This window comes from Pelophylax lessonae, assembly GCF_965119305.1.
Source record: "Pelophylax lessonae genome assembly, chromosome: 12".
Classification (NCBI taxonomy): Eukaryota; Metazoa; Chordata; class Amphibia; order Anura; family Ranidae; genus Pelophylax; species Pelophylax lessonae.
The window spans coordinates 173,889,443-173,950,390 of record NC_138779.1 but is presented as its reverse complement, the minus strand read 5'-3'; the positions used below and the strand labels follow the sequence as shown (position 1 = coordinate 173,950,390).

Genomic DNA, 60,948 nt, shown 5'->3' with positions numbered 1-60,948 from the left:
ATATTACTTGTACAAACAATCTTAAAAAAATTAGTATTTGTTTACGACTTATCCCTAATCTATCCAATATGGAAGAAAAGAAATGAGAAAGATATGTGAAGAATTAAATGGCATCACCCGAAAAGCCAAACCTGTACACAACGATATAATAAGAACAACTTAAAATGTTTGGTGCAGAGCTGGTCTTCAGCTTCGCGCTTTAAAGGCCACCATAAAAAAAAAAACATGCAGATCCAGATGATCCATTAGATTTTTGGCAAATTCCTAAGGGGTTGATGAAGATTTGTTTTAACAAAGTCACATTATCAGTAATATCCACAGAAATGACTGGAAGTTTAATGACTTAAAAGAGGTTTCCACCTTCAGATGACTATAGATGGTACGTGTTCTCTTGTAACATCTAATGAATACATTGCTTTTACACTCAAGCTACATTGTGTTATTGTGGTAACTTTCTAAATGCAAGAAATGGTGTTTACTGTACATGCCATAAATGAACACAGTTCTGCTGGAGAACATACTTTAACTGTGTTGTATCAGAGCTGCTATCTCTATAAATGTATGTCGCTTAAAAAAGAAGAAAATATATTAAGTTACCATTGTCCAATATCACAAAGAAGCCAGTAGATTAAAAAGCACTGGCAGTTATAGATAGCACAGAACATTTTGATTGCATAAAAATATCCAATGACATCATGAATCAATTTATTTGTGGTCACATCTCCTTAAAGAGTTTCTGTTCTTGTACAAGTCAATTCTTTGCTTTCAGTTTTCCTATACAGTGTTCTTCAGGAGGCCATACACCACAAGTGAAGAAAATCCCTTGCCAAAAAGCTTGCTCCTTCCCCTCCATCCAGCCATTAAATAGTGAACATGCCCCTGTGGACTGCCATTTAGTCACGTGACTGATAATGTAGTCATTTAAATTTACTTGATAGCAGAATACCAGCTAAACTTTTGCGGGTAAAAAAAACTGCAAGAACGGAGTCTTGGGAAGTGCTGGATGGCCTACAAGTGTGAAAACATGGTGGCCTCTGTCTTCCTGTCCCCGAGCAACACACTGTCAAACTGATATGTCAGCTTCTTCTTGACTTTCCTGATCTCTCCAGTCTTGCCATAGTTCCTCAGAGCCCGTGCCATCTTCTGGTAAGTCATTTTTTTGCGATTTCCCTTTTGTTGACCCCATCGATGAGCAAGCACTTCTTTGTGCTTGGATGAAAATTGGAAGGTCCCCCTTTCACGGTCCAACCACCAGATGCAATCTCGCATGTCACCATTCTGCAGGAGTTCCAGAAGAAATTTGTACAATCGAACCTTCTTACGGACAACATCACAACATTCTACAAAACAAAGATATTACATTAAAATTTTATTTCATTAACAAAATGAAACATTTTTCAAAGATAGCAGTAAAAGAAACTTGCATGTTCAGACCAATGGCATATTATATCTGGGGTTTGGCTTTATGCCAGGGTAGTAAGTGGACCTTACCAAGTCAGTAGCACAAATACAGGCTTTACAAGGGAAAAATGAGGATGTAAGGGCCCTAGATTAAATAAAAAATACAATGCCAATATGTAGCTTTAGGAAAATTCTCTGCATGTAAGTAACTGAAGATGGATCATTTTCTCAGTGGTTTCTAATGGTTGCTTCCCCAGGAGTAATGTATGTTCACTTGTTAGTTTCAGTAATGTATTTTATATAGGAAAGGTTTTAAGAGGTAGCCTGAGCCCCCGTTCACACTGGGGTGACCTGTCAGGCGACCTGGTCGCCTGACAGGTCGCCGTAGGTCGCCTTCCATAGAGAAGCTGCGGACCGGTTCTAATAGGAGCGACACAAGTCGCTCCGACTTAGAAAAAGGGTCCGGAGCTTCTTTGGGGGGACCCGGAGCGACCTGCATAGACTTCAATGTAATGAAGTCCGTGCCGGCCGCTCCGAGGTCGCGGTGCGAGCAGCGCGCCGCGACCTTTGAGGTCGCCCGGCAAAGTAGCGACGCCCCAGTGTGAACGGGGCCTGAAACAACAAGTTTCTAACATCTGGATTAGGTCTTTATAGCAAGCTTTATTAACTTTTACCCAGAATTACCAAAGAAATTTAAGTTTTCAGAATCCATCTGTCATTTATATTTAAATCTGAATATAATTGCAAACAACTAGGGATAGATTTTTTAGAGAGAATTTTGTATTGTGTGTACATTTAATTATTTAGTTTCCCCTCCAAACATGCGTTACCAATGTTAGTTTTATATTGGTCAAACAGCCACTATTTCCCCTGTTGAATCTGATTAACAGCTAAACCAGTTTTATAACTCGGTATTAACATTTATAGGTGATAACACCAGAGATATATCCAAGATCATGAAGGATTTTCTTTTTCCTCTACTGGAGCAAATTGGATCATACTTCATAGGGGTTTTTTTTTTTTGCCTTCCTCTGGATTAACTGTGGGTATAAAATTCTGTTTATGTAGGTTTTCTATTGTAGACCTCGCTAAAGGAACACTTTGAGAACACATCAGATCTCAATTGGTAAAAATATGCTGGATATCTATACTGATATTGACTGGGTAATTTGTTAAGAATTAAAGGATGCCACATCGTTTGATGGAAATGATGCCACATCATTTGATGGATATGAAAATTATCAATCTGCAGAGATCTGAAATCAAAGACACCATAAAAATTAAAGTGAAAAAATTATGCAGAAAGCTAGTCCATTCTGCTGAAATTTCATTGCAGCAACTCAAAATGGTACTCAGTAGTTTGGATTGTCCACCATGTGCGTGTATGTATGCCTGACAATGTTGGGGCATGCTCCTAATGAGATGACAGATGGTGTCCTGGGGTTTTTCCTCCCAGATCTGGACCAGGGCATCACTGAGCTCCTGAACAGACTGAGGTGCAACCTGGTGGCATCAGATGGACCAAAACATAATGTCTCAGAGGTGTTCTATTGGATTTAGGTCAGGCGGGCATGGGGGCCATTCAGTGGTATCCATTCCTTCATCCTCCAGGAACTGGCGGCATACTCTCGCCACATGAGGCTGGGCATTGTTGTGCACCAGGAGGAACCCAGGACCCACTGCACGAGGGTAGGGTCTGACAATCTGTCCAAGGATTTCATCCTGATACCTAATGGCAGTCAGGGTGCCATTGTCTAGTCTGTAGAGGTCTGTACATGGATATTCCCAGACCTTCACTGACCCACCACCAAACCTGTCATGCTAAACAATGTTACAGGCACTATAACGTTCTCCACAGCTTCTCCAGACCTTTTCACGTCTGTCACTTGTGCTCAGGGTAAACCTTCCCTCATCTGTGAAAAGCACAGGTGCCAGTGGCGGACCTGTCAATTCTGGTGTTCAATGGCAAATGCCACTCTTGAGACTGTGCTGGGAGACACAGCAAATCTGCTGGCAATGGCATGTATTGATGTGCCATCCTGGGGGAGTTGGACTGCTTGTGCAACCTCTATAGGTTGCAGGCATCGCCTCATGCTACCAGCAGGGCCGGACTGTGAATAAAAACCAGCCCTGAAAATAATTTCATACCAGCCCCATAGCATTATTATACCGGCCAAACAGCATAGGGTCATTATTTTCTTGATCATAAAAGGGGAAAACCATGCATTTTAAAGCACATGTGAAGTGTGTATTATATGTAGATAAGACCTATGAAATCACATAGGGGTTTATATATATATATATATATATATATATATATATACATACATACATATATAAGAGCAAATTCCAGTTAAAAGTGGAGCAATTATCAAGAACAGTCCACTTATTGCGATGGTGATATATTACCAGAATAAAAAAGGCTTTATAAAATAGCAGAATAAAATATAAAGGCCCCCTTACATTACTGTATTCACTTCCCCCCTTACGTCACTGGCCCCCTACTCAGACTGGTCTGGCGGAGCTGTCACTGACCTCCTCTCAGGTGCACCATGCAGGGCTCAGTCAGTTGGCTCCAGCTTGTTGGCTCTGGGTTTATCCTATAGTCTTCTCTCCACAGTCCACATACATCTGACTTCTCCCGTGAACCCCATCCCGGCGGCACTCCCAATACTAACTCCTCTCCAGACTCCCCCTCAGAGACTGCAGACATAATAAAAGACAAGAGATGGTCATAGGCTGTGCAAAGATGGTACAGGAGATGTCAGAGGTTGCAGACATGGTACAAGAGATGTCAGAGGTTGCAGACATGGTACAGGAGATGTCAGAGGTTGCAGACATGGTACAGGAGATGTCAGAGGTTGCGGACATGGTACAGGAGATGTCGGAGGCTGTGCGGACATGGTACAAGAGATGTCAGAGGTTGCAGACATGGTACAGGAGATGTCAGAGGCTGTGTGGACATGGTACAGGAGATGTCAGAGGCTGTGCGGACATGGTACAGGAGATGTCAGAGGCTGTGCGGCCATGGTACAGGAGATGTCAGAGGTTGCGGACATGGTACAGGAGATGTCAAAGGTTACAGACATGGTACAGGAGATGTCAGAGGCTGTGCAGACATGGTAAAGGAGATGTCAAAGGTTGCAGACATGGTACAGGAGATGTCAGAGGCGTGTGGACATGGTACAGGAGATGTCAGAGGCTGTGCGGACATGGTACAGGAGATGTCAGAGGCTGTGCAGACATGGTACAGGAGATGTCAGAGGCTGTGCAGACATGGTACAGGAGATGTTAGAGGTTGCAGACATGGTACAGGAGATGTCAGAGGCTGTGCAGACATGGTACAGGAGATGTCAGAGGCTGTGCAGACACGTACAGGAGATGTCAGAGGCTGTGCAGACACATACAGGAGATGTCAGAGGCTGCGAAGGGGTCCAGTCTTACCCGCCCCTGGTGTAGAAAGGCGCGCTCCACCACCCAGACCAAGATCAGTGCCTTCCAAGATTTTTGAAACCCTAGGCAACCCCCCCCCCCCCGCTAGGAAGCAGGGCCAAGAGGAGTGAGCTGGGTACAGGCCTCCTGTATGAGGCCCAGGCCCCATCAGTTCAGCAGGAGGGCCCAGGCAGTAGGAGGAATCAGATCATGGAAAAGGGGGTTGACTGGTGCAGCGGGAGGAAAATTACAGGAACCAATCCCCTATATGGGTCTCCCTACAGCAGCTGAAAGCTGGCTTTTCCTCCTCCCTCTCCTGCTGCTTTGGTTCTTGCAATTGCCCCCCCTCTATACTGATCACCCCCTCCTGTCCATGATCAGATTCTCCCTTTTTCCCTACTGCCCAGGCTCCCCTGTATGCGTCCCCCCTTCCTCGTAGCGCAGCTGGCTTCATCTTCTCTCCCTCCCACCAGTTTTCAGTTGCTGCAGAGGGGGGGAACCACAGGAGATCTGTTCTAGTAAACCACTGTTGATGACCTCTTTCCCCCTGCTGTCCTTTGTGCCCCTACAGCAGCGCTAATGGCTTCTTCTCTTTTTTTGCTGCCGGCTACTGCAGGGTATGGGAGAATAGCTTCAGGATAAAAAAACAGGTCTGGTAGGCTATACAGGGCCCCTATAATTTCTAACGGAAGCCCTGGCTGTAGTGGTGAGGAGGGTGATATGAGTGGCAGTGGATGTGGTGAGGGGGTGGGATCAGTGGCAGCAGTGGTGATGATGGTGGTGGTGGGGGGGGGTGGGATCAGTGGCAGCGGTGGTGGTGGTTGTGAGGGGGGTGGGATCAGTGGCAGCGGTAGTGATGAGGGGGGGTGGGATCGGTGGTAGTGATGAGGGGGGTAGGATCGGTGGCAGTGGTGGTGATGGTGAGGGGGGTAGGATCGGTGGCAGTGGTGGTGGTGAAGAGGGGGGTGGGATCGGTGGCAGCGGTGGTGGTGAGGGGGGTAGAATCGGTGGCAGTGGTGATGGTGAGGGGGTGGGATCAGTGGCAGCGGTGGTGATGGTGAGGGGGGTGGGATCAGTGGCAGCGGTGGTGATGGTGAGGGGGGTGGGATCAGTGGCAGCGGTGGTGGTGATGAAGGGGGTGGGATCGGTGGCAGCGGAGGTAATGGTGAGGGGGTGGGATCAGTGGCAGCGGTGGTGGTGGTGAGGGGGGTGGGATCTGTGGTAGCAGGGGTAATGGGGGTGGTATCGGTGGCAGCGGTGGTGGTGGTGAGGGGGGTGGGATCAGTGGCAGTGGTGGTGGTGATGAGGGGGGTGGGAACGGTAGCAGCGGTGGTGGTGAGGGGGGTGGGATCAGTGACAGTGGTGGTGGTGAGGGGGGTGGGATCAGTGGCAGGGGTGGTGGTGAGGGGGGTGGGATTAGTGGCAGCTATAGTGGTGAGGGGAGATTAGTGGCAGTGGTGATGAGGGGTGCCATCCTCCCCACCGCCACTGCTGTCCCCCCATCCTATCAGGGATAAGATCTGTGGGGGTGGTGGATGATGAGATCAATTGCACTGCTGATTATTACTTACATTTGATTCCCCCTCAGCCTCAGTGCTCTTCACACGTGCCTGCAGGCATGCTTCTTCTGATGTGTGGGTCTCCCAGCAGAGAGCAGAGCTCCTCCCCCTCACTCTATTGGTCGTCAGCTGATCAGCTGACTTTCTGCTTCCGCCTTCAGCTTCTCTCTCTAAAGCTATGGGTGGAGAGAATAGGCGGTCTGCAGTGACACTGCTCAGCCTCTCTTTAGCAGCGAGCGGACAACGACGGCTACTCCCCCAATCACACAGCGGCGGAACTTGCAGGCGGACGGGCCCTCTGAGTGCTGCTGCTCTCAAAACGGCCCCAGGGCAGTCGGCCTACCTGGAAATCTCCCGGTATCCCGGTAGGCCAGTTCCGCCCTGGCTACCAGTAATGACACTGACCCTAGCCAAATGTAAAACTAGTGCAAAACAGTAACAAAAAATGAGGGTATAAAAAATTTAATTGGCCTCCACCTGTAAAACAATTCCTGTTTTGGGGGTCATCTCATTGTTTCCCATTCAGTGCACCTGTTGTTAATTTCATTAACACCAAAGAAATTTGATTCACAATCCTCTCTGCTACTTATAAAGCCCCGTACACACGATAAGAAATTCGGAAGGGAAATTTCGTCCGACGACCGATCTGCCGATTTTTGGATTGTTAGTATGGTGCTTTCGACAGCCGACTCCGACCTTTCGGCTGACAAAATCCTGATGTGCAGGCTATAAAATCTTTGTCGTCCGTCAAAACAACGTCTGATTTTCGTCTCATTAGTACAGATTTCCACGGAAAAAAATCTTAAGAGCAAGACAAGGCATGCTCAGAGACGAAAGAACACATACAAAGCAATCCAACACATGACATCACTTCTGAAGTAGAATTCTGTCGTACGGGAAAATTCGTATGCAAAAAAACCTCTTCACTTTCCACATCAGACTAGCATGCCACAAAAAACGGATGACCGGTCGGCAGAAATTCGTAGCATGTGTACGGGGCTGTAACCAGTTCAATATCCCAGGAGTTTAAATTACTTGATGCAATACTCTAACCACTTCTGGACCGGAAGGTTTTCCCCCTTAATGGCCAGGCCATTTTTTGTGAGTCGGCACTGCATTACTTTAACTGACAATTACGTGGTCGCGCAACACTGTACCCAAATCAAATTGATGTCCATTTTTCCCCCACAAATAGAGCTTTCATTTGGTGGTATTTGATTACCTCTGCGATTTTTTTTGTGCTATAAACAAAAAACAGCGACAATTCTAAAAAAAAAAAAACAACATTTTTCACTTTCTGCTATATAACATTCCCAGTAAAAAAAATGTAAAAATCGAATTTTTTCATCATTTTAGGTCAATATTTATTCTGCTACATATTTTTGGTAAAAAAATTCCCAATAAGAGTATATTGATTGGTTTATGCAAAAGTTATCACGTCTACAAACTAGGGTAAAGATTAATGTCATTTTTTTTTTTTTACTAGTAATGGTGGCGATCAGTGATTTTTTTAGCGGGACTGCGACATTGTGGTGGACAGATCGGACACCGAACTGACATTTTTGACACCTTTGGGGCACTGCTGTAATCAGTGCTAAAAATATGCACTGTTACTGTACTAATGACACTGGCAGGGAAGGGGTTAACACAAGGGGCGAGCAAAGGGTTAAATTTGTCCCTAGGGGGTGCCTTCTAACTGTGTGGGGATGTACTTATGGAATCAACACAGGGACCTGTGTTCCTAAATAGGAGGAACACAGGAGCCCTGTGATTATTGCTGACAGAACAGCGGTCTGCCGTGTTTGCAGACCGCCATTCTGTCTCCACGGGGAGCGGTCGCGGGGACCCGGTGGAAATCGCGGCCGCTGGACCCGCAAATCAACTTCCCCTGTGTCCAATCGGCGAGCGCACCCCCAAGTCCATCTAGTTCAACCAATAGAAAAAAGTAACTGTACATCGCTTCGTGAGACCGATTTACAGTTACATCGTTTCGCAGGACAGAGCCGACCTGCCGCAGTATATGTACTGCTGGCGGTCGGCAAGGGGTTAAAAAGCGTTCCCTTAATTTTTTGAGCAGTGTATTTATTTTTTCTATTGGTTGAACTAGATGGTCTTGCGTCCTTTTCCAATCTGACTAACTATGTAGCTAAATAATGATCATTCGCTGCAGTGACATACTAATAAACAAGACAATGTGTGTTAAAGAATGACTTTCTATCATCAGGTTGTTCATTTTTTAAAATACTTTCATAAATCCCCTAATATATTGCTGGCCGGAGGCAGTTCAACAAATTGAAATAGTTTTAAGCATCAGAATGTGTTTTTTTATTTTTTATTTATCTCCCCTCAAAAATGTTTTTCAATGGCTTGGACAAAGTCCACTGCAAAGGATTTACTGTGTGCTGTGTGCTATATAGCTTTATAATAGCCATATATAATAGTGATTTATTGGAACATGATGTTGCTCATTAGTCTTCTGTGATTTATGTGACAGCCATATAATCATCACTTTTCTGTTTTATATTTAGCTGTCTTGCATGCAGAATATAAATATAAAGACTGCCAATCAGTTAACATTGGTAGCTGTTTGTGAGGTCATGATAATCATTTTTTGCCCTTTTGAACACTACAACAATGATGTTAACTGATAAACAAGGGGATTTAAAAGGCTGTAATTGAATTGCTTCCCTGTACTTGTTTCTCACTTTCCAGAAGCTCCAGTAAATGTTACAGCAGTGGCGGCTGGTGCTCCATGGGCCGGGGGGGCATCAGACCAACCGCACCATACCCCCCAACCCCCCCGCACCACACCAGGCCACACGCCATACCACCCCCCTCCCCCCCGGACCACAGGGAGACAGAGGAGACAGGAGAGGAGAGGACAGACAGACAGCACCCCCTCCCGCTCACTCACCTGCCTGGGTGCAGCAGCAGGCAGCGGCAGCTTCGGCTTCTTCCCCATCTTCTGCGTCTCCTACCTCCTCCTCCATGCCCAATGGCATGGCTTCTCCTTTCGGCTAAACCCGCTTCCTGATTGGCCAGGAGGAGGATCCATGTGACAATAGCGGATTTTCATTCGCTATTGTCACTAAACTGGTTGGGTTTGGCGAGCACTGCTCTGCGCCCCCGAGCCCACCCTTTTTTTTTAGCCTCTGAGAGCCTCTGGCTCTAATCACATGGCTAAATCACATCTGGCTCTAATCACATGGCCCCATTGAACTCCATGCGTCCGGCGCCCCACATGTAGATTAGGGGGCCGGCCGCATGGATAGAAGGGGCGGCGCCCCTGTGCCCCGTATGACCAGCCGCCACTGTATTACAGCAATGCAAGTCTGGTTTCCCCATAGATTATTAATATATTATTATTAGTTTAGTATCCCAAAGAGGCACAAGCTTTACAGCTGAATAAAATCATGCTGAGAAAGGTGTCCTCCTTCTCCCTTCTATGTACAGCTTCCGCTAATTTAGAGATAGTCACAAAGAAAAAAAGCTACTGCTGTGCTCTCTTTTTACATAGAATACTCTGCAGATCCCGTGTCATGGGTTCACCATGTATCAAATGTTTTAGTAGAAAAAAATTAATATAAAGTGATTTTGTTTTACAATAATTCTCCAAAGCAGGTGAAAAACCTGTAGCATTAAAAGAAATGTAAAAATATTCATAGACCAATATATTTATTTATAATACTTATAGAAGTTTTAAAAGTGTAAAATAATGAAATAGATTAAATACCACTTTTAGAGCTTGAATGAGACTCCGTGTCGCTATCTGACACCTCTAGACTTCGTAGCTCAGGATCTTCCCCAGACAGCGAATAGGCCTGTGGGTAGGGATCAATCATCTGGAGGAAAAGTAAATATATGCGCTTGTTTACATGACTTTATACTTTAGCGTTCCTAAGATGAAACAATCACTTGTTTTACTCCACCATCAAATCACTAAAAGTTTGTGGCACCGGCAATTGACGGTTCTAATCTCGGCCTGTTTAGCAGGGACCGGCTGAGATACGAACCATGCATGAACAGGCTTATTGTACCCAAGTCTATATCCCCTATATCTATATCTGAATGTCCACTATCTCTTCCATCAAGGGCTTTTTTTCAGCAGGAACGTGGGGGAACGCAGTTCCGCCACCTCCAGCAATGAATGCATGTAAAAGCAAGGGGTGGTGGGGTGTGCTGGAGGGTCAGTTGATGCTGGCTGCTGAGTAATATATTGTCCCTATGGGAGATCTATTGTTGCGGGGGGGGGTGCTAATGTTGCTGGGAGGGATCTCTTGTTGAGGGAGGGGTCTACTGATGCTGACTGCTAGTAGATTTATTGCTGTTGGGGGGTCTATTGGGGGGGGGGGCTCTATTGTTGCTGGGGGTATATTTTTGTAGGGGATCTGTTGTTGGGGGAGATCTTAAGCTGCTGGGAGGAGAGCTATTTCTGAGGGGAGAACTATTTTTGCTGGGGGGGCTAGTGTTCCCAGGAGGGCTATTGTTGCTGGGGGGATTTATTGATGCTAGCTGCAGGGGATCTATTTTACTGTCTTTCTTGTTATCATTAATACATTCCATACAATCTACTTAGCACCAGAAAATTATTCTTGGTTATCTAAAAGGGGTGGTACTGGGAGGTGGGTAGGGGGTGGAAACAAGGGGTGACTAGGAAGAGGGGAGTTCCTGCACCTTTATTCTGGGAAATAAAGCCCTGCTTCCATCACAGCATTGCTGAGCTCAGACATACTGCCACTGGGGAGAGTGCATTAGAGAAAGAGCTTGCTCTTGTGATGGTGGGGTTGAGCTATACCAACCAGGAGTGTCTTAGCTAGATTCTAGAGCATAGCAGGACAGGATAGTGTCAAAAATAGAGTATTGCCGGTGACAGAATATTTGAAAACAAAAGCAACAGAGATGGCAAAACAAAGGCAACAGAATCATTTGTTTAGTTAAAACAGCAAATATGCCAGTTGCCCAAACCACTCCAATCTGATGCCAGTAAAAAGAGACACTCAGTCTAGGTTAACAGCTATGCGATTGATTAATTTTTCAGGCGCATTTTGTGGTGCATTTTTTTTCCTCTATAAACACATTGTATACAGCTGGTTGCTAAGGAGTTGGACAGGAAGCTGGCCGCCGTGTCTTTAACACCTGATCAGTCATCATTCATCAGCTGTCAGCGGAGTTCCCCACTGACAGCTGAATGTAAAAAAGAATTGCCGGCATAAAAAATAAAAAAAATCGGGGAAAAAACAGCGTGGGGTTCCTCCCAAATCCATTCCAGGTCCTTCGGGTTTGGTATGGATTTGTAGGGGAACCCCACACCAAAATAAAAAAAAATGGCAGAGGGTCCCCCCAAAATCCATACTAGACCCTTATCCTAGCATGCAGCCTGGCAGGTCAGGAATGGGAGAGGACAAGCAAGCACCCCCCTCCTGAACCATACTAGGCCACATGCCCTTACCATGGGGGGTGCTTTGGTGCAAGGGGGGGCTCTGTGGGGGTCAGCGGGTGGGGGGCTTATTAGAAACTGGAAGCCCCCTTTAACAAGGGGGCTCCCAGATCCGGCTTCCCATGTGAACAAGTATGGGGTACATAGTACCCCTACCCATTCACCAAAAAAAAAGTGAATTAGGACAATACAGGAGTTTTTGACAAATCCTTTATTAAAAAATAAAAAAAAACAAAAAAAAACAGAGTCCCCCATGTAGATCCATTGTAAATCACGATGCCCACCGCCACAGGTGGCCCCAAAAAAAGTAAACCAAAAAGCTCCGCTCGCGCTGCACACTCTCACTGTCTGCCTGCTCCACCGTGTGACATTTCTTAAACCGGTAAGGAGTGGGGCCACCCGGCGATGTCACCTGGTGGCCCCGCCCCTTACCTATTTAAGAAATGTCACACGGCGGAGCAGGCGGACAGTGGGAACGTTCGTTGCAAACAGAGCTTTTTTGTTTAATTTTTGGCGCGGGGCATTTTTTTTTATTTTTTAATAAAGGACTTGTCAAAAACTCTTGTACTGCCTTTATTCACTTTTACCATTTTTTGGTTAATAAGTAGGGTGCTATTTGCCTAATACTCATTCACATGGGGGGGGTGCAATCTGGGGGCTCCTTTGTTAAAGGGGGCTTCCAGATTCCGATAAGTGCTTCGCCCACAGAACCCCACAACGACAACCCAGAATTGTTGGGAAGAAACCCTTTTCCCCATCAAAATGTTGAGGGTATATGGCCTGGTATGGTTCAGGAGGGGGGCAGCTCCCTTGTCCCATCCTTTTCCTGAACTGCCTGGCTGCATGCTAGGATAAGGGTCTTATGAATTTGGGGGGGGGGGGGACATTTTTTTAATCATGGTGTGGGTTTCTCCTCCACATCCATATCAGTGCCTGGTAAGGATTTTGGGGGGGGGGGGGGGACATTACATTACATTTCCATCTACATCTGTCAGACAGCTGATGACTCATCGGTTATTAAGGATGGGGCGTCCGGCTTCCCGGACCCGCTTCTTAGCAACCAGCTATAAACAGTGTTTTTATAGGGGAAAAAAAGTCTATTACACGCAAAACGCAATCTGCTGCGGGGAACAAAAGTCCCTGACCCTTTTAAAAAAATGCAGCACCCCAAAACGCACAGATGTGAACTACATCCATTGGAAACCATGTTAAATGGACTGTAGTACATTTCTGCAAAATGCACCAAAAAGGGCATGAACGTAGTGTTAATATACACAAAGATCATTTCCCAAGCCATGTGAATACTTCTCATATATATCCATGCACATTTGGCAAATCCATATATCATTTTAACCTTGTATTAAAGTAAAACTAAAGGGCAAAACGTTTTTTTTTTTTTTTTTTGGATAGAGGGATTAGAACACCTGTCCATTTTTATTGCTGTCTCTGTCCTCATTTGGGAGATTCAACCTCTCTACTTGTCCTCTTTACCATTATCATTGGAAGTGAAAGGAAATAAAAAAAGGAAAAAAAATCCAAAAGTTTGGGTTGCCCCCGGAAAAGTATTAAAGGGAAAATATTCCAGTGGAGACACTAGTTCTGGTGGCCTGGGGGTCCCCAAAAGATTCCCTTAATTAGCAGGGATTTCCTCTCACTTTCTGCTCTGGCTATGTGACAGGAAGTTATGGTAAATCTCTGAAATGGGACAAAGATGGCAAAAATACATTTATATATAAATAATACATTTATATATTTTATAAAATTCATTATAGCCCTTCCTTGCTCCAAAATGAAAAAAAAAAAAGGTTTTGCCTATAGTTCTACATTAAATTGCAGAAGGATAGCTAGAATGTGATTTTCTTGTTACGGGCAATAGATTATTATTTTTTTTTTTTTTTTCTGATTCTTTGTTTAAACAATTGTACAGAACATAATAAAGTCATACAATTGGGATTTTATGACTCAAGTCATATTTGTACAGCGATAAGGTAGGTAGTGTCAGATATACTGATCACATCGTGAAAACTCATAGATATCTTAAAATAAGTCCCCTACACGTGATATCTTAGGTAATATTCCAATTTACATCTATCTAACATTACCCTGCTATTGTTTGATTAGAGTTCCACCATTTAACTTCACATATTCTGTATGTGCACTACTACTAATTGTAGACCGGCGTGTGCACAGGCAAGAAATTCTTATACTGATCAATGTGGACATTCAAACCTGGGACTACTGAATTTTTCGCCATCCTTACCTCATTGATATACGGGGCATCTGTCATTGGGCATGGTGTTGGGCAAGGAGCTGTGCCATCTAAATTCGGGCTGTAGTGGGGGTAGGCTTCCTGGTGATAAGGCACCTGGACGTTCCAGAGTGCTGTAAATTGATCACTCTCGTTAACTTGTGGCTCTATCCAGTTCCCGAAGTCTGAAAGAAAAAATAAAAAAAGTCAGCAAACAAACATACTCAACAAACTTTGATACACCAAAGAGAATGGAGTGAAGCTTGCCCTACACCAGTAGAATATAATTTGAACGTTCATACTGAAATTCAGAAAAATCATTTGTCAGAACATTTGATCTTGCCATTATAGAGTCAACTAATTTCGCTCAAATCTTTAAATGTTTGTCCAGACTTGCTACTTGAATGGAATTCCAGACAACTAAACGGGTTTCTTTGCGCATTGGAATATATAGATGCTCACTGCAATATGTACAAATTTTCCTGAGCAAAAACCACATTGACAGTTCAAATTTCCTTTCTCCATTCTTGTTCTTTGAACTTACTATGGTTAAAAATGATCAACGATTTGAGCCCACTAACCATTAAAAAAATGGATGAAAACAAACAATTTCAACCAAAATTCTACTAGCACATTGTCCGCTTAAACTCAGGACAAAACTTTTTTTTTTCATCTTGGATAGAGTAAAGGAGGGTTATAACCCTTGCCACTTTTTTGCCATCTTTGTCTAATTGAGATTTCCCTTCACTTTCTTCTCCATAACCACGACAAGAAGTGAGAGATGATACCTCCAAAGTGGGGGGAATTCCTGGTAGTCACCAGAGTCAACAAAACTAGTGTCTCCGTTGGAAGATTTCCCTTCTTTTTCGGTTCCTGGGACAACCCAGAATTTGGGATTTTCTTTTCTTTCATTTTCAGTGATAATGGTAAACATGACAAATAGAGAAATGAATCCCCTAATGGTAGCACAAACAGCAATAAAAGCTGACAGTTGTTCTAATCCCTCTCCACTCTATCCAAAAGTAAAAAATAAATGTTTTCTTTAGTTATACCTTAACTAATCACACTATTACATTGCTTACAGTCCATGCTATGGGGTCTTCCCGAGTGCTGCTGAAGCCATGTTTAAAAAATTTTTTTTAAAAAAGGCCTTGTTCATTTGTTAAAGTGTAACTTTACCCATAATAACTTGATAAAAAAAAAAAAACATGTTCTTTAGCAAGGACATTCTACATGAATATTTATGCTACCAAATTAGTGTGTGCTGTAAATTGCCTCCAGCATTCTTCCTGTTTCTTCTTGCCAGGGGCTGCCATTATGCTGAAGCCCAGAGCCCATGAACAGCAGTAAATCATAAAGTAGAACTAAACCCATCAATTTAATGGTTTAAAAAAAAGTTATATTTCTGGAATGCCGGGATTGCTAACTGTAACATTTGCTTGTGTCCCCAACCAAACTGCCAAATCATCAAATGGCTGGTGTCTTAACTTTTTTTCAGGGGGAACGTGGAGGAACGCAGTTCCGGCACCTCCAACACTGAATGTATTTAAGGTCAAGGGGTGCTGGGCTGTTCTGGACAGTCTATTGATGATGGCCGCTGGGAGATCTATTGTCGCCAGTGAGGATCTATTTTTGCATGGGGATATATTGTTGCTGGAGGAGGATCTATTGTTGCTGGGAGGGATCTTATATTTCTGGGGAGTCAGTTGTTGCTAGAAGGGATCTACTGTTGAGAGAGAGGTCTATTGTTGCTGGCTGCTGGAGAATTTAATGTTGTTGCTGGTCGTCTATTGTCGCTGGGGTGGATCTGTTGCTGCTGGGGTGGTATTTTGTTGTGGGGGGGGGGTCATTGTTGTATAGGTGATCTCTTGTTTCTGGGGGTCTATTGTTGCTGGCTGCGGGGGATCTATTTTGCTGCTTTTCTTGTTATAATTAACAAGTTCAATACAAAATAATTAGCACCACAGAATGATACTTGGTTCTGTGTTCTCTAAAAGGGGCAGTACTGGGAGGTGGGTAGGGGGAGAGACCAAGGGATGTGCTTGGGGGTGGGTAGGGAGCGGAGACAAGGGGTGACTCGGAAGGGGCGAGTTACTGTACCTACTCTCTGAGAAAAAAAAGCCCTGGTCTTAACTGATCACACATGCAGCACCATGGCAGTTGAAGATCAAAGAGAAGGTAAGATGGCAGCTTCCTTGGCTGAAAATTATAGGAGGTTTTAATTCTTTAAGGCTGTCAACAGATCGGCCTCTACTGTGCCTAAAAATGGAGAGCAGCTGAGCATGTGCAGAGCAGGGTGAGACAGTATAATACTGGATTTTATACACTATAGACACTTATTTTTAATGTTGTACATAGCTATACCTGGAAAAAGGGCCAGCCTGAAGTGATCAGGACTTAATTTTTTAACTACTGTATATACTCGAGTATAAGCCGACTTTTTCAGCATGTTTTTATATGCTGAAAAAGACCCCCTCGGCTTATACTCAAGTCACAGTCTCACTTACCTTTTCCCTGTCAGTGCGAATGTGCCGACACTGCTCAGGAAAGCCTGCCCGTACACGTTCGGCTATTCCCGGGCAGACGGCGCATGCGCAGTGACATGTTGGCGCCGGGCGACACCATTTTTACATGTGAGGCGCCTCTTTGAAAGGTAAGTGAGACTCCTCTGCAGCCCCTGCATCTCCTCAGGAGATGCAGTGCTGCGGGCATGGTACAGGATATTCACCTGTACCATGCCCGCAGCACTGCATCTCCTGTACCATGCCTGTACCATCTGTGCCATGTCTGTACCATCTGTGCAATGCCTGTACCATCTCCTGTACCATCTGTGCCATGCCTGTACCATGCCTGTACCATCTCCTGTGCCATGCCTGTACCATCTCCTGTACCATGCCCACAGCCCTGCATCTCCTGTACCATGTCCGCAGCCCCTGCACCATGCACGCAGCCCCTGTTTTGGGTCTCGTGGTGGTCCAGTTGGGTCTAGTAGCTGCTGCATTTCCCACCCTAGGCTTATATTGGAGTCAATACGTTTTCCCAGTTTTTTGTGGTAAAATTAGGTGCCTCGGCTTATATTCGGGTCGGCTTATACTCGAGTATATACGTAGTTCCACTTTAAATACATTAACTGATTCCCTGGTATATTGTTACATTTGACAATCATGTCTGTATATTTTACAGAACTGCAGCAATTTTAATATTGTCTGTTGTGTACGTTTTTTTATATATGACAGGTAGCTTAGAAGTTCTCCCAAATGTATAATTATAAAAATAAATCATAAAAGATTATTTGTTAAACTTTGACACCGCAAACCAGAACTTGTAAATAAATATGAAAAAAAAAATGACCCATATAAAAAGTGCTAAAGCTCACAGATGTCACTTTATAGATGCCTATATGGCACTTCTAAAGCAATTTGCATAAAAACTGCTGAGTGGTGATATTACAGGCAGATCTGTTTGGTGGGAACCTGGTGCTGATAAGCATACAGCTGCTGCTGGGCAGAGCAGTCAAACAATGGCGTGACACTGAGACAGTTACATTCACAATATAAATAATGTACTTTTAGGTGAGGTTATTTACTGACAAATAACTGCTACCTACACTGTGTCAAAAATGTAAAATTTGCAAAAGAACCAAAAACCATTGGATTTATTTAAGAATCTGCGTGTTCATTCCTAAAACACATCTTCAGATATTTTTTCATTCATAAAAAAAAAAAAAAAAGTAAAAAAAAAAACCTAGTTACCCTTTCTACACTCCAGCGCCATCTTCCACAGTTCCTGGCTACCTCTCATCTTTTGGGTTGAATGATGCCCTGTATCATTCAACCCGTACCCTGTGTGCCTAGGCTGTCATAGACACACCCCCTGGAGCTGTGCAACCTGTGGTCACAGAGTAATACAGCAAAGAATGGAAAATCCATTGCTAACACAAGAGGAGTGCAAGAACATATCCAGGCCATCACATGACTGCCCAGAAAAAGAAAAGAAGTAGAATTTTTAGAAATACACTGTGGCAGATTGTGTGCCAGGAGAGAGGAAGAAAGGCTGCTCAATATAGAGCTTGTCTCTAAATGTAAATAACATGCAGGTTCAATTGTACAAGGGATATAGTTTTACTTCCTTTGTTGATGCCCTTTAAACTGCCTTTAGGTGGCCCTTCATTTTTAATTACATATTTATTTTTAATTTGACTTATTCCCTCACCTTCAGGAAGTTGGAATATTTTTTATTTATTTATTTATTTCATGAGAGGGATCACATTTTCTAGCAGCGTGAACCATGAAGTGAATGATGTCCCCCCCTGTGCAAAGCCTCCTGGGATACTCAAGTCAGGCATCCTAGGAGGCATTGGGGCTATGTAGAGTATACTGCGTATGTGCAGTGGTCCATTATCGGGGGGCTGACTTCTAGGACCCGGAAAAGACAGCCAGCCTCCTGCTGACATCAGCAAAGAAAATGGGTACACAGAACCTTGTGTGCAGTGGCTTTCAGTGGATTACAGTAAAACAACAATGGAAAAACTGGGTATTCACTAAGTATAATATTTGTGTTCAACCCAGCAGACCAGGCAAAAGGGAGTTAAGAGGAAAATGGGCCACTTAACTGGAGGCTTGACAGGGAGTGCGTCCTTTGGCCTACATGCGTTTTACTAAAGGTTGTCCCTGTTAGCCACCATAGACATGAGATAACTGGTCCGTCTATTTTTCAGTCTAATAATGTAACAATCCAGCGTCTATAATTTAGGCTATACAGATGACGATTAATATATTTCCCTAGATAAACCAGTGCTAGCGGTTGTCAGCCTGCATCTATCCTCTACCCAATGCATGAGCTAAACATGACCACTTAATCTAGTCAAACATTTGTATTTAGTGATGCACCAGCAGACACAACTGGCTTATGCACCTTAACCTCCCTGGCGGTCTGATTATGATTAAAAAACTCACCTTCCCCTGCGATCCCCCTCCGTCCTCCCCCGCCGTCCTCCCGCTGTCCTCTCGCTGTGTGCTCGGCCGATGCCGGCACCTGTCTTCCGGTTCCCTTCCCTGCGAGCTTTGCGACGCAGGAGGGTGGAATCGGCGGCAATTTGAAAAATGTAAATACACTAAATGACATGATACAAAGTTGTAATCCTAACGGATTACACTGTATCAAGCCATTTCACCACGGGATTTCACCTGGTGGCTTTTCCAGTGCCCTGCCTGTGCTTTTCCAGTTCTTTGTGCCTGGAAAATTTTGATTGACCATGGCGTCCAAAAAGCGTTCTTTTTGCGCAAAAGCGATTTTAGATGAACTGGAAAACAGCGACAGCGAAACTGAGTTACTTAAAGAACCGAGCGATAGCTATTTGTGGGAAAATTCGTCATCAGGTATGGAAAGTGACGACAGCGACGATTCTGATGTCTCTTTCTGGCACATAGCTCCGTTGGAAATTCTGAAGAATCGTTTGATATACTTCCCAAATTCCACAAGCTATGTGCCAGAAAGAGACATCAGAATAGTCGCTGTCGTCACTTTCCGTACCTGATGACAAATTTTCCCACGAATTGATAATCGCTCAGTTCTTCAAGTAACTCTGTTTCCCTGTCACTGTTTTCCAGTTCGTCTAAAAGCGCTTTTGTGCAAAAATAACGCTTTTTGGACGCCATGGTCGTTCTCTATTTTCCAGACACAAATCACTGGAAAAGTCACCAGGTGAAATCCTGTGGTGAAATGGCATGATACAGTGTAATCCGTTAGGATCACAACTTTGTATCATATCATTTAGTGTATTTACACTTTTGAATTTGCTGCCGGTTCCACCCCTCTGCGTCGCAACGCTCACAGGGAAGGAAACAGGAAGGCAAGTGCCGACATTGGTCATGCACAGAGCGTAGAGAGAGTGTGAGGATGCCGGGGAGGACGGCAGGGGATCGCAGGGAAGGGAACCGGAAGGCAAGTGTCGGCATCAACAATGCACAGAACGGGGAGAGAGTATGAGGATGCCGGGGAGGACGGCGGGGATCGCAGGCAAGGGAACCGGAAGGCAAGTGCCGGCATCGGCCATGCACAGAGCGGGGAGAGAGTGTGAGGACGCCGGGGAGGACGGCAGGGGATCGCAGACAAGGTGAGTAAGATTCTGGGGTAATCCCAAGTGTGGCTCGGGGCTACCGCTTTTGGTACTGAAAGTTAACCCCGAGCCACACTCGGGAATACCGCCAGGGAGGTTTAGAGTTTCTTTGTGGTTAGGGGAACCTAAAACTCAATTGACCTAGCTTAAAACCAGAGATATGTGCAAACTGAGGCTGCATATATCTTGAAAGAGAATGTAGGCTCCAGCAATGAACGGGTTACCTCAAGTTTATTTCACCTGTCCAGGAAAAGGGGGATGAGATAATAGCCACACACAGAGATAGTGATAACTGGAGTGTTAGTGACAGGGTTCAGTTGCAGGTAGGAGACACTAGTACCTTTGTTTTACCGCGTCATTTATCTGCCAGGTACAATTTTCCATACAGCACTCTTGCAAATTTTCTAGAGGGACATTTGCATGTCCTCTCAAGTCATGACAAGGTCTTTGTATTTGTGCCTTAAGCATATGAAGAGCTTTGTAGTTGTAAGGTAAGGTCAGATATATATAAAACAAAGTAAGAAGACACAGGCAAGCCATCTTCATGTAAAAACTATAAATGTATGTATATCTTTATACAGTATAAATTAAATTCAGGCAGTATTCATGTATTTTTGCATACACCTTGTATATGTATCTCTATATTTCCTATATTAACCTTCTTGTCTTGACTCTCATTTAGGGCTAATTCACACATAGTGCAGTGACAGGCACTTTACTGGATTGTAAAACGTCTGTCATCGCAAGGACACACTGGAAACAATTTTCCCATGTGTCCCATTCACACTGCAACATAGCCCCGAGCTGCACTAAAATGCAGACATCATGCGATTTATTTAAGTGAAATAGTGGACAGGCGCTATTACAAGGGTATCTTTAAATTATACGAGTGAAATTAAACCAAAAATAATCTTGATGCAACATACATATATCCCAATTAATATTTACACATCTAAAGTGCATAAACCTTATGGTGAATCAAATATGTGTGCGAAACATGCTTAGTGAAAAAAGAAATTCATGCACAAAGTGCATAAAAAATATATAAAATCAATGCACATAAAAGATAACAGATGATTCGGATACGTGCTCATAAAAAACAAAAAAAAGGGTTTATATCAAACAAACCCTAAATGCACCTTGAATTGGACATTCAGCACGTTGTCACTTTTTATGCATTATATACTTATTTATTGTATTTTTGCTATTTTTGCACAACAGATTATTTATTAATGGACACATTCTATGCATTATGGACACTTTATAGCACTTACGGTTTGTTTGATATAAACCCTTTTTTTTGTTTTTTATGAGTTTGAATCGTAGGAAAGTAAACTCTTCACTTTCTAGATGAGACTAGCATGCAATAAAAAAATTGACGAAAGATCGTTCAATAATCTGATCATGTGTACGAGGCTTAAAAGTGAAACTGCAACAGAAAAAGATTGAGTCCTCTCCCCTGCCAGGTAGGACTGTGAATTTCAGGGCTAAATAAACAGAAATACAAATCCTTTGTCAGGTAAAGCAGCTTCCCAATATGCATTTCATCTGTGTATTTAGCTGGTTGCTTGGAGTTCAGCGTTAATTCAGCTTTGGCCCACCAAAGGGGTCCTCTTCTTGTTTGGCTATTTACAGTATTGTCTTTTAGATTTTATTAGCTAGTATATTATTGTTATGTTTAACACCAAGAAAACAATTTACTACCTTTTAGAAAAGGTAGCAGGCATAGTATAGTTCTCAACAGAGCTATCGCTTCCAGCCTATTCACTTGCCCGAGTGAAGAGAGGAAGCCTCGTCTTTCCGTGTAAGCTTCAGGTCACCCTGGTCTGAGCTTACACAGTGTAAAAGACTCTCTTTCCATCTCTGGTGCCCTGAGATGGGATATTTGAGCACCCTACACTCAGCACTTGTACCCTGATGGCTTTCTAAATAAGCCTGTTCATATGCAGGATGTGAATCAATAAAGTTTGCTACACATGACAATAGTATGCTGTTTCCAGATATCATTCTTATTTAACTAACAAATCCTCATGATGTTAGTACTCAAACACTAAAGGCCTTGTTTCCACCAGATGCACTATCATGGCTTTTGGGAAAAAGCGCAGCGCCTTCTAAGTGCAGCAACACATTTTAATATGGTGTAAAGAAGTAATACACTCACATAGATAGGTGGGTTAAAGGCACATTGTGAAAAAAATTGAGATTTCTCATCTGGGGCATCACTGGAGCAGAGGGTCCTGGTAGTGGAGGGAGGGGAGTTCCTCCGTGTGCGGTGGGGCGGCCTTGGCTGGTGGAACGCAGAGCCTCCTGTGTCCTGGGATTCTGACGGCACTTCTTGGCGGTGATGTGTAAGTGTCCCGCATCGCCGCCAGGAAGTGACGTCAGGATCCCAGGATTACCCGGACCCCCTGCCTCCACTACCAGGACCCTCTGCTCCAGTGATGCCCCAGATTAGAAATATCAATTTCTTCATGATGTACCTTTAACCCACCAGTCTATGTGAGCGTATTACTTCTTTACACCATATTAAAATGTGTTGCACTTAGAAGGCACTGCGCTTTTCCCTCTTGTCTCCCCCCCAGAGATCACTTCTGTCTCTCCCTGCCGGCAGCCGCTACAGTGGATAGCTATCCCCTGACCCCCTTGGATTTTTTCCCTTCCCCTACCTCTCCCCTCATGGTCCCCAGGACCAGCCCACACTGAAACTTCCACTTGCGCCAATTTACCACAAACTACTATCATGACTTTTGCTGCATATTCCTGCAAAGGCGAAATGCATGGACATAATAAGATAACAGTAAGAACTTCTATTATAGTTCTCATTCACATGAAGGCTTTGTACTAAAAAAACAAAAGGCCTGTCATGTTGCATTTTGGAATCTGCATCGTTTTTTGATGGCTGACACATTGCAATGTAAGTCCTAATGTATGCCTTTGAAAAGATGAATAAATCCTTACCTATGTGAGCATCAGGCTCGGTGGTCTGTTGGAAGCCATTAAGATGTTTAGGAAAAGCTTCAAATTCCTGAAGCATCAAATCTGGATACTGCTGAAGAGAAAAGCCAGTAAAAAAATATATAATCAGAATAGCTTTAATTATAATATCAATAATTTTGCACACACACACACCTTTCCATCCATTTAGTCTAAAGAGCCAAAGGAAATATCTAGTACATTTGGGTATGGAGGAGCATGTGACATAGTCCATGTGGCAGTGTTGGGCCAGTCAGCCCGGTCACATGAGGAGTCCATAGCCATGTGTAGGCTATAACTCCACTAGCTTGTGTTTACACAGGGCTTTTTCTCCTAGTGACAGAACAGAGTAGCAGGGAAACAAAAGGAAGTCAAGTCTAAGCTCCTGCGCAAAGCGTAAGTTTAATTTAAAAGTTGGTTCAACCAAAACCAGTATTTCAGATTTTGATGGATGCTGGAGTAATAGAGTATTGGATAGTTTCTTAGATCACTTGGGCACTCTAATGGTGAGAAACCCAGTCTTGATCTTCTCAATCTGCTCACATGATATGGCGATTGCTATGGGTTTCAGCCCTCTCAGCTAGGTGTCTTTTTGATATTGTAAAGAATACAACAGGGAAGAGCTGAAACACACATAGGTGGTCAGGTACACCCTAAATCCTAGGAAGACTGATCCCATTGTTTGGAATTCCAAGACATAAGAAACCAGAGTTTGACTCAGCCCATCATGCTTTAACAATACTTTCATTATTGACTTTGCACGAACTGAACCTTTAAATGCCAAATACCTTATGGAAGTGTTCACGTTGGAGGATCTGTACTTATAATTTGGTACTTATCATTTGTCATATCTGGTTTGGAAACTTGGTGCTTTATTATTCACACAGAAATATCTGTCAAGGTATAGGAGTGTGTTTTCAAGGTTCAATGACAATGAAAACTGTAGTAATCGGTGGTGGTATTAGATATACAAATATCCCTTTTAGGTAAGTACATAAAATATTACATATACACCAAAATGGCTACAATAAAAGACATAGATACTAATGCAAAACAGTCCCAACATGGCATAGCAAGTATATTTAACAGGCATAGACCAGCAGGCACTTTGAAAAGTACTTTGTTGGGTACTCTATACCCCTATTTCTAGTACTTCTAGTAGTATTTTTCAAATTTCCAACCTTCGGAACCTCTGGGGCCCACTACCTGTAATACCTTACATGTTGTACTGCAACTTTCTAGAACTCTGCAAGTATGACAATTGCCTTAGGATGGAAGTCTTGGAGCTAGAAGATGTGAATTGTCCTGAACCTTATATTTCGGTCAGTCAAGAAACAATTCAATCACTGGAGAATCTGAATTTACCCAACATTCACATTCATTATTTAGTGAATAGCATTCAAGCACCCTATGGGCAGTGAATGGGATACTACTTACAACAGAAGGGCAATTGGGTATACATGCTTCATAGTACATGCTCTATGTTTACATCTTTAATAGATTTTGAGAAGGAATGTTGAATCAGAAGCCATGATAGTTCATTCGCATTTTCCAGAATAGTCTTCTGGATATTTATTGCTATTTTACCTAAGCATGAGTAATACAAAAGAAAGCTTTACAACCATAAATTGGGGTACACACTATAAGAAAATCGGGCGACCGATCGGCCGTTTTTTCTCAATGTTTCACAGCAAGTCGGAACCGAGGATGGAAATAATTTATGAAAATTCTCGTAAAGTAAAGGCTTTTTTTTTTGTTATTGGTTGTTTCTGATCATGCGCAGGCTTTCGTATCTGATATTTCTTGTACAAAAATTGTTAGTTCTGTTCACTTACGAGCATCTGTGATTGTAGGTGTGAAAGAAATTATATTCATTTTCTCTATGTAGTCTATTATGTTAACTTGTTGTGATATATATTTCTGATCATGCTGATATAATGACATTGTTTCATCATTATTTTTCTAGACATCTGTACATAGCCATGCTCATGTAGATCCCTCAGGAAGAATTTGACCTCACCATTTTCGAAACGCGTTGGGTCTTAGCTATCTATGTTTTTCACAATATGCTCTTTTCTTTTATCAGGTGTTGTGTATGACATTGTGTAACCGCATCATTTTGTTTTATCTAATCCGGAGGTTCGCTCTGCATTCATGTGATCTTTTTTACATGTTTCATGCAATAAACTTCATATTTTTTGAGATTTTTTTTCCCTTTTTTTCTCTTTTCCTATATTTTCCTATACTTTTTTGAAATTCATACTTTGTCTACCCATTGCCCTTAAAAGTCCCACCCAGAGGGTTTTTCCTGTTGTATGTATTGATTTTGGGATTCGGGCATACTAATCTCTATTTGGCTCCAGTGTAAGGCAATTGTTCACTTACGAGAAAACTTTTGGAGTTTGTCCCTTCGGAAATTTTCATTTGAAAAGTCGGAATCAGATGGCAAAATTTGTGCAGCCACTCGAACGATCGCGCCTCGTACGCAATTTTGATTCTTCCGATCTTCTCATAGTGTGTACGAGGCATTAAATTGACAGCCTTCCTTTGTTAAAATGAGAGCAGCCCAAGGTGTATTTGCCCTCTTTCACTCCTCACCATCCTTCCTTTGCCCACAAGTCTTAGCATGCAGATAATACAAACTGTATGTTCTTTGCCACTGCCTGCCATGTTTCAGCTGCCTCCAACAATGTGCAAAGTGTCAAAGAGCAGGAGGAGAAAACTTTTTTGGGAGAAAATTTACTAAAACTGAAGCATTCAGAATCTGATGCAGCTGTGCATAGTAGCCAATCGGCTTCAAACGTCAGATTGTTCAATTAAGCTTTGACAATAAAATCTGCACCAGATTTTGCACACTCCAGTTTTAGTATGCCCCCTCCTATTTATTGATTCACAGACTGATAACAACAACCATATATAAAATACAGTATATAATAAAGTTAAAGTACTTACTGAGCAATTAAAGGCGAGATTGTCAAATCTGTGGGAAGTAAAAAAATATAAATTGTTAAGCAAACATTGAACATTTTATTACATGTCTTCATTGATTATTACATTACATGTCTTCTGTTATGTATCAGGAGCTATTACAGGATAAGGCTTTCTACACTCACTAGAAAAATTTTGCGACTCCTTCTGCAAATGGTATTTTCATTCATTTTGTTGTTGTCCAATGGCTTCAATACTTCCTGATAGACCAACTAAAGCATGCAAAGTAGGAGTTCTAATTTCCCTCACTTCCTATGCATTCAAGGTCAGTGATAGTGAGCATTACATCTGAAACCAGAGACAGCCAGACAACTAAAGCCTTGTACACACGATCAGATTATCGAACGATCTGTCGTCCATTTTTTGTTGCATGCTAGTCTCATGTCGAAATTGAAGGGGTTACTTTCATACGAAAATTCCCGTATGACAGAATTCAACTTCAGGAGTGAGGTCATGTGTTGAATTGTTTTCTATGTGTTCTTTCCTTTCTGAGCATGCCTAGTCTTGCTCTTACGATTTTTTTCGTACGAAAACTGTACTTATTAAGCGAAAATCGGACGTTGTGTTGACGTACAATAAACATTTTATAGCCTGCACATCAAGTTTTTGTTGTCCGAAAATTTGTAATCGGCTGTCGAAAGCACTTCGGACTAAATTTTCTTTTCAATATTCGTATCGTGTGTACAGGCCTTAACATCTTCAGAAGGAAGTCTGATGTGGTGAACCCCCGTACTCTTAATCAGTGGATTCCATTAAATCAAAATGGCCAAACTACCTGACTGCCCAGAATGGCACAATTCAGTCAGAACATCAAAATATTTTGTCTTTATTGTCTGTTCCTAATTATCCGACATCAGTATTACCATTACAAATTAATTAGGATTCCTGGCAGAAGAAGCTTGTTTTGGTGAAATATATGTATTTCATTGATATTTAATTTTTGTTTCCTGTGTATCCAATTACAAAATTCTACATTTTTGGAAAAACACTTTTTAATCCCTGCATCTTCCACCTTCCACAAGCTAATTTCTCAGAAGATTTGAAGATGATTGAAGAAATTGAATAATCTCTTAGCAATGTTTTTGTACTTAGATTTGAGAATACAAAAAAAAGATGGACCAAAAATAATTACAGTAAAACATTCTGTGTATAGCCAGCTTTTTACCTATTGAAGGTAATCCTTTCTTTGGAACTGCATAGGAATCAAGGAAATAGGCTGCGTGGACAGTCAGAATTCTTGCAAAATGGAAAATTCTGGTGCAATCAGTCTAATTCTCTTGGTCAACAGATACGAATTCAATTTGTTTTGACTGGATTGATTTCTCCTGCTGTGCTACCTACTTGTACACTAATTGACACCTAACAAGCTTAATACACATTCTTGAGCTAAAGTATTGTGCTATATGGAGAGGGCTGTTTTCTGAAAGCTGAGTAGTTGGTTTAAGTTGGTCATAGACATGATGGTAAACCTCTAGTTATGATACAGCTACATGATACACGTGGAATTTTATTTCGAGCGAGTCTTAGGCATAAATATAAAGGCACCCAAGCTATGCTATGTTATGCTAATAAGACGGGAAAAGGAAAGCATGAGCAATCACTTACAATGTTGGGCTACTTGGGAGAGTATACAAACTTAATTTCTAAAAGTTGGTATGTACAACTAGGGAATGTCATAAGCAACAGCAAGAATTTTGTTTCCATCTCCTTTGCTCCAGATTTTGTAACTCAGTTTATAAGATTTTTTTTCAGCATTTGTGTAATATATTTTCCTTTGGAAAGCCATTTAGTAAAAAATCTTGGAATGCACCAAAAACTGTGCTGACGTGAGGATAGGTAGGAAAGGAAAATTACGGTAAATATTTGATAACAATTTTCCATATTCCTGGCCCTACCTCACATCAGCACACAATGGGATATAACTAGCTGAATAAATGGACGGGAGAGAACTCATGAAAAGAAACATTGACAATCCAAGAAAAGCTACCAAAGACAAAAATAATTTCTATGTCTCATCCCAAACTTTGCAGAACTTGCTGACTGCACGCCTAGCTTATAAAGTCAAATGAAGGGCAAGCCATCTCTCATTTATCCTTCACTGAAATGCTGGCATAACTGCCCCAAAGGCTGCCACCCCTCCAGTCAAAAGAGCTTTCCCCTGTTCCTGAGCAGAAATGCCTACTTCCTGCATGCCAATCTAATCACCCTGGTAAACCAATAGAAGAGGACTCAAGAACCTAATGGCGAAATGAAAAGATTGTCCACTTTTTCCTCTTTTGTCTTTGACCTTTCCATGTACATGGTTAACAACTTGTGTAAGGACCAGAAGTCTTCCTGCTGTGTACTCAGTGACTCCATGTGAATGCTCAGGGGGGACTGCTCCCAGGTTTTCCTGGAAACTGGATACCACTTGGAAATGGAAGTACTATCACTATTTCTGGTAAAAAGACACAAAAGGGATCTTTGCAGGAAAGTGCTGCAATCTCCAACATTCTTCTGTCTGAAGCAACTGCGGTCAGAGGAACTAGTTTTAGCACTGGAAACCGCAATAAAATTGAAGCTATTTAAGCAAAGGATGCCTGTAATGGTGCTTTCAGAGCCAAGCCTAAGTCCCATGAAGGAAACAAGTATTTCCTTGGTGGTCTCATATGGATTACAGCCTGCACAAAGCAATTTTTCAATGGCTCCTCCACCCATCTGCAGCTTGAAAAAAAAAAAGACAGAGACCTGTACTTTCATTGAATTTTGTCAGTCACTCACTTCGTCCAGCCTTTTGCCAAACTACGATCTCCTATTATGGAGTATGTTACAAAGGGCTTGTGTGGAAGCTTCATCCACCCCCCCTGTGGCACAATCACAATGCTCTCATCAGTGTGACTTAATGTGCCAGCCCTAAAACTAGGTCTATTGAAGCCTCAGCCAAAAGTCAGCAGCCAGGTTCAAGTCCGTCAGAACCATACCCACTCCTGCATGTTCCACTTGAATTAAAGGCCATTTCTTAATGCTTTAAACATCATAGTTAACGCTGTTGCTAGTCAACAGGCAGAAACACCTGCCACAGTATCGTTTTTTGCAAGTCTGCGGGCCAGTTCACCACAACCTCTAAATTGAAGGGGCCTTTCTGCATGCACATTTTGAGGTGTTCGGGTGGTTTTTTAATGCATTTTGCCATATTACAGATGTGTTCCATACAGAAAAAATGCAACATGTTCTCCTTTAGTTGACTGTACTGGAACACACTGCACAGGTGTGGCGTAGGCCATTGGAATCCATGGTAAACACTGTTTATGCATCTTTGATTCAGAATAAAAACGCATTGGACTGCATTTGATGTGAACCTAGTCCACTTTTCAAAACATAGGATCCCTAAAGGTATTGAAAGGCAAAAACACTTGCGCACCAGATGCTGGCAGGCCCCATCCACTCCTGGAAGTGCTTTGCCTAAACATGCATCAGCCAGCTTCATTAAATAAAGCTTGTAATTTGGTCTTCTTATAATTTGGTCTTCTTATCAGATCTCTCTCATTCTTCATCAATGAGCTTTTAACTCTATCATTATGGGAAAAGAAGGCCCTTCCTTTTTCTCATTTGGAAATATCTGCATGCTTTTCGTGATGTTGGGCCTGCGTCTTGCCTGTGGCATGGATATTTGCTGCATACTTTCTGCTACAGCCTCTAGGCTTTGAAATTTGAGCATCCTCTTCCTTATCCATTGTCATTTGAGGCAATCCATGCAAATTCATTTCCTGTCACTGCAGACTACATGCAGGTCCAACATGCATCCACGGCTGGGCAAGGCCTTTTTTTTATTGCCCTGGTTTAAACACATGTGAGCCATTGCCACGTGAGCTGCTTGAGGAGCATGAAAGCCGCCCTGTGCGGGAATCTGAGAAATGCAGATTGTCCTGGTCGGGAGATGACCAGTGGCGGGTCTTATGTTTTCTGCAGTGTTTGCGTTTAGTGCTACTGCTTCTAAAATAATGCAAAACACCATACTTTGCATTCCTTGAGCACTTTTTTAAAAATATGTCCCACGCTGCCCCTTCCTACTTTTGCTAGTCTTCCATGCCACTGGCAGGTGGGGTGAGCTCATGCAAAAAAGAAATATGGAAAAAAATCATAATTCTCTCACTAAGAAAAAAAACGGTACCCTGTCCCTTTTAGACCATTCTACTTACTTAAGAAGCAGCAGCAGGTGAGGCCAGGCAGCCCTTCCAGAGTCAGGCAGGAGACACAGAATCTGAGACAAAAACCAGTCAGACTGTCTAACCTCAGAACAGCAGGGGAGCAAACAGCAACAAGTTTTTAAGAAAAAACTGGCAGGACTGCAGAGAGAGGAGAGAAAGCAGTTCCTCTGCCGCCTCTAAGACTGTTTAAGCTGCTGCTTGGTGACTGGTGGTCACTACCCCGCGCCGCCACGTCTCCCTGCCCCCTGTAACATCATCCACCACCACTCTCAGACTGAAGACAAAGCCAGGAGAGAAGTGCGGCACGCTGCCTATACAAAACAGGAAAAACCCCACTGGTGACATTGCAGAGCTTACTAATACCACAGCTGTAGAATACTTGTGCTGTTTAATAATATTGCCCACAGCTGGGCACAAAGGGCACCCAGTTTCAGGAGGGTTTACCATCCAACATTCAAGGTCTTCCAACTCTGAGAGGCTGAACATAGAGGGGTAGGTTCGTCGGGGGGGGGGGGTATACTTCCAGCGACCAAAGTACTTACCAACTGCAATCCACAGGTGGCCTGGAGCATGACCAAAAAAAAAAGAACACTTCAGTGGAGAGAGGGGGCTGTCGTTTATTTAGCTAGGAAGACGTGGTCATGTGGGCTCCAGAGGAGGTGTTAAATGTATATTTTCCAGTCTTTAGATAATATTTGAAAAATGGGTATACTGGCTCAACTGTGGCTGCCACTGGCTGTATCACCCACAAAATCTGTAGTTATAGAACCAGAAGAGTTACTGCTTCATACAAAGTGGTTTTTGATGACCTATAGTGAGGCTTTGGCAAATGGGAAAGTCCTTAGACACAAAGTCGCATAAGGGGGGCCCTGATTCATGCAAGAAGAGGCAAGCTCAAAGGATGTAAGGTAATTTTTAGGTCTGCTACTAGGTCTGCCTCTTTACTGAGTTGAGGAAAGTGGAAAAATAGTGGTGGACCTATACATTTATTTTATTTGTATTGCTATCTTAAAATTTTGATGTAATCCATTTCCTGGGGACGTGGCTTCTACACCCTAGAGCAGGGATATGCAAACTGTGACCCTCCAGATGTTGCAGAACTACAAGTCCCATGAGGCATAGCAAGACTCTGACAGCCACAAGCATGACACCCAGAGGCAGAGGCATAATGGGACTTGTAGTTTTGCAACAGCTGGAGGGCCACAGTTTGCATATCCCTGCCCTAGAGGATCTCCATAGTCTGTTTGGCTTGTAGAGTAGAGTAAATTGAAGTGCCACACCACTGCTAAAAGGTCCAGATATGTCAGGGAGAAAATACTACACGTTTTGGTGTTCCAAAAATGCCCCCTTCATCAGGGATTGATTGAAAAGAGTATGAACAAGCTAGAAGTGAACTGAACCTCTGGATGTTTCTTCAGGTTTGTGCTACAAGCACAAGTCTTGTCAGCAGCTAGTTTGCTCCTGAATGGAAATATCCATGCTTTCTTTCTTTTTGCCAAATAAATCCGCCTGTATTTACAGTATAAACTTTGTAGTAAATGACAAAAACCAATTCAATTAAAACTTTTTTTTTGTTATTGATTGCCTTGTGGCTACTAAGAAATGTTATAGTTCAGAAGCTTAATAAAAAAGGTCCTTGTCCAACTAAGATGGAACTCGTAGAAAGTCCTAGTGTTCCACAGACCTTATGGCTTTGTGGTCATTCTCTGCTGAGCCTTGTTGTTTAGTTTCCTCTTTCTCAGAATACTTATACTTTATAAATGTCAGCATCTTTTGTTTGGTTCTCAAACCTTTAGGGCGCCATTACCAGTAACTGCTTATGTGTGTGCTTTGTTGGTCCAACATATACTTCTATAGTCAGAAACAGTGTCACTTTGGTAAAACTAGACCAATGCGTCATTTATTACGCCTCCTTACTCATGATCTTAAGAAGTAATATTCCACTCACCCACAATGGCTCTCTTTCTCTGTGTGTCACTGTCCCAGGGGACACTATTTGCATAACAGGGAAAGGGCAATGCTACGGAAGTCACAGCAAGCAACTCTATTTTAACACAACATGGTACAATAAGAGATAGGTAACATTTATTGTATGTGCCAAAGATGGCTGATTTGAGGCACAAATATCCTAGGTATTCTAGACCCATAAAACTCCTTAAAAACATTCTTAAAGGGTAAGTCCAGGTTAAAATACCAAGGCTTCTAATACATTTTGGAATCCCCTAAAACATGATCCTTATACCAGTGTTCACAGCCTTAAGCATCATTACAAAGTCTAACTTTTGCTGCTGCATTTTTGTATGCATTTTTAGGAATGGATCGGAAGTGAGATTTTGGGTCTGCAATGGGTTAAGCCATTGAGTGATTCTCCAGTAGCTGCCAATAACTGGAATATCAATAAATTGATAATCTAGTGAATCTGCAATTCTTTGCATTTGGGAAATTTAGGTTCGGTTTCTTCCATGTAGAAACCAAAGACAAGTCCTAAAAGTGATCTCAGTTTGTACCTGTGTTGAAAAAGATACATACACATACCCCATTTAAGAGCTGTTAGGAAAACTCGACTGTAAATCCAGTTTGCATGTTATATCTGTGGTCATTTTACAGCGAAGACCTAATTCTAAGCCTCTTCTATTTTTAAAGCATGTTTAAGGGAACAAGATAGGTAATTCATTTATGATTCCACATTCTTCATTTATCATAAAGGTGAATTATGCATGAACATAGCATTGAATATTATCACATTTGATTTCAGCCAGAGATCAGCTCATTTCTTCTTGCATATAACAACCAACTGGATTTTAAACATTTTAAGTCCTGCAATTCGTGATTTGAAAGCTACTTACTAGTTGCTATAAGCACCAAGAAATTTTTTTGTCGGCACTTTGATGGCAATAGACACTGAAGCACACAACCAACAAATGTTTACAGTTAACAGTTATCAATGAATTGGCTAAAAGCCATGTTAAAGGTACTTGCATACGTCTACTATGAAGCAAGGGAGGTCATTTACAATAGAAAAAAAATTCCCAGCACTCATTCTAGGCTTATCTAATCAATTTTGGTTCATGAATATAAACCTTTTTTTTAGAGGTCTTGTAAGCTTGATCTGAGTTTATTTAATGGTAAAATATACAGTATATTTCATTGCTGGTACTCAAGTATGTACGATACAAACGTGCCAACATGCAACTTTCATATATATTTGTAAGCATCTATTTTATTTTAGAAACAGAGTACCAGTTCTGTGCATTCAACAAACTAGGTTTAGATTTAACTGCTGAGCGAGGTGCTGGACTCTAAACTCCCATCAGCTAGGGGATGGTAGTAAAACCTACTGACTTGACTTCGACCACTAAAGGGCCATACACACTATAAGATTTTCTGAAGACTTTTTCCTTCAGATTTACCTTTTCTATGTAGTGCAAGGGCCTGCCAGATTGCATACAAATTGAAAGTGTTTAGGTTTGACCTCATATTATCTGTTTTTGGTAAATCTAAAGGAAAAAGTCTTCAGAAAATCTTATAGTGTGTATGGCCCATAAGACACACCAAATTAATTGACGCTAAATGGCATGATTTCTGTTCATGTTAGACTTTCCCTACTAATAAATGACCAAATGATAGGAGGGGGGCGCTCTTATTTTAGATGCTAACATAAACACCACTATACTAGGGTCACATCAAAGTGTGTATAGGATTTCATTTGGCCTGCTTGTGTGATCACCCACAATTGCAATTTGGGGGCACAAGCCACCAAGATAATGGAGTGTTGGGGGAATGGATCTGCCTGTGCATGGCTTTAGCTATTTAACCCACTACTAATTTAGCTTAATTTTTTATTTAATATTAATGTCTACATTTTGGGCTTCCCACCAATGATTTACCATTCTTCATTTTACTGAATAGCAAAAGCAGTTAATGCATTTAGGGTGCTCTAGTAAACAACAGAATAATACAAAGGATAAAGGACATTCAGTAACTGAACAATTTTACTTGTATATTAAGGTTTTCACATCTGCCCAAAGTTTGATTGGAAGAAGAATATAGCAGATGGGGGCATAACTCACATTATATTGTTTTCTGTGGAGCAGTACAAAGCATGCTGCCATATATCAGTTGGCTTTTTAGCCAAATACTTTCCTATCCTCCCCAACCCAAACACAATTTGTCTTTGTTTGAAAATCAATAAATTAGGAATGATTAATGACTAAAGCTGTGTTATCTGTTTAAAATAAATACTGTACAAAGAGCAATTATTACAAGACAGGTGCAAGAACCATACTCCTTTCATCAATACGGAGTTGTATGAAGTTAATATGACAAAACTTGAAGTTGTGGTCACAATTGGTGGGAGCTTTCCTCATAACCTATCCTCAAAGCTTTTGTACAATTTGATAGCTCCAAGGGAAAAGTGAGCATATTGTCAGTGTTACCCAATGTAGACTGGAAGCACAGCATTGCAGGCTTATTTGTTTCCAGCTAATAGTTTTTTAGATAAAGAGAATATTTACTAAAACAAGTATTCTTAAAACTGATACTGGTGAAAAAAAAGGCTGAAATTCTCCAAAAAAAAAAAAGGCTGAAATTTTCTGGAACCTACGATCAAGGATTGTTGTTATTAGGAAGTAAAGGGTCAGTCCGCCTAATGCTGATATCCTAAATCACCCACCAGTATCTCTCAGAAATAACAGGGGAGAGATCTTATCACCAGTGCCCAGCATCCAGAAATCATCACATGAGGGTTTCACTCACCCTTTTGAATATTCTGTTCATTTTACATAATTTTTATTTATTTCAGGTGCTTATATAGTGCCATCAATTTACACAGTGCTTTACGTATACATTTTAAGCACATCAGTCCATACCCTCATACATACACGGGCCAATTTAGACAGGAGCCAATAAACCTACCAGCATGTCTTTGGAGTGTGGGAGGAAACCGGAGTACCTGGAGGAAACCCACCCAGGCACAGGGAGAACATGCAGACTCCAGGCAGGTAGTGTCGTGGTTGGGATCTGACTCAGCGACCCTTGTGCTGCTAGGCGAAATTGCTAACCACTACACCACTGTGCTGCCCTATAATAGAGCATACAGCAGAAGGAGTGAGACTCCATGGGAATTTGGGACCAGAAACTCTAGAAGGAAGAATTGCTGCTGAAGTTACTGAGACTGACATTCCCATACAGTACCAGTACGGCTCAAGGCTCAATGGAAATGAATGCAGAGACTTCTTGTAGACACTATTATTATTATTTATTTATAATGTATATATATATATATATATATAATATAATAATAATGTACTATACTAATATAATATAATTATATTATGTATTAATAATATAATTATATATATATATATATATATATATATATATATAAATACTGAAATAATATTTTAAAATAAATATATTTTTATTTTCAGTGCACAATAGTACTAAAAATAATATGCATTTATTGACTAATTTAAAAAGTGTTTCCGAAAAAAAAAAACTTTTTTGCTTTATTTTCACCTAAAAAAAAAACTAAAAAAAATATAACTCCTGCTGTATAACCTATCATGTGGTCTGGGACATGACAGTGAACTGGATTATATACACTGCCCAACCAAAAAACAAAGTTGCCACCTGGAATGAACTAAGCGACTAACTAAACTAAGCAGGCAGTAACTCTCCTATTGGATATTACTGCATGTGCCCAAAGAGTGAGGTCAGCTGACTACCTGAATTTTACTGAATGACCAGGTCATTCCATCAGTGGATTTTTTCTTCCCTGATGGCACGGGCATATTCCAAGATGACAATGCCAGGATTAATTGGGCTCAAATTATGAAAGAGTGGTTCAGGGAGCATGAGACATAATTTTCACACATGGATCGGCCACCACAGAGTCCAGAACTCAACCCAAATGAGAATCGTTGGGATGTGCTGGAGAAGGGTTTGTGCAGTGGTCCGATTCTCCCATCATTTGGTGAAAAATATTGCAACACTGGAGGGAAATAAATCTTGTGAAATTGCTGAAGCTTATCGAAACAATGCCACAGTGAATGCGTGCTGTAATCAAAGCTAAAGGCGGTCCAACAAAATATTAGAGTGTGTGACCTTTTTTTTTTTTTTTTTTTGGTGGTGACTTTATTTTGGCCGGGCAGTGTATATATATATATATATATATATATATATATATATATGTATGTATGTGTATATATATATATGTATGTGTATATATATATGTGTGTATATATGTATGTGTATATATATGTATGTGTATATATATATATATATATATATGTGTATATATATATATGTATATATATGTGTATATATATATATATATATTTATGTATATGTGTATATATATATATATATATATATATATATATATACATACATATATATATATATATATATATATATATATATATAAAACCTAGGAGATTATACATCTATCTACATCAGTATAGTATAATAAATGGATAGTGGTAACAGCAAAAAATTGCACAAAGATCAAGGTGTAAATTTCCCTATACCTTACACCTAGAAGTAAATCCTGACAGTTCCCATGTATGCTTATCACTATCATTATCCCCATGTCCTTACTAAAAGAACGTTTATATATACATAAGTGATATTCGCAACTACAGTTCTTAAATGTTAACAAGGCAAATAATTTCCACTTTTATTATTCTTTATTTCTACAATTAAATTTTTTAAAGTGCACTTAGATTTTGGGACTTTCATCTTTGCATTAAAAAAAAAAGAAAAAAAAGTCATAGGTGGGAACAAAAAAAACCAACTATGATGAACAAGCGTTGACCTACCTCATTGAGTCCACACCGAGCATCTTGGGACAGGACCGGTAAGCCTCCTCGATGACGGATGCCTCCTTCTACAGAATGGTATACAACTGTGGTACCAATGATCACTTTGTGGAAAACCTTTCAGCTTTAATGTGAACATCTCAAACTGCAACTGTTTTAAAGTTTGCCTTGGAGGGAGGGGAACATGAGCTAATGTTAGAACTTCCCCATGACAGTTACATGGGAGGAGACAGATTTCACAACATCAGCAATTGCAATACACTATACTGGGCTGCACAGCTGTCTTATGTGTTTCAAAAAGTTTTCATTCTAACTAATTTGTCTTCATCACAACATAGAACTTTAGAGAATATAAAGACTTTGAAACAATGAGCACGATCTAATCAATAAACCTAAATGCACATTCCACCCAAAATTGATATTTCATATCTGGGACAGCACCTTTGGGTTGAAGTGTGTTTTCTTAGGTCTACATTGGTACTTGTTTCCTGTAGTAGTATTTGTCTAATCACAATTTTAATGCCATTGTGAAAGGGCCACCTTCTGCTGTACTCCAAAATCACTTATTTATTTCTACATTATGGATGATTATTCAGGATCCTGACAGTAATTTTTTTTTTTTTAATTATTGTGGCAGCATTGTAAAAAGTTTTAATTTGGCTTGGAAAAACCAATGCTGCACTCCTCAAAGGTTATCAGTTTTGGGTGGAGTTGGCTGGTAACACATCAGGCCACCTAAAACTGATTTCACGTATAGATGGCAATCTCTTGCCGGCTTTCCAATCCTCCATGCATTTTTATTGGTAAGTTCCTTTTATCAGAGTGCCCAGGTCTGCAATCCTTCTTCACTAGGCAGAGGAGGTTTGCCTATTGTGGCAAATCACTAAAGCCTCGTACACACGTGTCGAAAATCGGCAGGGAATTTTCGTCCGACGACCGATCTGCTGATTTTCGGCTTGTTAGTATGATGCTTCCGACAACCGACTCCGACTTTTTGGCCAAAAAAATCCTGGTGTGCAGGCTATAAAATTTTTTTTCGTGTTTTGACGGTCGACAAAAATTATATAGCCTGCACACCAGGATTTTTTTGGCCGAAAAGTCGGTTGTCGGAAGCACCATATTAACAAGCCGAAAATCGGCAGATCAGTCGTCGGACGAAATTTCCCGGCTGAATTTCTACCCGTGTGTACGGGGCTAAAGCCTCCAGGTAACTACTTTGTCGGAAATGTCTGGAATGCTCTTAAAAACGTGATATTTCAATGATTTGGCTGTCTGAAACTGGGAAACAAATTAAAACTTAAAAGATGAGGTTAAAAGCTAATGGAAAGCCACCGAAAACAATTACTAATGTAGTTCTGATGGGAAGAGGAGCATGACCTTAACTTGGAACTTCCCCATGGTCAGACATACATGCACAGATTATGGTAGGACACGTGTCCATGGTTTATTGTTGAACATGCATGCAAGGATTATGGCTGGACCTGTCTGCATGGTTTATTGTGGAACATGCATGCACAGATTATGGTTGGACACGTGTGTACAATTTTTACTGGTCAACAACATATCTAACACCAACAACAACATCAACACATATCTAATCCTAAAACAATATTTACATACATTGCACAATACCAGTCTTTAGATGAGGTGACTGCGGTAGTTTTCTTTTTTTTAGGGTTTTTTTTCTCTTGATTTTCACCTGATAACCAGTGGTGGCCCATCCATTGGGGGCGCAGGGGGTCCATGCGTCCGGCCCCCTAATCTACATGCAGGGCGCCGGACGCATGGATTCCAATAGGGGATTTTTTTTTTAAGCCAGAGGCTCTAATAGCCTTCAAAAAAGAGTGGGCTCCGGGCGCAGAGGACTGCGCCCTGAGCCAACCCAGTTGTATGGCAATAGCGAATGAATGTTCACTATTATCAGACTGATTTTCCTCCCAGCCAATCAGGAAGCGGGTCGTGAGACCCCTCCCTGGTTGGCTGGAAAGAGAAGTGATTTTACTGACCATTGGCCAGGAAGAGGGAGGAGATGTACGGCCGAAGGAGACTCACAGCCGCACAGGGAAGAAGGAGGTAAGGATCCTGGCGAGGGGGGTGGTAGATTTGACTGCTGGCTGGCCAGCCCACCGGAAGGGGGGGGGGTGTTGGTTTTGCCGCCCCCCCCCCCCCCCCCCGAAAAATTTTCATTCACCAGCCGCCACTGCTAATAACGTTCTTCTTGTCCTAGGGTGGTTGTCACTTAGGCTGGACTTTAAACATATATTATTTTCTTCATCAATATTACATGGGGAATGGAAGGATTAGTAGTTTGCAGGAGATAACATTGTTTCTGCTTTCATTTCAGCTCACATGAAGTGACAAGGACACCTGGCAAATGTCCCTGCCTGAAAAATGAAAACAAATGCAGCCAACACATCTAGGGATCGCTAAGCTGCAATATATGAAATGTTTGTTTTGGGGTTCATATGTCCTTTAAAATACAATAGTTTGTTCACAGGGCAGATTTTCAGGGCTTTCCACATTCTGGTTATTTTCCAGAACAAGATAAAATTAACATAGACAATGTGTGATATTTAAAACTAAATTCCAGGCAGTGTAATCCAGTTATCAATAAAAAAAAAAAAATATATATATATATATATTATATTAAAGTATACAAAGAAATGATTTTAGGTTTGTGAAGAGTGACATCATTTTATCAGACAGGAAGGTCTGATGCTTTCCATGCTATGTCTGTGAACATGCTTACAGGAGATAAGAGTAGAGGGATGATCTAATCAGTGTATTGCTGCACCTCCATGGTCCAATCAAAGACTGAAGTAGATATTGGACCATACTGCAGGGTAGTCTGGAGATAGACCCTGGACCATGTTGTCAGTGTTACAAATGCTTTAACAGCTCTATCAGTTTTTATTTATTAAATTTGTGTATTTAGCTGTTTGCATGGAGGATTTTGGGTTAACCAATGACAAAATATGCCAGGATACCAAAATCCATAAAAATTCCTATATGTTGTAATGACAATTTCTTACTCTGGTAAATGGCAGTGTAGTACCAAGTGGCGTATATGAAGCAGGCACCACAAGATACTGGTATATAGCAGGGGCTTTTCATCCTCTGTATACCTGAATTGTGACCAATACAATATGCAAATCCTGATTTTGCTGAAACATGGAGCTCAGGTGCACTCCCCCACCCCCACAACACAATGTGCAAAACTTTCAATAGGTTGCTAAGACAACTTCTTTGAACTGTGGGATGAGCTCCAAGTTTGAATTTAAGATTTGCATGATATGTGCGCACAAGCATAATAATATTTAAGACATTCTTGAATCTGGAAAACCCCAAAACTCTATGTTGGCCATAATTAAAAAAAAATATATATATATTTAAATATCATATATGCAATATATACCGTGTATAATACTCAATATTATATATTCATATTTATGAAAAATATTTGTTTCGCTCACAACACACAAGTAAACATGTGAAGAGAAAACTAGGGCTCCACCTGCTGGTTACTTTGAAAATAGAAGTATACTTACATACATTATAACAAAAGTTTTTTTTACATTTTTAGTTCTTTTTATGATGGAGAAATTATATACAAATGATGTGCAAAGGTAAAAAAAATGTTCATTTCTCTTTTAACCATATGACTACCCGTCTGTATTTACTCCTTCATTATTAGGCAATTTTTAGCTTTTAGTGCTGTGAAAGTTAAATGACAATCAGTTGGCCAAGCAACACAATACTTAAAGCATTAGTAAACTCAACACTGACACCGCTGTGAGTGGCCGGAGCCGCGATGACGTAAGTAATTTTCCGGCAATTCCCGGCAAGGAACTCTGAAGGTCCGCCGGACGTTCAGAGCGCATGCGCCGCACTTGTCAGTGGCTGCATGCACTGTAAATATCTCCTAAACTGTGCCGGTTTAGGAGATATTAATTGTACCTACAGGTAAGCCTTATTATAGGCTTACCTGTAGTTAAAAGTAAAAAAAAGCGGTATACTACCGCTTTAAATTAATTTATACCATTTTTTCAGACAGATAAAGCTTTGTTTTGGTGATATTGCCTTCTATCTGGCTTTTTGTAATATTTATATAGTATAATATATTTTATTTATATTTGAATTCATATATTATATGGTATATAAAGGGAAAAAAAATATAAAAAATAACTGTAAAACACTCCAGAATCTAACCTATTTTTAAAAGCAGACAGCCCAATGTGATCTTATTTTTTGGCACAATTTTTTAAAAATGAAGAAATCTGCTGGTACTGAAGTGGTTAAAACTTGGAGTCTTGTAATAGTGTACTACAGTGTATCAATAATGTACAGGACAAATATAATGGGAAGATGGAGATGAGGGGTTAATGTGCAGAATAAGAGCAGTAACGGTGTTAATATACAGGCACTACAGAGACAGGATGCAGATGAGATTTATAGTGGAGGAGGGGGGATGAAGGGGATGTTAAAAATAAAAAAAAATCCCACGTTTAAAAAAAATTTAAAAAATGAAATCCGCTGCTCCAAAACCAAACCCAAAACCAAAAATGTGTTATATTGCAGCTTAACAATTCTTAGATGTGGTGTCTGCACTAGTTTTCTATTGTTCCTTTATTTTCACCTGTTGATCTGACCATTCATTCTGTTATTTTTCTATTTCTTTTAACCTCTTGCCGACTGCGCACAGTATATTTACTGCGGCAGTCAGCCCCGGCCAGGCAGAGTGACGTAGGTCTACGTCGCTAGCCTGTCACTGGCTTTTGAGCCAATAGCGGGCGAGCGCGCGCCCACCCCGGCTCGTTCACGGAGGAGTGCGGGCGTGTGACCGGCGGACCCGATATCCGCCGGTCACACTACGATCGTCGGTAGAGCGGGAGAAAAGCGGGCGGCTTATGTAAACAAGCCGCCTGTCATTCTCCCCTGTGTAAAAATGGAGATCAGACGGTTCTACTATGTAGAACCATTGATCTCTGTTTTTACAATAGGAGACATGTCCCATCACAGTTAGAAACACGCCCCTAGGACACACTTAACCCCTCCCTCTCCAATACAGTTAACCCCTTCCCTGCCAGTGTAATTTTTACAGTAACAGTGCATATTTTTAGCACTGATTACTGTAGTAATGTCACTGGTACCCCCAAAAGTGTCAAAAATGTCAGTCAAGGGTCCGATCTGTCCGCCGCAATGTCGCAGTCCCGCAAAAAAAACGCAGATCGCCGCCATTACCCGTTAAAAAAAAAACACCAAAAATGACAAAAATCTTTCCCTTTGTTAGTAAACGCGATAACTTTTGCGCAAACCAATCAAAATACGATTTTTGCGATTTTTTTTACCAAACATATGTAGCATAAAACAAATTGGCCGAAAATGTTAAAATATTTTGATTTTTACATTTTTTTGGGGGGAATTTCATATAAAAAAAAGTGAAAAATATTGTTATTTTTGCATAAATTTATGCTCTTTTTTTGTTTATAGCGCATGATCAAAAATCGCACAGGTGATCAAATACCACCAAAAGAAAGCTCTGTTTGTGGGAAAAAAAGGACGTGAAATTCGTTTAGGTACAGCGTCGCACGACCGCGCAATTGTCCGTTAAAGCACGCAGTAAAAAATCGCAAAAAAACCCCTGGTCAGGAAGGGGGTAAAATCTTCCGGGGCTTAAGTGGTTAAGACCTGGTTCACACCTTTGCATGTTGTCATTTGCATATTCCAGGTGCATTTTGCGTTTTTCAATAAACATTTTTGATCCATTAAAGTCTTTGGAACCAAAAACCAGAAAACCTGACCCTTTCCAAAAAATCACAGATGTGAACATGACCCATAGAAAAACCATGTTAAATGGACTGTAGTGTTTTTGTCTAACAAAAATGGCAGTTAGAGGGATGAGACTGACAGGGGTGCTTACAATGGTCAGCTTTCATACATTTATGTAAAAGTGTTATCCCAAAAGGAATAAAAAAAAAAACTGTTACTGTATTCCCTAAAAAGTGTTAGCTGGAGTTCAGCTTTAATTAGTTAGTCAAGTGTATTTAAATCTGCTAGCGAATCTAACACTACCCTCTCTACAGATCAATAATGCTGCTGTCCAAAGGTGTCACTTCCCTAGGGAAGGAAGTATGTTACTAGCCCTTACTGGCCCAGGTAAAGAAAAGAAAAAAAGCCTAAAAAAAAAAAACGAATGTAGCCACCACATCCAGTGATCAGTAAGCTGCAATATATTATTGCATTTTTTGTTCTTCTTGAAATACTCATTTAAATCTTCATTCCTACAATGGTCCTTTCTTCTCTACCTCCATCATTAAAGGAAGGGTCACAGTGATCACAAGTCACAGAGCCACTCTGATTGGTTCTGTGCATTTTGCCTATGATCTAATGACAGCCCAACTCAAATACAGAACCTCCTTTAGGCCTCTTTCACACGGCCGCTCCGCTGTTTTTCTCCGCTGCGGGACTTTTTTTTTTTCACGGAGCGGATGACACTTGTGTCATCCGCTCCGTATGCCCGCATATCATCCCATCCGTTTGCGGATGATATGCGGACATAATGTAAGTCTATGGGCATTGCGGATGTCAGCGGATGACACCGCTGACATCCGATTTTCCTTCCTTTCCGTTTTTTGAACGGAGGAAAAATAGGGTTCTGTTCCATTCCAAAAAACGGAACAGAACTGAAAGGAAGAAAATCGGATGTCAGCGGATGGTATTCCGCTGACATCCGCAATGCCATTGCCATACATTATGTCCGTATATCATCCGCAAAAAAATAGGATGATTTGCGGACATCCAGTTCAACCTATGATGTGTGTGTGTGTTTGCTTTTAACCGTACATTGTATACCCCTGTATGTTGTGGTCTTTAAGGTGTCCATCCAATAGTTTTTTGAAACTATCAATGCTCCCTGCTGATACCACTGCTTGTGGAAGAGAATTCCACATCCTTACCGCTCTTACAGTGAAGAACCCCTTACGCACTTTGAGGTTAAACCGCCTTTCCTCAAGTTTTAGTGAGTGGCCACGTCTTATTGTATCTCCTTTCTCTGAATAGTTTGTTCCTTATGCTAGGGTCGCCAGTACAGTATTTGAACATTGATATCATATCCCCCCTCAATCGTCTCTTCTCCAGAGAGAATAAGTTCAATGCTTGTAGTCTTTCCTCATAGCTGATGTCCTCCATTCCCCTAATTATTTTTGTTGCCCTTCTCTGGACTTTCTCCAGTTCCAGCACATCCTTCCTGAGGACCGGTGCCCAGAACTGGACAGCATACTCCAGATGTGTCCGGACCAGAGTCTTGTAGAGAGGGAGAATAATATCTTTATTTCTGGAGTGAATCCCCTTTTTTATACATCCCAGTATTCTGTTGGCTTTGCTTGCGGCGGCTCGGCATTGCATGCCACTGCCAAGCCTGTTGTCTACCAGTACCCCAGGTCCTTTTCCATCCTAGACTCACCCAGAGGTTCCCCCCCTAGTGAGTACTTTGCTTTCTGGTTTCTGGCCCCCAAGTGCATTACTTTACATTTTTCTACATTAAATCTCATCTGCCATGTAGTTGCCCACATACGGAGCGCCCGTGTGAAAGGGCCCTTACTGGAATGTTGATCAGTTTTATTCTTTTTAAAGACACATTGGCTCTTTTTACCTGACTTACATCAGGATATATTTATGGGACATTTTTTGGTCTGGCAATTTTATCAAGCACTTTAATCGTTTCGCTCTATTTGGGCAATATGTCTCTTGTCGGGGTCACTTCTTTTACCTTTGTTTCTTTACAATTTTAATCCTTTTTCAGTATCACCATCTGGCAATTGGTATTTAATTTACACACTCCCTACCTCTGCACCTGTCTCATCCCTATTTTTGCCACATTCTTATCTCACATCTCGATCTTCACTATTTGCACTGAGGTGCTCATGACCAACTTATCCCCTACACTTTTTAGCAACATTGTATTGCTCTTATACTCAACAAATTGCCAGCCCTTTGTCCTATTTAGAAACTAAAAACCAAGATACCTTAAGATCAGGCACTGATTGTGCTCCCCACTTTTTTGTTTTTCTCTCCTTTGGTTTCCTGTATACCTACCTCTGAAGCTAATAGGATTGATTTGCCTTTTTTCTCCTGGTCCCTGCATCTGTCCTGGCTATTGGTCCGGTCCAGCACCTACCTCTTTGCAGAGATGTATAGTAACTAAGTAGAACTTCTTCACTACTGTACTTAAGTACCGAAAGGCGGTATCTGTACTTTCCTAGAGTAGAATTTTTTTCTCCTACTTCCACTTTTACTTCACTACATTTTTTCAATGATTTCAATACTTCTACTCCATTATTTTTTTTTTTTTTTTGTGCTGCATAGTTACTAGTTACAATTATAAAAATTACCACTGCCAGAAGATGGCAGGTTTCATGGAGCTCAAAACGTGTATTATCAGCGCATACGAAAATAAATGCTACTGTATGTATAAATAAAAGCTGCATTTGAAATAATAAAAAACAATATGATGTTCAAACTGTTGACTTCTTTCTTTAATAACTTCATAACACAGTACTTGTACTTTTACTTTCAGTACTTGAGTAGCAAAATTTTTAAAAAAACTACTTGCAATACTTAAGTACAAAAAATGTTGAATACTTTAGTACTTCTACTCAAGTCACTTTTTGATCGAGCACTTCCACTTCTACTCAAATCACTGTTTGATCAAGCACTTGTACTTTTACTCAAGTATGGGTTTTGAGTACTTTATACAACTCTGCCTCTTTGGGAGGGTTCCGGTTTTGGTTCAGTCTCTGACCATTGCCGTGTCATTACTGTGCTATTCCTGGCACGGTGGATAACTGTCACTTTCAACAGATGTCACCTTTTGTCAAACATTAAAGGGTAAGCTGTTTGCTATGCAAAATATAGATATGAATCCATGGCATCTTCATGACTATTTAACTAATATATGACATGTTTTATTATTTAGAACCAGTAGAAGGATTATATGGTTGGGGTCTCTGAAGAAGCCAATGTAGAGGGTCTTTACACGACGAAACATGTAGGACCTATATGATCCATACGACTACTATTTGTGATTTACTCATATTATTTTGAAATTAAATGTTATGTACATGTCTGTTTTTCCATGGTCCCATAGTTAATCATAATTATATTTGGAATAAAATCTTTTTTATTGCATCATGGTCCTTGATAAATTATTCTTACCACCTTATCTATGCCTTCAAAGTCCCACACTCTTGGCAGGCTGCGATCCGTGTACCCTTCCAGCCCTTTGGCTTTGTCGTATATTGGATCTGCTCCTTGTCCAATTTTTATTTTCAAATAAAGAACCGTTTTAAAACGGCACTCCAGAACAGATTTTTTCAACCAGGGTGCCCAGGTACCCTAGGGTGCTTTCAGGTTTCTTCAGGGGTGCCTTGGCAAAATACTTAAAAATTGCCCAAAAATTGTATACATACCATTGGATGGAATTAGTCTGCCTTCAGTTACACAAAGCCGCAGGTTTTCATTGAGCACCATTACGACCTTCTAGCTGCCAGTGTCCTAACAAGCAATGACTACAAAAAAAGAGAAAAAAGATGGGGTTTTTGGGGCCAATATGTAAGGGAGGATCACAATTATGACACAATGTGTTTTTCATAAAAGAGACATATTTATTGATCCAAAATTGGTAAAATTACAAAACATATGTAGATATATACTCCCAATGGGAGTGCGGATACATCTTTACCAATGGGTAGCAATGGTCTGTGTTACAGCGCGGTCTAGAGGTCCCCAACAATCCAACGCTTTTCGCAGCAAGGCTGCCTCAGGGCCAAAGAGACCAGAAAGACCGATATTCCTACTGGCTCAGATGTAAGGCCAACATATGTTTGTAGGGCAGGCATCGGGAACCAGTCAGGCAAGGCAGTTCAAACATTAAGTGACTATAGCGATGGTACCCCACCATATTGTTTCAGTTATACTCTAAGACTTAGTAGCTTGTTGATGGATCAGTCACTAGGATGGTAAGTTCATCGTCCAAAGGAATTTTAACATGTGGCTGTTTCTATCAGCCTCATAGTAGCTGATAAGCCTCCCAAGGCAGGCAGTAAGGGTTGCCCAATATAAGCCACATAGATATAGTGCTATCCTTAGGATCACGTGTTCCAGGAGAGCCTGCCTGAACAACCAATGACATCATCATTTGATAAGAAGGGTGTCAGTCCTTTGCACAGTGACCCTGCCCCACTCCATCTTCACTGGGGTCACATTAGTTGAAAAAAGGTTGAGAAACACTGCCCTAGATCACCACAGACCAGTTCACCATTTTTTAATATACGATGATATTGAAGTGGTTAAGGACAGCATGCAGATTATTCCTTTATGTCTCAGCGACCCATCAAGAACTGCTGGTATACAGACAGATACAGCCTATTACTTGTATTACAGAGCCAGGCCCGGACTGGGACAAAAAATAAGCCCGGGCATTTTAGACTGAGAACCCCACAGCTACTACACTGCACCACACCAATACGACATAAAACCACACTAGAATTATGGACCACCAATACTTTACCATGCACTACATGGCTATCAAGCCAATACAACACACAATATCAATACTACAACCCAACAACTACACCACATGACACCAATACTACACCACATCTAGATTACACTGCACCACATCTTTAGTGGAGACCACTATACCAATACTCCAACCCCCCAGATTACTGGAAACCCCATATGACAACATGGCTACCTGTAATGTGCCCCATCTTAGCGTTACATTGTATATTTCCAGATTGCGGGTCACACTCTAGAGATTACCACTACTAGAGTTTACCACACATCATTGCCATTCATGAATTGGTTGCTAGAGGTTACAGCACATTAGTACTGCCAACTGACTGGTTGCTACAGATTACAGCAGATGACAACTGTACCCCAGCACACCAATGTACCCTCAGCACAGCTCTGTAACCCCGCTAAACATCTCTTTACATCCAGCACAACTCTGTACCCCCCAGAACGTCTTTGTACCTCCAGAAGCCAACTGCACCCCCTAGTATACCTCGAAACCCCCAGCACCTCCCAGTAGTATCCTCTATATGTCCCAACACATCTTTGCACCCCCAACACACCTCCCTAATGCCAGCAAGTCTCTGAACCCCCCACTACATCTCTACACTCCCCCCTGTACCCTCCTCCATATCCTCTGCACATCTCTGTGCCTCCAAAACATCTCTGTACCCCCAGTAGCCCTCTGCACCCCCTTTCCCCCAGTACATCTATTTTCTCCCCCAGCACATCTTTGCTACCCCCTCCTGCCCCCCCCCCCCTCAATACACCTTCTTAACCTCTAAGATCTTATGTTACCTCCCCCACTTTTGTAAGCTGTTAAATACCCCATGGTCACATACCCATTCTATTCCATTTCTCAGGCTGTGGTTTCTCTGGTAGCGGCAGGAGTACACAGAGGACGGAACCTACACAGAATCTCATGTAGCTGGGTCACTAGAGTTGATGATATTTATGAACCTCTCTCTTCACCTCCGGTAGCTTTCAGTATACAGTGGAGTAGGGACTCAGGAGGGGCATTTAATTCTGTGCCCGGGCTTGTGTACTGAAGCTCGTGGCTGCTTGGCACAGGCATGCCTCTCTACTCCACGTAAGCTGCCAGAGGTGCAGAGAGAGGGGCTCAGGGCAGCTCAGCTACCTATAAATATCATTGATAGTGACTCTAATGCAGAGTGTACTCCCGTCGGCACCAGAGAAGCTGCAGAGCTTCCGGCTGAAGGTGCAGAGGCGAATCAGGGACAGAACAGGAAAGTTGCTATGTATGCAATGTGCAGCTCCCCCTTTTGCCAGCTCTCGTTAAGACATTCAGCCTGGCAGCCTCGACCCACCGGGCAAATGCCCGCTGTACCCTTTTGCCAGTCTGGGCCTGTACAGAGCCAAGTATGCCAACTTGTCCCAGCTGTCTCAGGCTTGTTAGACTTCATCAGTACCAGATTTGGAAGCTATGGTTTTTGTGGAATTATGTTTTGGCAATGGCAGCAGAATTGGCATTTTAAAACAATGGATTTATATGTCATCACTATAATAAATCCAAGGGATTTTCCAAGACAACTCACAATGAGATGTAAAACACACCACAATGAACCGGAAAGCATCATACTATTTTACATTATTTACTTGCTGTGCAAAGCACCAACAGGAAAGGAATAATTGGTCTCCTTTACACCAGATCACCTGTGACTTACTAAGAAGGTTGGTCCACATGCAGGATTAGAATAATTAACATCACCACATGTGGGGATGGCAGTTGGAGGCAAAAGACGGAGCATAAACAGTATTTCTTTTGTTTAAAAGGTTATTTTCATGTATAGGGTTACTAACAGTGCCAAGCTGTTCTTTGAACTGAATAGATAGTCTAAAGTAATAAAAGGTTAATGGTGGTACACAGGACTTTTTTTCAGCAGGAGCCCAGTTCTGGCACCTCCAGCAATTAATGTATGAAATAGAAAGGAGTGATAGGGTGTGCTGGAGGGTCTATTGATGCTGGCTGTTGGGGGAATCTATTGTCACTGGTGGGCATCTATTTTTAGGTGGGGGTATATTTTTGCTGGTGGAGGGTCAAGTGTTGCTGAGAAGAATCTACTGTTGAGGGAGAGGTTTATTGTTCCTGGCTACTGGAGGTTCTAATAATGCTGGCTGCTGAGAGATTTGTTGCTGGGGGGAAGTCTGTTTTTGCATGGGGGGATATATTGTTGCTGAGGGAGGGCTATTTTTTCTGGAGGGTCTACTGTTGCTGGGGTGGGGTCTATTATTGCTTGTTGTGGAATCTATTTTACTGTCTTTCTTGTTATCAAAAGAAAATTCCATACAAATCACTTAATAGCACAAAATGATACTTGGTTCTGTATTCTCTAAAAGAGGTGGTACTGGGAGGTAGGTAGGAGGTAGATCCAAGGAACAGTACTCAGAGGTGGGTAGGGGGCAGAAACGAAGGCTGACTCAGAAAGCGGGAGTTCCTGCTACTATTCTCTGAGAAAAAAAGCCCTGGTGGTACAAATAGAAATCCCATCCAAACACCAAAACAAGGAGCAAAAAAAAAAAAAAAAAAGGATATAAATACCTTAATTAAAGCGGTTGTAAACCCTTAGAAAAAAAAAAAAAAAAAACCTGCAAGACAAAGGCATAATGGGCTAGTATGCATTGCATACTAGCCCATTATGTGTAACTTACCTTAGAACGAAGCCCCGACACGGACCCCCGGACATCGCTGCGGGCGCTGCCATGATCCCTCGCCGTCTCTTCCGGGTTCGGCGGCTCTGGCACGGTGATTGGCCGGAAGAGACGGCTCCGGCGCGATGATTGGCCGGAGCCGCAATGACGTCACTCCCGCGCATGCGCGCGGGAGTGACTTTTCCGGCAAGCTCCCGGCAAATTAATTGAAGGTCCCCCCGGACATTCAGAGCGCATGCTTCGCTCGTGAGAGCGGCTGCATGCACTGTAAATATCTCCTAAACCATGCCGGGTTAGGAGATATTATTTGTACCTACAGGTAAGCCTTATTATAGGCTTACCTGTAGGTAGAAGTGTCAAAAAGCGGGATACTACCGCTTTAAATAGGATTTCAAAATTAACAAAAATATTCACCAAAAAACAAAAATGCTATAAAAATAACAACTTTTATTAAAATGACTGTATACGTATACTCTTAACTAGAGATTGACCGATTATTGGCAACACCGATATATCGGGGGCCGATATGCACTTTCCCCGATATATCGGAATCGGCTTTTTGATTTACCAATATTGCCGATAGTTTTGTGACGTCATTCTGTATCTTGCTCTTTTTCTAGCAGTTTTGCACTGACTGCACTGCATTAGTTGCAGTCAGTGCCTGACTGCAGAGGTAGTCCTCTTCCACTGACTCCAGTCCATCCAATCCACTGTGTGGGAGCTGGAGAGAGTCCAGAGAAGGGCAACTAAACTAATTAGGGGATTGGAGGAACTTAATTATGAAGAGCGTCTGCAATCGCTTGATTTATTCTCCCTGGAGAAGAGACGCCTGAGAGGGGACATGATAGCAGTTTATAAATATCTCAATGGTGATCTCGGCATAGAAAAAAAGCTATTCAGTTGAAGGGACTCGAGGGCATACAATGCGATTAGAGGAGAAGCGTTTTAACCTCAGGCAACGTGGGGGATTCTTTACTATTAGGGCTACAAGATTGTGGAATTCTCTACCACAGGAGGTGGTTTCTGCGGGAAGTATGGGGACCTTCAAAAGGCTCTTAGACGTACATCTCAAGGATCAGAACATTCAGGGCTATGTGAGATGATTACAGCCACACACACTTACATAGGTTGAACTGGATGGACTATTGTCTTTATTCAACCTCACCTACTATGTAATTATGTAACTACTGTTATAAAAGTGCTGCAGTAGTGGACTCACACACTGCAATATGTTACTGCAGTGCAGTCAGTTTTATGCATTAATGCACAATCAGGATGTGAAATGCAAAGCAAATCTCCCTGGAATTGAAGTTTTCATATCAGTTTTTATGCAGTTAAGGTGTGAAGAACGAGCACTTAATGTTAAAAATGTTAATAAATAAAGATTAACATGTCTATTAAGAGATTTCTGTTGATTTTTGTGTTTTTTTTGGGTAATTTTTACATGTGTGAAAATATCGGCCAATATCGGCCGATACCGATATGCTATCGGCAAAATATCGGTATCGGCAACGAAAAAACAGTATCGGTCGATCACTAACTCTAACCAAAAGTTTAAGCTGGGTATACATATGCTTTGGCTGCGATTCCCAGCATGGGGTCCGGTGCGTCTCTGTTCACTGATTCAGGTGCAAATCAGGTCCAAACTTTTGCCTAAATTCGCACATGAATTGGAACCAAAGTTGGACTGCGGCCGTCCCGGAGGTGTAGGAGCTGGCTCCATTGAGAGCTGGTCACATTCTCCTTCAGCTGTGTATGGTAGCCAATGAGCTTCTAATTATAGCTTGTTCAATTAAGCTGTAACAATAAAACCTAGAAGCTGATTGGTTTCTATGCAGATTTTGCACTCTCCAATTTTAATAAACCTCCCCGTGTTGGATGGCTCTTCCAGTGTAGTCCCACCACAAGACAAGGCCAAATGGTTTATCTCTTACCTGGCCGGTTCATATCACCACATTGCGGTGGTATGTGTTTAAAAAAATATGGCACGCATAACTTTTTTCAGAGAGGCAGAGTGAGATGCAGTCCACCACCTCTCTGTCACTACTTAGCAAAATAATAAAGATAATTTAAGAAAAAGAAAACAGCGTGATACACAGCGATTGTCGCATCAGCACTGCTTTCATCCTGCGTTGTAATGCTGGCGCGATCTGGCCCGAAAGGAATACCAAGCTGATGGGTCATCGCTCTGGTCAATCTGCTTCCTCCTCCTGCCAGTGTTAGACTGTAGGAATCTAGATCCGCAAGTCATGTTTTTTCGCCATGTAAAAAAATTTAAAATAACTACCTGACAACCTGCGGCCCGGAACCACAGGCAATACGGCCCACTGCTCCCTGACAATTTTTTTTTGCTGGGGAGGAAGGAAGTCGGGTCGGGGGCACGGCCACAACAACTTCCAACTAACGGTAGGCAGAGGCTGCCTCGGAGGGGAGGGGGCGAGCATGTGCAGTGTTTCTGACTCCTACCACCATGACCACTTCAAATCACTGAAGTGGTTGTGGGGGTTAGAGTTTTACTTTATTATCTCTCAGAAGAAGTAAGCCTCCGTATACTGATTCCATTTCATTTTATCATCCTCTAGTTGTGTTAAATTAGTGCAGGGGGCGCGGCGGCATTTTATTACTTATATACCTTAACTATAGTATATATTTTATATGCGGCCCGAGAAAATTTCTCTACACTCAATGTGGTCCAGAGAAGCCAAAAGGTTGGACACCCATGTTTTAACCGAAACCAAGGACAGAACTGTGGGGACTCAAGTGGGAGACTGAGCCAGAGAGAGGGTTGCTTGGCCTGGACTCAGAATGGGGAGACCGGTCGCTGTGCGCACCCACCTCAGAGAGGACCTGATAGCGAGGATCTAATCACGAAGAGCCAATTGTGAGGACTGGGACTGAAGGGGTAAGTGGTCATTGGTGTTGCCTTGATCGGTAGCACTGAAATGCTTTGTATTTGAATGTGATCGTATTTCCATCAATCAGGCCATGAGCTTGCACATGGACAACAGAGATGTCATAGTCAACTTCTGATAATCATATTTTCTAACTATTGGTCAAAATCCTCTTCCGTATGTGCCTTTTTGATTCCTTGATTCGGTTGTCGGCAATAGATCAATTACTTTTATCATGAGAGATGGAATCTAAAAGAAATCCCCCATTTATAAAAACATATATGGCCATTATGATGATGGTCATACATTCTTTAGTTTTATTATCCTTTTATTTATCCAATTTATTCATGATTTCATCAAAACTTTGAATTAACAAACAACTGAATTACCATAACTTCCCCTTTGATTGATTTAGACTTGACTTGATCAAACTGAGTTTATAAACTAGGGTGCAAAATGATTGATCGTTTTGCATTGATCGACAGCATTAAGATGTTTTGATCATGATTATAATTATATTTCCATCAATCAGGTTATGAGATATCCTAATTTAAAATAATAAAAAGCTTGGAAGGGCTCTTTCACACCAGCGGTTGGTGGGTGGTTAACCACTTTACCACCGGAGGATTTTGCTGTCTTACGTGCAGGCCACTTTTTGCGATTCGGCACTGTGTGACTTTAACTGACAATTGCGCGGTCGTGCGACGCCGTAACCAAACAAAATTAAGTCCTTTTTTTCCCATAAACAGAGCTTTCTTTTGGTGGTATTTGATCACCTGTGTGATTTTTACTTTTTGCGCTATAAACAAAAAAAGAGCGTAAATTTTGAAAAAATAACAATATTTTTCACATTTTTTTATATGAAATTCCCCCCCAAAAAAATGTAAAAATCTAAATTTTTTAAAATTTTTGGCCAATTTGTTTTCTGCTACATATGTTTGGTAAAAAAATCACAATAAGCGTATTTTGATTGGTTTGCGCAAAAGTTATTGCGTTTACTAACTAAGGGAAAGATTTCTGTCATTTTTGGTGTTTTTTTTTTAACGAGTAATGGCGGCGATCTACGATTTTTTTTTTTGCGGGACTGCGACATTGCGGTGGACAGATCGGACCCTTGACTGACATTTTTGACACTTTTGAAGGTACCAGTGACATTACTACAGTAATCAGTGCTATACATATGCACTGTTACTGTAAAAATGACACTGGCAGGGAAGGGGTTAATTTTATTGGAGAGGGAGGGGTTAATGTATGCCTGGTGCTTACTAACGTGTGTGGGGGGAGGTGACTGAGTGACACAGGGACAGATGCTGATTGCTGAACCCTGCAATCTGACCCTGCCTGTCACTTAGGAGATCCGCCCGCTTTGTTTACACAAGCGGGCGGATCTCCAGACTCGATTCCCAGACGATTGGGGAAGAGCGGCGGTGATCACCGCCGCTCCTCCCCTGGCCCGACTCCCGCTGTGACTGAAAACAGCGGGAGTGCGCCGCCCACAAGGGGAGGAGTCCAGCGACGTAGGTCTACATCGCTGGACGGGAACGAGCCACTTTGCCGCAGTACAGTCAACGTGACTGGTCGGCAAGTGGTTAAAACAGATGGCTGGGCCACTGTTTTACTGCTGCCCCAACCACCCACCTGAAATCTAACATTACAGCCTGACAGAGCAGTACCCAAATGCGGTAACAGCCTGTCAAGCTTGCCCTTTGAGAATAAAAGGGTTGTACTATAACTGCGAGCCAGATGTTAATGTAAAATTAGCATGCAATGTAAAATTGCCATTTGTCAATTAAACAAAAAAGAAGTGAAAAAAAAAAAACAAAAAAAAAAAACAGGCATTAGGAGGCAGCAGTAGTGGCTTCCTAATGCCTGCCAGCCACTGGTATACTTGCTTTTCCTGTCGCATCAAGGCAGCACACAGTGGGCTTTGACTCCGCCCCCTCACAACTGATAGGACTGGATAGCTATAAAATCTGAAGAGGGACCCCTCCCAGCATTCTCCTTTTTTCCTCCCGGAAATAAGTCTACCTGAGCTCCTTACTAGCCAAGGGGAACCACACCCTCTGGACATTAAAACAACCATCACTTCATACATAGCGGCTACTGATCCATTCCGAAAGGCGGGAAGCCTATTTATTATCCCTCATGGCATCAAGAAAGGCCAGGCGGCATCGTCAGGCATGATAGCATCATAGATAATTAAGGCTATCAAGAAAGCGTACTTAACACAACACCTACCAATACCGGGAGGGCTGAAGGCTCACTCTACCAGGGCAATCTCTACCCTCATGGGCAGCATACTGTAGAGTATCTCCAGAGACCATATGTAAGGCAGCAACCTGGTCATCCCGATCCTCATTCATGACACATTAGAGTAGACCCGGCACAATTAACTACGGCTGTGTTTGGAAAAGCTGTTATTCAAGCTAACTCAACCATTTCTTGTGAATATAATAAATATATTGCAAGCACTGACCCGTAAGCGAGTTATTTCTCAGTGTGTGCTGCCATGATGCGACAGTAAAACGGAAAATCGTATACTCACCTTTTCGTAATTTTCCTTTCCTGACGCATCTTCATGGCAGCACAAAATAACCCTCCCATTTTTTCTTTATAGAGGATAGTTACGGAGAATGCTGGGAGGGGTCCCTCTTCAGATTTTATAGCTATCCAGTCCTATCAGTTGTGAGGGGGCGGAGTCACAACCCAGCGTGTGCTGCCATGAAGATGCGTCAGGAAAGGAAAATTACGGAAAGGTGAGTATACAATTTTCCGTTTTCAGAGGGTGGTAAGCATTACACATTTTGACCTGTCTGGCTGATTGTTTTTCAAGTTGGGAAAAAAATGATCTGCAAAGCGAAAAGAAAAATCCAGTTAAAAACCTTCAGTCATGGGTGGATTGATCATATTTTAATGTATGCAGACACATTTGCCAACTGAATGCCAGCATGACATCTGATTACCTGTTATAGGTTGATGACACTGACTCAGTCCAAACCATGGTGTATTTACCATCAAATCAGAATTATTTCAAACAAAAAACATTGAGTCCCCGTTCACACTGGGGCGACCTGTGAGGCTACCGGGTCGCCTCACAGGTCGCCGTAGGTCGCCTTCCATAGGGAAGCTGCGGACCCGTTCTAATAGGAGCGACACAAGTCGCTCCGACTTAGAAAAAGGGTCCGGAGCTTCTTTGGGGCGACCCGGAGCGACCATCATAGACTTCAATGTTATGAAGTCCGTGCCGGCCGCTCCGAGGTCGCGGCGCGCTGCTCGCACCGCGACCTCAGAGGTCGCCCCGGGAAGTCGGATCACCCCAGTGTGAACGGGGCCTTATTTTCATGTTGTAAAAGATTGAAGCAAACGGAAAACTGTTTATTTATGACATGTATGCTACAGGCCTAATGAAAACAATCCGAAAAAATTCAGACCTGCCCATTTTATTTTATTTTTTTTTGTTGCTGAAGGCTGTTAGAAATGCCCAGGTAAGGTCCTTTTTTTTTTTTTTTTTTTGCAGATGCAATCAAAATTCTAACCATGATTACTGCATTAGATTAGATTAGAATTAAATTATATATATATATATATATATATATATATATATATATATAATATAATAATAATAATAATATACTATAATAATAATAATATATACTATTATACTATAGTATATAGTATATAGTATATATATACTATAATAATAATATACTATACTAATATAATATAATATAATATACTATACTATATATATAATATAATATATATATATATATATATATATATATATTAAATTATTAATATAATTAATATATAATATAATTATATTATATTAGTATAGTATATTAATATTATATTATATTATTATTATAATATATATATATATATATATATATATATATATATATATATATATATATATATATATATATATATATATATATATATGTTTTTTTATATATATATATATATATATATATATATATATATATATATATATATAAATAAATAATAATAATAGTGTCTACAAGAAGTCTCTGCATTCATTTCCATTGAGCCGTACTGGTACTGTATGGGAATGTGAAGACTGGAATTCTGCATTGTAATGTGTAACAGGTGTATTGATAGGGAAGTTTCTATGTTTGCTCTTCTAACTGCTGAAGTTGAATATTTGATTTTCTACAGCAATGACACTGACAGTTTTATCCTCCTATATGTCAGCTTTAAAATGCCTCCTACTAAGATACCATTTATTTTCCTTTGTATACACAGTCATTGTACACCTTGCAATGGCTTACATTGACAAACAGAACATTTACATCATAATCCTCACACATGGCCTCAAACCTGTTCATATCTAAAGAAAAAAACTGTACTAAGGGAAATATGGAGGCCACCATTGTTGACCTGTCTTTCAAAAAATGGCACTTGCCTGGGTATTATGCCAAAAAGCTGCTATGGAATAAGCATGCAGCAAGCAAAGTCAGAATTTTTCATCTTATTCAAAGAATTAAATAAATACAATGGATCTGCAAGACATCCACGCATCTAGCATTTTCAAAAATGGTTGACATCTTGGCTGTTCTGTTTTAATTTAACAATCTGACATGGACCATAGACCCAGTCTTTGCAAATGGTATGGTCACTTGCTGACATTGCATCATCCACACCACAGGCAGCTTAAAGGCAGCCATACATGGATCAAAATTCAACCAGTTCAAAAGGGACCATCTGAATTTGAATCCATGTATGAGCAGGCTGGTTGTACAGAAGTCAATTTACCGATCAACTTCTATACAACCAGCCTGTCTGTTTTTCTGGAAAAATCAGTGTCGGCCAGCAACACTGATCAGTGTGTTCTGATGGCAGGGAACGATCCCCACCGCCAGAACACAATAGCACAGCGGGAGTCATTCCCACATTCACATTGAGTGTTTCCCACATTCACATAGAGTGTGCGAATAGGGGAATTGGATCTTTTTTTTTTTTCATTCAACCAACTGGTTGGTTTAAAATGTAACCATTTCAGCAGAGACCAGCTGAATTTGAATCCATGTATGGGGTAGGCTAGTTGTACAGAAGTCAATTTCCTGATCAACTTCTGTACAACCAGCCTGTCTGGTTTTTCAGGAACAATCAGTGTCAGCCAGCAACACTGATCAGTGTGTTCTGATGGCTGTGAAGGCTCCCCACCACCAGAACACAACAGCACCGCAGGAGTCATTCCCACATTCACATTGATTGTGAGAATTCCCTATAGGTCATTATTCCCTGAGTCCCTCCTTACATCAGTGTTCAGTGTCCCCCCTTACATAAGAGTTCTCCTTCAAATCAGATTCCCCAGTATCTCCTCCTTATATCAGAGTCCACAGAATTCCTCTTAACATTAGAGTCCCCCTCTTAAATCAAATTTCACAGAAACCCCTTTACATCAGAGTCTCCAGAGTTCCCCCCTTACACCGTAAGAGAGAACTCTGAAGACTCTGATGTAAGAGGAGTTATGGGAACCCTGATTTAGGGGGAATGTTGGGGACTCTGAAGTAAGGGGAGTTCTGGGAACCCCCGATTTAAGGGGGAATGCTGGAGACTCTGATGTAAGGAGAGTCCTGGGAACCCTGTTTTGAGGGGGAAAGCTGGGGACTCTGGTGTAAAAGGGAACTCTGTGGTCACCAAAGCTCCCCCTTGCATCAGAGTTTCTAGAGACCCCCTTACACTTCCCTTCCTCAGTCCGCCACAGTCTTGGGCACGACAAGTCCCACTGCAGAAGGCTGCCGTACCTGAGTCCCCACAGAGGGCACTGTAAATTCCAGTATAATGCACTGCCATTCCTCCCTGCGGAATGGAATCCTGCTATGCTAAGACTTGTAGTACCCTCTGTGGAGACTAAGGCATGGCAGCCTGCTATTCTGGAACTTGTAGTGCCCTCTGTGAGGGACTGAGGATTCCTCAGTCCTCCACATTCTAGGGCACTATAAGTCCCAGCATAATGGGCTGTCATTCCTCAGTCCCTCACAGCTGGGGGGAAAAACAACAGAGTTAAACATCTAAAGGACAACTCCAATCAAAACTACCAAAAATGTACGGAGTCCATATGCTATATATTGTCACAGCCCCGCTACCCCTCACCTTCCACCTCGGGTGCTGTCATTGTGTAGGGCAAAGGGCTCCAGCTCCACCATGTTTGGATTTGATGTCAGATATGCAGGTCTGGCTCAGCTCCACTCCTCCTCCCCCAGCCACCCAGGGGCCCTCTCCTTCTCCCCAGCCACCCAGGGACCCCTCTCCTTCTTTTCTTCCAGCCACCCAGGGGCCCCTCAACTTCTTCTCTTCCAGCCACCCAGGGGCCCTCTCCTTCTTCTCCTCCAGCCACCCAGGGTCCCTCTCCTTCTCCTCCTCCAGCCACCCAGGGGCCCTCTCCTTCTCCTCCAGCCACCCAGGGGCCCTCTCCTTCTCCTCCAGCCACCCAGGGGCCCTCTCCTTCTCCCTCAGCCACCCAGGGGCCCTCTCCTTCTCCCCCAGCCACCCAGGGGCCCTCTCCTTCTCCCCCAGCCACCCAGGGGCCATCTCCCTCTCCCCCAGCCACCCAAGGGCCATCTCCTTCTCCCCCCTTAGCCACCCAGGGCCATCGCCTTCTCCCCCCCTTAGCCACCCAGGGGCCCTCTCCTTCTCCCTCAGCAACCCAGGGGCCCTCTCCTTCTCCTTCAGCCACCCAGGGGCCCTCTCCTCCCTTAGCCACCCAGGTGCCTTCTCCTTCTCCTTCAGCCGCCCAGGAGCCCTTTCCTTTTCCCCTAGCCACCCAGGGGCCCTCTCCTTTTCCCCTAGCCACCCAGGGGCCCTCTCCTTTTCCCCTAGCCACCCAGGGGCCCTCTTCTTTTCCCCTAGCCACCCAGAGACTCTCTCATTTTCCCCTAGCCACCCAGGGACCCTCTCCTTCTCTTCCAGCCACCCTCTCCTCCCCCAGCCACCCAGGGCCTTCTTCTTCTCCTCCTCCTCCACCAACCATTCTAAGACTCTTCCAACTTCCCTGGGGCTACTCACCCCCTTTGCATAGTAGACACCACAAATCTATGACCAGCCTGCAGAGTGACAAGTCAGGGCCTGGTTACCTGTATGTTCCTGGGCCAGGGCAGAGCTCTCCTCCCAGAGCAACAACCGATGATAGCAGAGTGAGCTGACCAGGCAGTCACTTCCTACTGATGCAGGTACATGCCCACCGATTCCTCCGCATCTTGGGATTACATGATCAGACGGCCAATCCCCAGGCAGAGAAGGCGGGGTAAGTGTCAGCGGACAACAGACACATGGCAGCCGCAGTGAAGGGACTGCAGCACACTGCTGCAACTTTTATATCCGAGGATTTAAAACAATCTTTTACTTGGGAGATTTCCCTGACTGCCCCCTTCTAAATGTTGTCGCTCCGCCACTGACCACGAGGCCCCTGTAGGTGCGAGGCCTTAGGCGACCGTCTAATTTGCCTAATTAGAGAGCCGCCTATGGTGCCAAACTTATAAGTAAAGGAAAAAGCAATAGATTAAAAAAGGAGCATGCATGTATCTAATATGCTTCATGTTAAAAGCAGGTAAATAAAAAAGGTTGACCAGGTAACAGGGTCGCTTTAAATAATCTTTTATGGGTACAAGGACTCTGGCATATG

The 60,948-nt window shown here is 42.1% G+C and overlaps 1 protein-coding gene across 1 annotated transcript; it reads right to left on the bottom strand.

Annotated features, from left to right (window-relative positions):
• Positions 1 to 226: 226 nt before the first annotated feature.
• LOC309568946 (transcription factor Spi-B-like) lies at positions 227 to 37,310 on the bottom strand. The gene is made up of 6 exons (XM_082274712.1): positions 37,165 to 37,310; positions 26,121 to 26,148; positions 23,154 to 23,244; positions 14,018 to 14,262; positions 10,126 to 10,234; positions 227 to 1,340 (listed from the first exon to the last, which is right to left on the bottom strand). The coding sequence occupies exons 1-6, from the start codon at positions 37,185 to 37,187 to the stop codon at positions 1,009 to 1,011; spliced, it is 828 nt and encodes a 275-aa protein (XP_082130838.1). The 5' UTR covers positions 37,188 to 37,310; the 3' UTR covers positions 227 to 1,008.
• Positions 37,311 to 60,948: the final 23,638 nt, after the last annotated feature.

Excerpts from the sequence above, each read along its gene's own strand:
- LOC309568946 (XM_082274712.1), bottom strand. The coding sequence starts at position 37,187 with ATGCTCGGTGTGGACTCAATGAG. Across the intron at positions 26,149-37,164 it reads CTCGGTGTGGACTCAATGAG|ATTTGACAATCTCGCCTTTA; the intron begins GTAGGTCAACGC and ends TACTTCCCACAG. Across the intron at positions 23,245-26,120 it reads ATCTCGCCTTTAATTGCTCA|CAGTATCCAGATTTGATGCT; the intron begins GTAAGTACTTTA and ends TTTTCTCTTCAG.